This window comes from Lissotriton vulgaris, chromosome 9 (assembly GCF_964263255.1).
Source record: "Lissotriton vulgaris chromosome 9, aLisVul1.2, whole genome shotgun sequence".
NCBI classification, from domain to species: domain Eukaryota; kingdom Metazoa; phylum Chordata; class Amphibia; order Caudata; family Salamandridae; genus Lissotriton; species Lissotriton vulgaris.
In genome coordinates, this window is record NC_141697.1 from 651,921,591 (window position 1) to 651,993,679 (window position 72,089).

Genomic DNA, 72,089 nt, shown 5'->3' on the forward strand with positions numbered 1-72,089 from the left:
CACCTCAGCCTCCCCCCTGGCTACCTGGCTACCTTGGATGACCCAAAAAGCTGTGTTTTGTGCTCCCCTGCCAGGACATTTTCCCGAGGCCTGGAGGGCTGATTAATTTACTAATTGCAGGGGCCTTACCTCTGTTCATGTGCTCCTGAGCTGAAGGTCTGGGGAGGGCTAAGTAGGTTAGTAATAGCAGGGGCTTTGCTGCTTTTCAGGTGCTCCTGTGCTGAAGGGCTGGAATAATTTTGTGACAGAAAGGGGCCTTGCTATTTTTTTTAGTTGCTCAGCATGTAGGCCATTGGCACCTTTGCCCTGTGTCCTGTGCAACAACAGTATCCTCCCACTTTCATTCCTTGTCTGTGCAAATAGTGTTTCATGAAAGGGCACGCCCCTTGAATGTGGGCCACGCCCCTTGAATGTGGGCCACACCTCTTGAATGTGGGCCACTATTTTCGTCAGGGCCCGGAAAGAATTGTGATCCCAATCCGACCCTTTATTTATTTATTTTTATTTATTTATGCATTTTTATATAGCGCGGACTTTACCCGAAGGTGTCAGAGCGCTTCACAAAAGGAACAGAAATGAAATATAATGAGAAACATTACAAAAGAACAGATTGCAAAAGCATATGTTACGTTACATAAGGTAATAGTGACATTTGTGAGCAAACAAAATACATGAGGTAGTAAAAATTGTGAGCAACCAAAAATACATGAGGTAGTAAAGGTAATAGTGACAATTGTGAGCAAACAAAATACATGAGGTAGTAAAAATTATGCGCAGCCAAAAATACATGAGGTAGTAAAAAGTGCACAGGAGGAAAAAGGGACAAGTGTGCAGTTACAAGAGAAAACAAAGTATCATTTGGGGTATAATACTGCAAAAGGTGCTAGACACTCCGGCACAAGAACAAGTGTTATGTAGGCAGAGGTGGCACTTGTGCCAGTATCAAAGGTAAAAACATGTGAGAGGTCGCAAATTGTGTGTTACAAGGGCAAAGTGGTGTGTGCATGTTACAAAAGGGCACAAAACACAAGTACATGGAAAATACTCCAAAGAGGCAGACACTCCAACCCCAGGAATACACTGGGAAGGCACTTCCATGGTCGTGGAAATTATCAGTAGTGGGAAGCCTTCCTCCAAATAACAAGAGGACGTGAATTACTTTTGGAGGTGTCTCTGGAGGAGGAGAACTTTGAGGTCCCTTTTGAAGGCCTGGGAGGAGGCGGTGGTCCGGAGCTGAGGCGGAAGGGAGTTCCAGATTCTCACTGCGTTGCCTGAAAAGGATTGGGCCATTGTTCTCTCCTTCTTGAAAGTGGGAGGTTCAAGTAGTAGATTCTCTGCATTGCGTGAAGGTCTAGAGCCTCCAGAGAGTTTCAGTTTATTCACCAGGTAGCGAGGAGAGGAGGAGTGCAAGGCTTTGTGGGTGATACAAGCGGTCTTGTAGATAGCTCTAGCTTCGAAGGGAAGCCAGCGGAGGGTGGATAACATCGGTGTGATGTGATCGCTTCTTTTGGCCCCATAAATGAAGCGAGCTGCAGAATGGAAAACAGACTTAAGTGGGGACAGGTGAGATTTGGGGAGGCCAGTAAGAAGAGAATTGCAGTAGTCTAGTCTGGAGAGGACCAGCGATTGCACCAGGGTTATAAGGTCCTGCTCCGGGAAGAAGCGTCGGATTCCCCAAAGAAGGCGCAGTTGGTAACGAGCAGATTTAGCAATAGAATTGATGTGGGGAGTTAGATTGAGTTTTTTGTCTAGAATGACTCCAAGGGATTTTGCGCTGTCGACAATGATGGGTTTATTGTTTAGTAGATTCATCTGATCCATCCATGATTGGACCTGGGGGGGAGAAGGTGAAGAGGAGAAGAGAAGGAATTCAGTTTTGGAGGGATTCAGAATCAGTTGATGAGTTGACATCCAGTTTTGGATGGAGTCCAGAGTAGAGCTTAGGAAGGAGAGATCATGAGTGGAGGCAACCTTGAGGTAGATTTGAGTGTTGTCTGCATAGAGATGATAGTGAATCCCGGATTTGCTTAGGAGGTTTCCCAGTGGTTCTAAGTAGAGATTGAACAATGTGGGTGCAAGTATAGAGCCTTGAGGAACACCCTGACCTACCGCCACAGGAGAAGAAAGACTGTTCGCTATTTTGATCATTTGGGATCTGTCAGAGAGGAAGGATGCAAACCATTTAAGAACAGTGCCCTCCATGCCCATTCTCTGTTGAAGGATATTGAGGAGGGTGTTGTGATTGACAGTGTCAAAGGCTGCAGAAAGGTCAAGGAGAATTAGAAGACAGGCCCCCCCCCCGAATCGAGTATCCTCAGCGCGTCATCAACCACTTGCAGTAGGGCTGTTTCAGTGCTGCAGTTTTGGATGAAGCCGGACTGGCAATTGTCAAGAAGATCATTGTCCTTGATATGACGAGAGAGTTGTTTTGCTACACATCTTTCTGTGATCTTCGCAAGGAAGGGAAGGTTAGTGATTGGGCGGAAGTTGTTGAGGTCCTTCGCATCAGCAGTGGGCTTTTTAAGCAGAGGGGTGACCTGCCCAGTTTTGAAGGAGACAGGAAGGGAGCCTTGCCAGAGGGAGAGGTTGATCAGAGTGGTCCAATAGGAAAGGGAATGGGTATAGAAGTCCAAGGCAATGGCACTGGGGATAGGGTCAAGAGAATGGTTGGAGGGCTTTGTTTCGCGTATGCACTTGAGAAGGGCATCTTCAGAGATGGGGTCAAAGCTCTGCCAAATGGCTAAGTATTTGCGCTCCTCTGGAGGTGTAGGATGAGCAACCTGATCCACAAGTGATTTCCCTTTTTCATCGAAGAAAATAGCGAAATCCGCTGCTCTCTTAGTAGAATCCTCCACCTCGGAGGATGGGGGAGAGCAGCTCGGAGTCTTGATAAGATCGAATCGTTTTTTGGGTCTATTTTTGGCGGAGTCAAGGAGGGTTTTGAAGTGCGCCGCTTTCTCAAGGAAGATATGCTTGTGGTACTTGGATCTTGCTGTGCGAAGCATGGCTAAATTGTCGATGGAGGGCACTTGTCTCCATTGCTTCTCCAGGAATCTTAGCTGCTTCCTTTCCTCATAAAGGGATTTGTTGAACCAAGGTGCTGAGGGAGTGGGCCTTATCCTTTTGCTTTTGAGTGGAGCGACGTTATTAATTTCAGCTGAAAGAACTGTGAGGCATTGGGAGGTGAGATCATCAACAGCTATGTTTGGGTCTAGCCTTGGAAGTGATAGCAAAGCTGATTCACAGAGGGGACCGACATCAATATTTTTGGCATCACGGAATCAGGAGATGGCCCTCTTGGGTTGGCCAAGCGTTATAGAGTGTGAAAGTTGAAGAGAGAATGGGATGAGGTGGTGGTCAGACCAATCTACATGGATTGGGGTAGAGGTAGAAAGCATGCCTGCTTTAGAAATAACAAGGTCCAGGATTGCGCCCTTAGAGTGGGTTGGTTTAATGCAGTGTTGGATAAGATCGTTTGTAGAGAGGAAGGTGGCCAGAGAGTTCGCAGAGGAGTCTTGCGGTACGCCCCAGTGGAGATTGAAGTCACCCACGAAGGTCTGATTGTCACTTTGTGTGTATTGGTCGCTGATGAAGTCAGTGAGATCTGCTATAAACGAAGGGCCACTACGAGGCGGGCGGTAAATGATATGGAATCTGAGCGGTGGACGGTGTTTCAAATGAAGCTCAAGAGAAAAGCATTCAACGGTGAGGGAGGAACTGATTGGAGAAGCCTTAAGTTGGAGGGCGTTTCTAAAGATGACTGCAACACCTCCCCCCGTGTTGTCAGTTCTGTCATTCCTAAATATGGAGTAACTTGTGGGTAATAGGAGATCAAACATAGAGTGAGAGGTATCTTTGAACCAGGTCTCTGTGAGGAAGAGCATGTCAAGTTTGTGAAGAGTGATGGTATCGCAGATTTCAAGTTTGTGTTTTACTGCAGATCTGCAGTTGTGAAGCATACAGCGCAGCTCTGTCAAGACTGTTTTGGTGACGGGGGCACTTGGGCTCTGAAGGGTGATCGGGATATTGTACTTATGTGGGGGTGCTCGGGAAGGTTTAGGTGGATGCTTTGTTCTGACAGAGGTGATGGTCGGAATAGTGTAGATAGTGGGGTTCCTTAGGGTATGTCTGTTGAAGGAGGGTGGCGTTCAAGGGCTTGTGTGAGTTAAAGACGTTTGCAGACGAGAGGTTGGGCTTGGCTGTATTGGGGTGAAGGGGCGAGGTGCATCTCATGGGAAGTTGGGAGGGAGTAGAGGTGCATGGATGGGTGGAGATCTTAGAGCATAGAAGTGAAATGGCAGCTGTAAGCTGGGAGATGGAGGTGATCAGAGAGCCTAGCGTATTTTCCAGTGAGAATGAGGCAGAGCTCGGAAGGTTGGGTGGCTCGATTGAGACAAGGGGTGGTGGTATTGGTGGTGGAAGGCAGGGAGAGGTGGGGGGGGACAGGAGGTAAGTTGGGGAGAGGTGGGGGGACAGGAGGTAAGTTGGGGTGTGGGGTTCACAGGAGGAGCAAGTGAATTGGGCGTTAATGGAGAGTTGTCATTGTTGGTGTTGCAAGAGGGAGAGGAGTTAAGGACAAATTTAGAGGGAGAAAGGTGCGGAACACGGCGGTAGGGAAGTAGGAGGGGGGATGCCTGAGTGGCGTCATGGGAATGTAGGAGGTTTGGGAGGAAGCGAGGTGCAGTGGTTGTGGAGGTCCTGTCAGTTAGGAGAGGTGGCAGTGAGGGAACGGTCATCTGGCAGAGTGAGGGGGGTTGAGAGAGAGGGAAATTGTGGAAGGGAAGTGGTCCTGCTGGGCCCGAGGGAGGGAGATGGGAGGGGTTACTAGGAGGTAGTGCAGCAGTACTGGAGGAGTAGGAGGGAGGAGAGAGATGCAGTGGGAATGTGGCGAAAACGGGATGAATGGCGAGGGGATGAAGGGGTGGAGAGGAGGGATGGAAGGAGGGATAAGGGGAGCATAGGGAAAGTTAATCGGGGAGAGGGTTGGAGGAGAGGTGGACTAAGAAGGGGGTGATATGGAGAAGTATGGGGGAGAAGAAGAGATTTGAGTATCGCGATAGTACAGATGGGACGAGGAGCGTATTAGCTAGGGGTAAGGCTGAAGTAATGTGGGAGGGGACATACTGTGAGGGGGGAGGAATAGGAGATGAGGTAAGTTGGGGCGGGGAGGGAAGAGGGCCGACCTGTGCTTCTCGAGAGTGCAGCCAATTGGAGTGGGGTAGGGTTGGCGGGGGAGAAAGAGAGTAATGGGTGGAGCTGGAAGGAGAGACAGGGGGAAATCCGGTTGCAGAGAAGGGGAGTAAGGAGGGGAAGAGGTGGTCAAAGAGCGAGAGGCAGGTGTCTTTGCCTTGGATCATGACAGTACCGTTGTTATAGAGTGAGATAGTGAGGTAGCCATTGAAGCACTCAGAGGGGGAGATTTTTAGTTGTTTCCCATAAGGGATAGAGGAGGAGGAGGTGACGTTGAGGGAATTGTAAAAACTGTTGGACCAAGAGGGGGTGTCGCGAGTGAAGAAAATGAAATAGTTTTTGAGCCTCCCAAGACAACCATTGTAAAATTGATCAACAAAAAGGGAGTCCGGGAAACGTTCAATAGTGTTATGCTTCAGTCGTTTTATTGTAGCTTTAGACTGATCAGGAGGATAAATGATTTTGTAGCAATTGGCTCCAGACTTAACTCGAGAGGTGGCCATGTTGGGAGGATGAGGCGAGGAAGGGTGGGGGAGGGATGAGAGGGGTGTTATTGGGAAAGCGGTGGTCAGGAGAAGTAAAAGGGGGCGCATAATCCAGGCGTTTATGGTGAGATAACCAAATTAATGTGCCGTCAGGGAAGTGAGGTGGGAATTTGTTGGGCCCTTCATCTAGGAGTATGAGGTGCCACCTGGCACTAGATAAAAGTTACAGGGGAAATATTTGCAAATAGCAGGGACCCATCACAGAGCAGATACAGACAAAGTAGAACAGAATAAAAATGACCACCCAGTGACCATTAGAGACCACTGAACTTAGTACCAGCCTGCTAATAGAACCAAATTCGGTACCAGCCGCCATGTATGCCCAAGTTCTCACCAGACTACTATATGACCTTAAGCTCCTATGAGACACTAACGTTAGGGCATAGAGCATAGGGTGGATCACAAGTTGATTAACAATGTCTAGAAAATGCACAGCAACCTCGTCATCTTCAGACCACCTCTGATGCCGCAGGAGTCATGACTCAATTTGAACTGACCCCACAAAGAAAGTTGCTTAATAGGTGCAGCAGGCACTACTAGATGTGCACCTGTGAAAAGGTCTAAACAATGCAGCTGGTATTACTTGCTGTACATCTAATTGATGGCCTAAATGGTGCAGCTGGCACTACTTGCTGCGCAGCTGTAAAAGGCCTAAACGGTGCAGCTGGCACTAATTGCTGTGCAGCTGTACAAGTGTTAAAAAGAAATACCACACAGTTAAGGAGTTAAGCGGATGGCGATTATGATGGAAGAATGCAATTCTCGCAGAAGCCCGCAGGGCTGTCCGGTTGTTGCAGGAAGCACTGGCCGTGAAGAGGACACATCTGGAAGACAGGCTGTGAGCTCACTTAATACAGCTCAGTAATAGGGAATAAGTAATCTGGAAGACACTACAGGGTGAACTCCCTTAATACAGCCCAGTATTAGGCGCGCAGGTGCGCACTGTGCGCGGCGACGAGGCGCTCACCTGCTCCCGGGTCTGCTCCCAGCTCTCCACCGTGTTGAAGGGCAAGCTTGTGTCCATGAAAGATCACACAGAGACAAAATGGTGTATCAGCAGAGGACTTGCTGCGCTGAAGAAAGTGAGAGTCTTCCCGCCCTGTAGTGCTCAGCAGTTATCGGGCTCGATCACCGCACCCCTCTGTTCTCGCCTCTACTCTTGCTACTTAAACTGAGACCGGTGCCTCGATGCATCCAAAGCCAGCAATGGGGGGAGGGGACGGGTTTTGTATGCTTGGCGTGGTTGTTTTTACCTAGTTGACTTTACTGTTGTTTATTTCGCTTACAAAGTTTACACTGGGAATTTGTGTTTTTTACTCAAAATACAATAAAACTGGTTGAAATAAAAAAAGTTACGTTTTTTTATTTAATTTTTGTGAGTAATTAACTTTTGTGACATGGAAAAGGTAGAAAGCATGCTGCCTAAGTGTTCACCAATCTGAACATATGAAAATGTTTTAGATGGTGATTTCGCAGATCAAGTTACATGTGGGTATCTGCTATGGCATGTAATATGTTAGATGAGTGAGGTATAAGTGGGTGCGTTACAAGAAAATATCAAAGTTTACAGAGTTGAATACAATTTATAACGTGCTACCAAGACACCAACGTCAAAAGAAAAGAAAATGTTCCACAGTGTCTCATCCCTAACTTACTGAGTCTGTCATTTCTTACAAACTAGATATCCGGAGCAAAAAACATTTAAAAATCAATAGACACTTTCTAACAGCACCATATGTCTTCGTCTGGAGCGGCGAATAAACTGCACCCAAATCCATGGGCTTCGATGGATAAGAGGATAACGCAGCGTTTAGTGATTCGGGAGGCTCGACCAGTAGGCGAAGGGGTCGCGGAGCACGCGCGGCCAATGGGAGAACGAGATTTAGCTCTAGCGCTTCCTGTTCCTGGTGTGCAGTGGAGCCCGTGGTTCATGCATCCTGGAAAAGAAGCCGGTTGTTTGCCTGGGATTCGGACCTTTTCTTCCTATCGGCGGGCGTCTGTATCGAGTAAACCCCACATCGAGAGAGGTACGTTCCCTGTTTTAACGTGTCCATGCTGCTTTTTTGCCTCAGCCATTCATGCTCCCCCCTCTCAGCACTATACAGCTGTACCCCTATCTCTAAGCCTTACCTGTGCTCTGTTTCGTTGATCTTCCGGGTCATCTCATCCTACTATTTTCATTGGCAGTTCATGTTTCATTTATTTCTAGTTCTGTTGGATTCCGCCTGCGGGGACACCTGGTATGTACCCGGTTACTGCGCCCTACTTCCCCTGTAGTTTGTAAGCTCCACCCTTTCTACAGTTCATCAGTTTCTCTACAGTTCCTAATACTTCCATACGGCTCATTCTTTCCCTTATAGACTGTTTCCACTCGTGCAGTTGTTACTCATTGCCCCTGCAATTATTGCATTCAGCTCTAAATGTTCTCGTTGAACATTCCTGCTATTTTAGTAATTTTTTTGTCTTGGGCCGCTCCTGGCCCTCTCAGCGCAACAGTCTTCCGTCACACTGCTGCCTTTCTTGTGTGTTCACAGTTCGTGGTGTCCTAGGAACGCACTCACCTTTGCCAAGTGCGCACCCTATTGCACCTGTGTCTTTGTAATGTCTCGCCCGAGGCCTGGAAACAGCCAAGCCAAGCCAAGCCTCTGTTCTACGAAAGCGGATTATGCCACGTCATGATCACGCCCAATATTTCCAGACCGTCTCTGGCGGTGGGGTTGCCTAGAGCTGACCCAAGCCTGGTGTTTGGGTTTTGTTTACAAGTCCACGGGCACGAGCCCTTTAAAATAGAGCATGTGTCTGTCTTGTCTGCACAGTCCCTTGTCTGTGGTGTGAGACGAGTCCCAACTCTATTGTGAGACTGGCTTTCAGCCGGGCCAGTAAGAGAGAGTCTGGACGTTAAGCGTGAGTCTACGGTGAGTTTCAGAACTATGGTGGGGCAAATACACGTGTTTAGTGTGGGGTTATGTAAAGACAATCTATTATATGAAATGATTGCTGGCGTAATGGAGCGAGGTATTGTGGTGGGCTACTCGATTGTTTTGGGCTACAGGAAGGGACATGTCTTGGACCTATTTCACACCATTCGTTGCACACTTTCGTTCATTTGGATTGTGCTCTTCTTGATGTATTTTGCTACTATAGTCAGAATATCTATTTTTCTATAGCTTTTTGTTTCGCGCTTCTGTTTCTGTGGGCTGCAAATATGTGTTTTATATCACCCTATTTTGTACTCTATTTTACCGACCTCTTACGGCTATAAGGCTAAACCAGCCTTCATTTTCAAGGCGGGGATGCGATGTCTCATTGTCTATTGAAGGCTGGGAAGTCTGAATTTCTCGGACTTGATTTTTGCTGCCCCTTCTCGATTCCAGCATCCCGATCTGCGATGTATTGGGACCTAGATTACCAACTGATGTGTAACTCTCAGTAGATTTTTTTTCTTTTATTTGTTTAAATCCATCGGAAGAGTTTGAGTTTGGGTGTATTTCTTAGTTCTTTTGGAAGGTAATGGGAAATCAGTAGTGATGATTATTTTATTGTAAGCATGGAAGCCTTTGAATTGTGTAACTAACTGCATTATTTTAGGTCTCGCTGTATTCAGTTGTCGTTTAAATTGATCATGTTTTCGGTTCTTCAAATAGTACAATAGACAATACAGAGAAAGTGGGTATGAGGTCAGCCCCTGTCTTTCCTGTGTTTTTCGTGCTTTGTCATTGCCTGGAGGATTTTTGCATCAAACCCAGGGCTTTTTGAAGATGGTTACGTTGTTCAATCTGAGTTCCCTTTAGGTTTTCGAGATGTGATATCGATACATTTTTTTTTTGACTTAAGGTAGTAAATGAGTGCAAGTTAGTGCTTGCTGTTTAGGCATATTTAACCTCACTGTGATATCCAGTAATCGACCTTGAACATTCATTCGTTTTGATTTTGCTGTTATAAATTCTTGGGTGTGTTGCTTTGTTCAGATGTATGTATGTACATGCACGTGGACATGCTTAAAGATGCAGAAAAAATTCTCTTGCCAAAAGTAGCTTCTACGCAATATTTTGCTGCGTTTGCCTATTATGTTAACCAGTTAAAACACATGCTTAATCTTCTGACTGATTTTTATGACACTCGTTTTTTTAGGGTACACCGTACTCTACTAATGAGTTTGATCAGCAAAGAAGCACTACTCCTGACATCAATACTACCGTTGCCTGGATGATGCATAATTGTGGGGCTTAATTCCTAGGACAGCATGGGATAGCACGCACCGTTACCAAAATATTTCTCATAACAAAATGCCAGACCTAGACTTATTGTCTTTGGCAATGCTTTGTGTTTTTTCTTAAGGCTCATTGCGACGTTTGTAAGCTTCTTAGAGTACCACTAGGGCAAAGAAACAGAGGACAAGGAGAGGACAACACAAAGGGGATAGATAAGTGATATACTGGGTGCTTTCCCAGATTTGGTTGTGTGAAGTGTGTAAGATAAAACTAGACATAGAGGCTCCCTTGAGGCTTGAAAGCTGCCGTACTTGTTTTTAGCTGTAACCTACGGAGGTCCCAATAAAACTTTTTGGCCTTGCCTAGAATTAGTTTGATCTCGCACACTTTTTTTTTTCTTTTCCTCACAGCCCCCTGCTCAATTAATTGGTTTTAGGAGACCTATCTTGAAAACCTCCCTTAGCCCCTCCCTCTCACAGAGGGGGTTGTAACCCACATAATAACTAGATTTGCTATGCGAGGAGATTTCCCAATGATGAAGCATGCCACCTACGGGTTGGTGAGGGGAACCGTCCTGTAAAAGGGATATCTCAGCACACCTTTTTGTCTTACTTCTCATCTCTCCTTGTTGACCCAGGGGGCCTTGTTTGGTTTTGTTAGAACAATTTATCACCCACTTAGTCTGATAGAACGTGCATGATGTTCCTAATGATTGCACACTTTTTTTAGTTAATTTTAAAGGAGCCACTAGCGCACAAGAAAGCTTTGAAGAATATTGGTAATAGAAAAAGAGTATGTTACTTCTATTCAATTTGATTGAATATGGACCAATATCCCTTTTGTCTTACCCTGTTAAAATTTTGAACGGTGTGTGAGCAAGTCTTTACCTCAATATCTGGAAACTATTCATTGTTTGGAGGATAAGTGTAGTACATAGTGTTTCGCTGTAGTGTTTCTAGAATACTTAATTAGAATGTTTTACATGAAGAATGCACTTCAATGTTATGTTCTATGGTTTTTCTATGATAAGTGGGTTCTGTTTTGTGGCAGTTGCTGGTTGCTGCTGTAGAGGAGAGTCCGCTCTTGTTGTATCTCTTGAACTAAATAAAAAGTCTTACAACTCTTATTGCATTCCATGCTATCTATTTACTACAACTTTTGGCGACGAGGATGGGATCAATAAGCAATTTGGATTTCGGCCCAGCCATGGGATCAAACCAGCGCTGATCACTGCGATGGATAAGCTGCGACTGCAGCTCGATGAGGGGCCATTAGCAGGTCTGATCTTATTGAATCTTTCAGCTGCATTTGACACGGTCTGTTATACCACTGCTTTTTGCCTGGTGGTGGCGATTGGGGTGGGCAGAACAGTCTTGGACTGGTTCCTCTCATACTTATGGGACAGATGTCAGGCAATTGAGCTCCCCCCCCCCCCCCTCCTCCCATTTCCCTCGGAGTTTAGGGCGATCAAATAGGGTGTGCCACAGGGCTCATCTTTCGGTCCGATTCTGTTTAATATCTATATGGCCCCTTTGAACACACATTAAATTGCATATGGTGAATTTGGTCAGTTATGCTGATGACGCCAAACATATTCTTTCTCTGGCAAGTAACCAGCAGCTCTTCATCTTTCATGATTGTATGAAGGACATTCTCCAGTGGCTTAACTTTATTTAGCTGAAGTTCAACAGGGATAAGACAGAACTTCAATGCTTTTCAGCTAATAACACTCCAGTCGTAATCTCTGCCAATTTTGGACCGGTGCCATCCGATCGGACTATTGTCCCTGCCGATTCGGTCCAGAATCTGGAAATTATCTTTGACTAGCAGCCCGTCCCGAGGTTGCCCGGGAGCAATCAGGCTTCAGGGCCCCCGCCCGCTCATTTTTTTACTGAATACCTTTTTGTGCCAAGCGTGTGTTCCCTGCACCACCCGTTTGATTCCCGGCACATTGTTTGTGATCTTTGAGAACTTCACATGGTGAATTTTCCGCTGCTTTTTACTGAATACCTTTTTGTGCCAAGCGTGTGTTCGCTGCACCACCCCCTAGTGCACGTTTGATTCCCGGCACATTGTTTGTGATCTTTGACAACTTTACATGGTGAATTTCCCGCTGTTTTGACTGCCTTTCAATCGCTTGTTCCTCGCGGCGTGTTCGGTGAACACAGGCACTTGCCAAAGCAAAGAAAAGTCCGGAGGATCTGGGTCTTGGGCGCTTGTTTTATTTTTGGCATTGTATAGGCATTAACAGGGTGACTTTTGCTGAGTTCGGAGCAAGTGTTCAAGGCCTCCGCCCGCCCCAACGTTGTCCGTGGGTCCCCCGGAGCGCACCCGCGGCTGCTTGATCTACCTGCTCCTCCCGTCCTGTCCGCCGCTCCTCGCCGCTTCTCACCTTTCCTCCCCGTCTGTCCGCCGCTCCTTACCGCTCCTCCCCGCGCTCATTTCCGCCGCTCCTCCACTCCTCCCCGCCTGTCCCCCGCTCCTCCCCGCGCTGATGTCCTCCGCTCTTCCTCGCGCCCCTGTACGCCGCTCCTCCCTGCGCTCTTGATGTCACCACGCACGTCGCGGCTGGCGCTACTTGCAGGGGACTACTTTTTTTTTAAGGTTATATTTTTTAAACAACGTATATATTTTTTATTTATATAACCTATGTCCATCTGCAGACCCTGACAATTACAACAATGTATCGGGTGTTTAAATTGGTGCTGTGGTTCCCGAGTTTACCCGCCTCAAAGGTTCCCAGTTCTTACTTTATAATAGTAGTATAGATAATAAACTTAAAATGGAGAGATGTATGAATCAAACTGCGGGCACCTGTTCTTTGCTTCTGAGAGCCCTGCGGAGGATGCTTCCAGTGTTGCCCCTTCTTCTAGAGCCTTTGTAGTTCGTAGTGTCACCCTCTATGCTTGGATTACTGTAATGCTCTTCTGTTGGGCGCTCCTGAATATTTATTACGCTGTCTGCCAAGGGTTTAGATAGCGGCAGCCAAACTTGCCTTGACTAGACTTAGAAGAGCTTTTCCCTCCTTAGCACTGAAGGATCTTCACTGGACACAGAAGGGACAGAAGATGTTCATGCGCAGACTGGAGGCTTCACTGGCGGGGTGACACTAGGCACTTTTTGGGGGGAAAGAAAGCACGGCGTTTCTTGTTTTCAATGCATCGAACATTTTAGAATTGCTGTCAAGCAGTCATTCTGGCTTTCGACCTCTGGGTGGCGCCAAAACATTCTTTGCAGACATTCGCATGCCGTAAGTAACTAGTACCTTTCAACCATAGTGGAGGTATGTAAGATATTCTCAGCAACTCCTGGCTAATGATAATGCAGCATACATACGAATGTTCTCCCTTACAATATAGTGACAGGTCTCTGATTTCTTCACATCTCAAGCCAACACACCTTTCGTGCTGTGCGCATCAAGCCGCATGGATTTTAATTTGAGAAATAATTCATGGCTTCCAGTTTCATCACAGCATTACATTATTAAGAACCTGACATTTCCCATAATGCATCATATGTCAGAAAACCATGAATATAGATTAATTGTATCTATTTTATGTAATCTATACTACTATTATAAAGGGAGAACACAAACCTTTTGGCAAGGTAAACTAGGGAACCACAGCGCCAATCCACACACTCAATACATTGTTGTAATCCTCAGGGTGTGCAGATGGACATAGGCTATAGAAAATAGAAAAAAAACGTAAATTTAAAAATATAACTTAAAAAAAAAAAGTAGTGCCTTAAAAGTAGCGCCGGCCACGAGGTAGGGCTGGCCGCAACGTACGTGATGACGAGGAGGAGGAGCGGCGGTGAAGTGAGGAGCTCGGGGAGGAGCGGCGGCTCAGGTAAGGCTCTGGGACATGGGATGGGAGGGAGCCGGTGCAGGAGGTTGGCCCGGAACAACTGCGGTAAGGCTCAGGGTCTGGGGCAGCATTTCAGGGACACGGGACGGGAGGGAGCCGGTGCGGGAGGTTGGCCCGGAACAACTGCGGTAAGGCTCAGGGTCGGTAAGGCTCAGGGTCTGGGGGCTGCATTTCAGGGACACGGGACGGGAGGGAGCCGGTGCGGGAGGTTGCCCCGGAACAACTGCGGTAAGGCTCAGGGTCTGGGGGCAGCATTTCAGGCTTGCGTGCAATCCCGCCCCGGACCCCGCCCGCCACGACATTGTCCTGGACACAGACAATGTCGTGGCGGGCGGGGGCCGGGGCAGGAGTGCACGCAAGCCTGAAAAGCTGCCCCCAGCCCCCTTCTGCCCCAGGCAACGCTGGGGCGGGCTGCTAGTGTTTTATAAAACAGTGAATACCAACTTGAGGTAGCCTCGGACCCCTTTCTGCTGGCACACAGAAAAGAAGAATTAATGAATACGCTTGAAGTTAATTTGTTGAGGGTTGGTCTGTTCACAAAAGAAACTTTTTTTGTACAAGTTGTATTAGATAAACGGATATTGGTACAAAAGTTACATCTAATGAAAAATATCAGGCAAACTGGTCGTCGGATAGCAGCTTATCTACTTGTCTAAACACCCAGGCAAAACCAGTGCCTCGGTGTTCTTTAACTCTGTGGCGCAGCGAGAAAGCCATGGGCCACCGTGCTGGCGAGCAAACAAGGCTGTTCGTTGGGTAGTAAAATACAGTCATGACAGGAGTTCAGTTGCCCCCTAACTCTTCTGGGTCCCGGAGCTGCTTCGCTATTGATGACTACATCCCTGCTGGCAATGCTACGTATATTACCACATTTTAAGCACCCCCTTTCGCTATTGTTTACGTGGTGATATACACAAACTTTGAATTGAGTGTGCTAAACTGTTACTTTAGTGCGATCTATTTGAGCAACCGGAAGTGTTACGAAAGTCTGAATGTTTGTGTTGCAGATTTTAGTGAGCCAAGTCTTTGACTTCAACGTATTTAGAAACGAGCATTAAAAATGAAATAGGTCTCTTCTTTTATTACGTTAAACCCATTTGCTTAGCTATACAATACCATCAGCAAAGCAAATGGCTTTAACTTAATCAAAGCCGAGACCTATTGCATTTTCAATGATTGTTCTGGGATGTAATGAACATGCACATTGCATGAGCGCTCTATGGAGATTGAAACTAAAATGCTTGCACAAAGATACCTGCTTACCCATGCCTCCTCATGACATCCAGCCAGTGGCCTCTGTATTATTTCGCAGTCTAAAGCAAGCATTTTTTTTCTTTATAGGCCGGTGATCTTTAAAGCTGGGACAAGATGGATCCTGACATCTCTATCATGTTCCAGTGCCCGCTACCTGAAGGGCTGGCCGAGGACCGGGTGCAGGCAGAAATCTCACTCAAGTATAACAGACGGATTCTGCCAGAGTATGAGCCTCAGATTGCTGCTGTGTGGAAGGCCTGCCAACTGGAGAAGCCTTGGCTCTTCAATGGTGCCAAGTTTCGTGTCCACTCAGTTGTGATGGAGCGGGGAGTGCTCACCTTCCGCATGGGCCTCACCTGCTACCGTGACTTCATCGCCACCAACTGGAGCAGCCGGGCTCCTGAGCTGCAGAGACGGGGCCTGGCAGACTGTGGTGAAAGTCAGGCCTACCTGGCAGAGCCTCTGGGTGTGGGTGCTATGTTGCACACAAGTGATGACTACTTTGTCTTCCTGCGACGAAGTTTGTTAGTTGGAGAAGCTCCAGGGCTTATTGACATCCCAGGTGGACATCCAGAACCCAAGGTGAGTGTTGAGAAACCTTTGATGTTATTCTGGATGTATTGTTTTAGGTCACTTTTCTTCTTCCCATAAAAAATGGCTCCTTAGTTGCACCTGCCTATGTATTACTACAAGATATTCTAAAGATTGGTCGGAAAAATCTTTTCAAAATTTGCGACCAGCATTTTTGTAAACCAACCTACATGCTAATAGGTTGTTTGGTAAAATTCTAATTCGGAGTCTGTCTCACTCCGACCTACTTCATGAATATTAATGGGTTAGGATGCAATTGGTGACTCGCTCCGATTAGTGGCAATAACGGGGATGCAGACCACCATGTCTGTGATAGCCTTTTAATAAGTGTTGATTTTTAAAAAAACATTTTTTTTTAAATGGAGCCAATTTTCCTTAGATGAAGCTGTGTTGCGTTTAAACATTTGAGTTTACTTGTTTCTTTTTTGTAATGTTTAGGATTTGGAGGTTGTCTCTAGACCACTTTTGCCGACTTTCCAACAAACATTTTATTATTGCCCTTTACAAAGGGGGAGCGGTTACCAGTGGACCCCTTCTCTTTGAGAATGTAATTGTTCACTGTTTTGTGACTGGATTGTGGTATCAACACATTGATACAGATTCACAAAGCCATTTAAGCAGTTTATAAAAGTTTACTGTCTCCTACAATGGCTGAGGCACTTTAAAAAAAAAAAAAGCATTTTAACAGTCATAAACCCAGAATCTGAGTATGTGCAATCATTTCAATACTTAGTACATCTGGCCTTAAACAACTTTAATGCTATTTTAAAAAATATTTCACTCTATATCTATAATACTTTTTTCTTCATATTATTGGTGTTTATCCATATTTCTTTTGTTTTACGAAATAAAAAGTATGTTGCAACTAGTATTTTTCTAGACTTATTATACGGAGAAATGTGAATTCACACTTGAATGTCTTTATTTTTGTAGTACTATTAGAAACATGTATACTAATGTAATGTATTGATATGAAATAATTAACGTTCTTGTACAAACATGTGCACATCTAAAGTTATTTAAGGAATTTGGAATACTTTTTAAAACTCCCATTGCTGTCAGTCTTCACAGATTGTAGACTGGCACTCATGACCATTATTGAATTGTCAATGATGCATTGCATGTTCCTAAGATATGTAGGGAGTACAATAAGTTCTGACACGTTCCTTTCTCCTTTAAAACTCCCATTGCTGTCAGTCTTCACAGATTGTAGACTGGCACTCATGACCATTATTGAATTGTCAATGATGCATTGCATGTTCCTAAGATATGTAGGGAGTACAATAAGTTCTGACACGTTCCTTTCTACTTCAGGCTGTAGCACCCGGTGTTCCAGAAGAAGCTATCTGTCTGGAGGACCTATCGGAGGAACTAGTGGTACAAGAACTTTTCTCCTCTGTTCTGGGAGAGATCAGAGACGAGGTGGGTTTGAGACTGGAAAGATTCAAGCACTTCTTAATTTTTCCATGTAATGTTACTTTGATGTGGACGTTCATTCGTTTATCTTCTTTCTTGCGGACGCGCGATCGGGGGAGATAGCATTGTTGACACACAGGGAGAGAGGGCTCCGTGGTGCGAACTGAAAGAGCTTTTTTTAATCTGCAAATTGAAAGCGCATTTTTAAAACTGTTACCTGGCCATGTCACGTTTTATGGTGATTGTGCTGCACTAATATTTTACCTAGGAGATTTTTGAATGCCCAATTGTACTCTGCACATGTAACTTTTGCTTACCTGTTGCCTATTTCCCCCAGTTCCACCGCAACAGAGTCGATTGTTGTGGAGGGAGAATACGCCCACATCCGGTTTACGGAGGTTAGCGTTTGAGCCGCCTGACCCCATAAAACCGGATGTGTATTCAACCGCGCAGCAGACGCGCCGAGGCGGACAGGACAGGAAACGCTACCGGTCCCAGTCTAGATCATGACAATCCTATACGGTATGATAGCGCTGCGCTAAAAAAGTATACCACCCCCCCCCCCCCCCCCCCCCACCCCCCACATAAATGCTAAAACCATGTGGAGTTAGGTTGGGATAATCGAATCATGCATTGCAACATGTGTAATTGGACCAGCTCCTGTTACCCAGCAAAGACACTCGGGCCCTTGGCTAGCGTGTTGGAACCTGATAAGAGGAGCCAGGAGAAACTTAATGTCTACTTGCTCAATGTGAGATCTTTAAACAAAAATGCTCAGCATATCTCCGACTTGTTCTCTGAGTTAAGACCCAATATATTTTTCTTAACGGAAACCTGGCTCTCCGACACCGCCAACCCCACCTTGGCAATAGCGATACCCATGGGCTATTCCATTCTTAGAAAGGACTGCATCACTGGGAAGGGTGGGGGCGTTGCCATGATCTTTAAAAATGACATCTCGGCCAAAATTCTCCCCATGGATGAAATCGTGGGTGCAGAGAGCCTTTGTTTTTACTGTGCATTATCCGTCCACCAATCCCTGGCGGGTGTTCTCTTATACAGATCTCCAGGCCACTCAGGACCTTTCTTAAAAGCAATTACCAACACCATAGCACCGCTTACCCTAAAATATAACCAATTTCTGGTCCTAGGAGACTTTAATGTCCATATGGACAAATTAGAGAGTGCTGAGAACATTACACTAGGTAAAATCCTTAACTCACTGAACCTGCTTCCCCTCATAAATAGACCCACTCATGAGAAGGGACATACATTAGAACACATTATCTCAAACACCCTGTGCTAAACTGAAGAGCCCACTCCTCTTGTTTGGACCGATCACTTCCTGCTAAGAATTATGATGGCTAAAATCAGGAAACCAGCATACACCATCACTAAACCCCCCCCCCCTTCTCAAATCTAGAGCTCTCCATAAGCGAACTCCGGAGGCCCTCAGCTACGCACTGCAGGGCAATCCCTTTGTCAGCAGTAACAAATTAGCGCTGGATGCCCCCAGCTTGGAAAACTGGATAAAAAAGGGTGTAGAAACTGTAGCACCCAAGACCCTTCGGTCCCAACGGACTATACATCGCTCTGCACCATGGTTTAATGAAACCTTGCACAAGTGTAAAAGTGTCTGTAAGCAGTTGGAAAGGACATGGAGGAAAAACTTTAGTGACAATAGTAAATCTCTTTACAAAAAAGAACTAAAAATTTACCTCCAGAAAATTCTGGATGAAAACAAACGGTTCTTTGAAACTAAGATTGAGATATCGGCCAATAAAAGTTAGGAAATATTTAAAATCGTAAAACACTTCACCTCACCTCCAGCAGCAGCCTCCAATTGCGAAGCTTCGGAAGCCTGGACCCACGAAATAGTAGACTTCTTCCATAGGAAGATAGTCGATATACAGACTTCTCTCAACCCTTTCTCTAAGACACTGACTAACACATTACCTCCACACGCCAAACCACTACCTACTGCCACCTTCCTCCAATTCCCTTCTATTACGTTAGCTCAATCTCTGAAAATCATGAAGAGTTTAAAATCTGGCTCACCATCAGACCCCTGCCCAGCTAAAACACTAGCATCGGTGGCTGAGGTGATTAAAACCGAGGTCAATACTGTACTGAACCTAACTCTGAGCAGTGGTCAAGTCCCAGTCATTTGGAAACACGCCAAAATCCTGCCACTGTTAAAAAAGCCTACAGCAGATCCTCTAATAGTGTCTAACTATAGACCCATCTCACTCCTGTCTTCCATTGCTAAGGTCATTGAAAACTATGTGAACTCTGTTACCACTGAATTTATGGAGTAGAACAACTGTCTCCACGTGAGCCAATCTGGATTCTGAGCTGGCTTTAGCACCGAATCAGCTCTCCTTGAAATATCAGAATCTATCAAAATTACTCTTGACTCAGGCGGGAGAGCGGCTTTGATACTGCTTGATTTATCTGCTGCTTTCGACACCGTGCCCCATGTGAGACTCCTACAGGGACTGAGAGACTGTGGGGTTGGGGGCACGGTGTTGAAGTGGTTCTCTTAGTTTTTAGAAGACCGAAGGCAGGAAGTTTGGAACCCACCTTTCTCCTCCCTCATGCCTCCTTCGGAGGTGGGTGTCCCTCAGGGCGCCATCCTGAGCCCATTATTATTTAATCTCTACATGGCTCCTCTCGCCTTACTGGCTGAAGCGGCTGGAGCCATGATTATATCTTACGCTGAAGACACCCAGCATCTGTTTACCTGTAAAAAGGGAGAGGCTCTGGATGGCGACAAAATAAGGAACTGTTTAGGACAAGTCTTCTGGTTTAGCCATAACCAGCTTCAGTGCAACTCCGCTAAATCAGAAGTAATTCTTTTTGGAGTTTCGGACCAGGATGTCTGTAGACAGTGGTGGCTGTTTAATATGTCCCCCCCCCCCCGCAGACCGCCGTGGTAGTAACCAAAAACGTAGGGGTCAAACTGGACAACTCATTGAACATGAAGACCCTAGTTCAATCTGTGGCCAGCACCTGTTACGGAATCCTGAAAATGCTCCGGAGATTTCTTCCACTCCTGTCCCTTTCCCATAGAATGACCGTGGTCCAGGCCCTTATCCCCTCCAGGCTGGACTACGCTAATGCCCTTTATCTGGGTCTCCCGGAATGCCTTCTTAGGAAACTCCAGGTCGTGCAGAATACGGCCGCAAGAGCCATACTTATGCTGGGACCCAGAGTCCATATATCGCCCCACCTTAAGAAGCTGCACTGGCTTCCCATCCGCCACAGAATCAGGTTCAAGGCCCTGTCCATCGTCTTTAAGGCCCTACATGGTTTTGGGGCCACCTATATTGGGAAAAGAGTGAGTTACTACATACCCGGTAGAGCCCTCAGATCATCTCACCAACATCGGATGAGTGTGCCTAAATTCAATCGTGCCCGCTTGGGTGGACGTTCCTTCCAAGTCCAGGTCGCTCACCTTTGGAATGAACTTCCTATAACAGTCAGACAAGCGCCAAATATTCTGCACTTCAGGAAACTACTGAAGTCATGGTTGTTTCAGCAGTAACTCTGGCTCCACTCCATTCTCTCGCCCCCTCCTATCGTTTTTGCCTTCGCTAGCGCCGGGACACTCATCTGAGTAGCTGTGCGCTCTATAAATATGTTAAAATAAAATAGAGAGGAAAAAATTCTAATTTATTTATTTAAGCCAATTCCTTCCACAAATTACACATCAAGGCCCTCACCCTTCGATCATTGCTCCTCAGCGACATCCTCTCTTTCTGCAATCCAGAAGTGCTGTCACTTTGGGGAATGGGCCACAGCGATGGGCACAGTTTTCTGAGGGCTGTGCCAGTAAGATAGATAACTTCTGTAACCCATGAGTTTTTTATCTTAAGATCACCGCCTCAAATTTTGTCTTGGCTCCTCCATTTTTTTTTATAGGGGCTGGCGATTAAGTCCTTTGACTGGGCAACAATTGCACCTCTTTTTAAAAGTGCCATGGGACTATTCACTTATGTGGACTATGTGAACTGCCAATGTTATCAATATATGAACTACTCCAACAAATTATCAATTACCAAAGTGCCCAGACATGCAAAAGGAGCTCTAAAACACATTAAAATCCTTAGAAAGCATTTAAAGAAAGTATGTGGAGTGAAGTTGTTGACATGCTGCTTTGCCTTTGTAACATGGTAGCATAGCACAGAGATGCATTACCAGGTACCCCTGTGCATTTCAAGGGACACCTGGGGTATGCATGAAAAACCAGCATTGCCAAAGGCATGAAATCTCACTCTTCAATGGCAGTAGTTGACTTTTTGGCTTTGCAGTGTTTGTTGCCTGTCCTATTCAGCATCGTCAAAGACACTAAAAGAACCACTCCGGTGTGATGATGTATATACAGACTTATGTCATGCCACAGCAACATACAATAAAAAAATTCTGCCCAGCCCCTGCGTGATGCTGTACACATGCAGAGCATCACCACGCATGTGGATGTATGAGTCATGATTCTGCAACAGAATTTTTTTTTATTGCCATTCAAGGATAGAGGCCCCATCTTGGAGAGGTAAAATAAAATGGATGTGCGTAAAAGTGCATTCTGAAGTAAGACCCAACAGGGAAAAAGGAAAACTAGGAAGCCCGAGGGACCAACAGAGGAGATTGGGATTTAGAAAAGTAATACCAAAAACAGCAGACCGGGACATGGAGAGGTGGTGGAAGCAACATACAGGTGAGGAACGGTGGGAGCAAAACACAGGCTGCCGATGGGCAGATAAGTGAGGAGGAAAGGGGAGCCCGTGTTCGGGAGAGCAATAACATTTAAAAAAAACTAGCTCCAAGAATGTAAGCAGCTGAAGGATGAAAGTCTAAAAGATGGTATGGAAGGACAAACCCAAGAAGAGGAAAGCATGCTCACAAAGTCAGCAAAAGAAAAGCAACAAGCTGACCCAAAGCCCACTGTAAGTATTTGTATTGTACACAATGGGCCCGATTCACAAAGGTAAAGTGAGTTGAAAGTCTAACTTTGCGGCTTTCGGTATTCACATTGGGCATTTACAGGGGGAATAGATTCTCTCTGAATATCGAAAGTCGTAAAGTTAGACTTTGGTCTCACTTCACCTTTTGTGAATCGGGCCCATTAGGTCTCTCAGGAACAGAGGTTAGACCTAAAAATTTGCCTGTTATCAACCATGGATATGTGTCCAAGAAGATGGACAGGGTAGTGTGCTGGTCAAAGGAATGAGGAAGCGTGGTGGTTAATGTATGTAAACCTACCACTGGGTATCCATTGTGTTGGAAATAATTGCCTCACACACCTTTGCAGGTGTCATACTTCATCATAGGCAGTGCTCCTGGTTGGGTAGGCGGTTCAATTCCCAACGGGCACACCTCAAAGAGGGGCTCTTTACCGGAGATCTTTTAATCCAACTGCCTATGGGTGAAGTGCGGGTGTGGGGCCAGGAGGTTGTAGTCAAAAATGTGAGTTAAAATGGAGCCAAGGGTACCTGAGACTACTTTATACAGAGGCCTTATTCCTGATGTACGACCTGCTGGGCATTGATGCTGTATGTAGTTCTTGACCATTAGGTGAGTTTGGTTCCTAAGCCTTTGGGAACAACCAGAACGCTGCTGTTTTATTTTTAATATACTTCTAGATGCACTTATTTCTTCACTGAGCGCTCAGAATAGTAGAGGTGGACCACACAATAGCATGCCACCTGGTCCACCGATTAGCCTCACGCATGCTAGCTTCAATCTATAATCTATTAAGTCACTGATTGTGCACCTGGTCACTATTGTTGAGGACAATATGCTATAACCACTATTTACCAGCCTCTTTTGTACCCCACTGCAGGCAAGGAACAGTGCAACAGAGGTACAACATCCCCTTAACTGGTAATGAACATATCATTCCTAGATAGAATTTTTGTTTGTAGACTTTACCACATAGGTCCTGAAGAATCGCGTGTTATTGTACCAAGGCGAGAAACATGTTGACCGATTTTTAAAACACCCCACAGTTTAGTCCAGAGCTAGGAAACATTATTTTCCAGCAAAAGACTAGTTTCGTTTTTAATTGTAGCAAGGGACCACTCGAATAAAGTAGTCTCAGGTACCCTTGGCTCCATTTTAACTCACATTTTTGTCTACAACCTCCTGGCCCCACACCCGCACTTCACTCATAGGCAGTTGAATCAAAAGATCTCCGGTAAAGAGCCCCTCTTTGAGGTGTGCCCGTTGGGAATTGCACCGCCTACCCAATGAGGAGCACTGCCTATGATGAAGCATGACACCTGCAAAGGTGTGTGAGGCAATTATTTCCAAGACCATGTATACCCAGTGGTAGGTTTACATATGTTAACCACCTCGCTTCCTCATTCCTTTGACCAGCACACTACCCTCTTTAGGAACAGCCCTGTCCATCTTCTTGGACACACATTTGCGCAGGCACGGACTGCGGCTGGACCCTCCACTCCCTTTGAGTGGTAATTTCGCCCTCTCTGATCCTATTGGATCACCCTCCCCCCCCTATTTTGTTGACACAGCAACCATGGATACCCATAGACTGTACACTATCCGAGCATACTGATTCAGCTGGTGACATAGACAGAAAAAGTGCGAGGCCAGTATAAACGGTGGGTAACCAGCATAAATATTCTCTTGCCACTGCAAAAATTGCATCTATCTGAAACCTTCTGTTCTAGATCAAAATATATATATATTGTGTATTATGTGACAGTATAAAAACTGTGCTGCAAATGTTGTGCTTGAAGATTTAGTGGTCAGCTAGGCTTCTGTCCGATTACATGATGTGTTGGGCAAGACAAACATATCCATATTCTTGTGCTGCAGAGTATGTGTCTGGATGTGTCTGCAGCGCAAAACATGCAATGCCACTAACAACCTAATTCTGCCAGCGGGGATGAAGGCGTGTTGAGGTGCCCCCTACTCCCCTGAGCGCAACCCTCCACAGAGTAATAAAACCCCACTATGTAAGGAAGCACTCTGGGGAAAAGGGAAGTGGATAAAATAATAAACACTGCTGCTGGGATGGGATCTTCTTATACAAAAGTCTGGTCTAGGGCTCGGTACGTCTTCAGAAGTCACCCAACATGTAAATGCTGCATAGAAAAGAGATGTATGAGAGACCGTATGGGGAGCATCATTCACACCCAAGTAACAAAATATACAACTTTTAATACACTCACAATACACTAATGCAGTAGCACTCAGATAGTGGACCATGAAACACCAATCCTTTGGAGAGATCACACCCATCAGAGGGTCTTTAGGATGAGCAGGATCTTGTTAATGCTCTTAAACGAAAAAGAAGGCAAATGTCGCGCAAATAAAGAAACTAGTAAAGTACACAGGTTGAAAAGGAAACCATTAAAGTGCACCCGACCGCTGTTTTCAAACTCCGCATGAGTGCGAGGAATTAGTAGCCTCCTGTATCACAGTTTTCAGGCACAGTGTAGGCACCAGGGAGCCAGCGCACCCGACCGCATTTACTAAGTCACAAAGTGAGTGTCATGCAGTGGCGTTGGTTGCGCAGCGCTGAACAAACAAAAATGTCGGTGCAGGAGGACCGCTCCGGCGCTTCTGTCTCATCTAGGGCTACGATACCTGGATAATCTGGGCACAGGGAACAAACACGGACCTCTAACATCCTGCGGGCCTATGAGTAATGCCGGGAATTGGAGCGAGCGCCAGCAGCTTGAAACCTGGGTAGTCAGTGGGAAGATTTCTCTGTGATGCTATTTTACACGAGGCCCACAGTCAACTGGTTCTCCGGCACCAAAACTCTAGAACAATGATTTACCCAAATTACACCAGGTAGGTACAGCGGTAACTGAACTCACCCCTGTGTGGTGTGGCACATGGCTCCACCAGCTCTCTGCCCTATAGGAGTTCCACCAGTGGGACTGTATAGGTATAGGTTTACAAAGGGACTACACTGATGTCTTTCTGGGAGTTGCAGGAACAGTGCGCCCTGGCAAACATGGAGGTTTTTTTCGCTTTCTTCATCTGCAATCTCTCCCCTCTGGCACACAAATTCCGGAATATAGCCCTCTGGAAGCATAGATACTGATGGGGCGTTTGGATGAGTGGAAGACTTGGATGACGAAGATTGGCTGCAGGCTTGTATGGGCCCTAAGGAACTGGCAATCTCTGCACATGATACAGACAAATTACCTCCACGTGGACTACTTATCCTCTTCACATATACAACAGATGTTCCCTGATGCCTGTCCTCTATGTGCACGCTGTAAACGACCAGCCGCCAACATTTTGCACATAGCATGGGACTGACTGCCCTAGAGTAAAGACCGTTGGGACTGGGTTGGATAGGGATATTGGTGAGGTCCTGAATGGCCCAATCGAGTTAACCCCAGAGTGGCCTTATTTGGGCTGGTGGACGAGCAGGGGGCCCCCTGCTCTGAACCACTGCTCAAAGGCCTGGCAAGCGTATTGACTAAGCGAGATGAAGCACGTCTGTGGAAGCATCCTGTGACCTCATTGTTGTCACTCTGGCATACAGGGATGAACTGGTCTGCCAACAAGAACAAGCATTGGAAATGCAATAGGTCTCGCATTAGGAAAGTTTGAGCTATTGGTAGTGTAAATGACACTTTTTTTATTTATGTGTTGGTTTTGAAAGTAGCAAAATTAATAGCTTTGTCAGTTACAATGTCAATAGTTTTAACTTTCGCAAATGTGACACCTATAGCATTTGTAATGCAATGTGGGTTGTATTTACGTGACTTAGATGTATTGATATTACAAATAACAATGGCTTTTAATTTAGTAAATAATTAATACTTAAATAAAAGTTATTGTAATTTATAATGGCAATAGCTTAAACGTTTGTAAATAACTTTTGTGAAGATTATGTTCAGTGTATTTTATTGTGACGAAAATCCAAGAACATTGCACTTGCACCTAAACACACACAGAGCCACACACATATAGATGTGGTGGTGGTGGATCTGGGGGATATGGTGGTGGTGGATGTGGTGGTGGATGTGGTGGTGGTGATGGTGGATGTGGGGGTGGATGTGGGGGTGGATGTGGGGGTGGATGTGGTGGTGGATGTGGTGAAAGTGGTGGTGGATTTGGTGAAAGTGGTGGTGGATGTGGTGGTGGAAGTGATGGTGGTGGGTATGGTGGATGTGGTGGTGGTGGATGCGGTGGTGGATGAGGTGGTGGATGTGGTGGTGGAAGTGGTGGTGGATGCGGTGGAAGTGGTGGATGTGGTGGATGCGGTGGATGTGGTGGTGGATGTGGTGGATGCGGTGGATGTGGTGGTGGATGCGGTGGATGTGGTGGTGGTGGATGCGATGGTGGTGGATGTGGTGGTGGTGGATGTGGTGGTGGTGGAAGTGGTGGTGGTGGTGGATGTGGCGGTGGTGGATGTGGCGGTGGTGGATGTGGCGGTGGTGGATGTGGCGGTGGTGGATGTGGCGGTGGTGGATGTGGTGGTGGTGGATGTGGTGGTGGTGGATGTGGTGGTGGTGGATGTGGTGGTGGATGTCATGGTGGATGTGGAGGTGATGGTGGATGTGGTGGTGGATGTGATGGTGGACGTGGTGGTGATGGTGGATGTGATGGTGGACGTGGTGGTGATGGTGGATGTGGTGGTGGATGCGGTGGATGCGGAGGTGGTGGTGGATGCGGTAGTGGTGGATGGGGTAGTGGATGTGGATGTGATGGTGGATGTGGTGGTGATGGTGGATGTGGTGGTGTATGCGGTGGACGTGGTGGTGGATGTGGTGGATGCGGTGGTGGTGGTAGTGGTGGATGGGGTGGTGGTGGTAGTGGATATGGTGGTGGGTGTGGTGGTGGTGGTGGTGGTGGTGGTGGTGGATGCGGTGGTGGTGGATGCGGTGGTGGTGGATGCAGTGGTGGTGGATGTGGTGGTGGTGGATGTCATGGTGGATGTGAAGGTGATGGTGGATGTGGTGGTGGTGGATGTGGTGGTGGATGGGGTGGTGGATGGGGTGGTTGTGTATATTGTCTAGAAGCCTTGTATCAGCAGAGCTGGGCATTATTGACATGACAGCAGTGGCACACAGGTGGGTAACATGCACGTGACCTGGTGACCCTGGAGGCGTGAGTGGTAGGACATTGTTACACCCCTACAGTGTGCGTCTGTGTGGTCTGTCCGTTTTCCCGTGCATTTGGAACAGGTTCAGGGAATCCCTTAGTATCTGCTGCTATCAGTGGAGCCCACAATATTTGTAATCCAGCCCTGTAACTTCCTAACTTGAACGTCTGGTAAGGAAATCCAATACTTAAATATGTTTACTCACAAGTTAAGTAATTTCACTCCATACCTTCTGGTGCTAGCACATACAATTACATTAAGAATATTACAGTGAGTGGATTGATTTTGTTACGGTAATTTTAGCAACATATCATCTTCGAGCAGCGTTGTCACTAGACTTCAATGGAATTAACAATATTTGAGGATTCTGTCAATTATTCAATCGTTTTAAGGTCTGTTTCTTTGAGATGTAAACAACGAGAACACTAGCAAAGGAGTAAAACGTGATGTGTGCGAGTGATTAATCAATGCTTGTACTGCGTCTGTGTGGTGTGTCCTGGTGCGTGTCTGTCCGTTTTCCCGTGCATTTGCAGGCAAAGGGAGCTTAACCCCAAGCATGAGATGGGACCCGAAAACACTGGAATGAGAAGGGGCTGAAAGGAGCCAGTGACAGAGTTCAACTGGAGGAGAGGTGGGCAAAAACAATGAAAAGGTGGACAAGGGAGGAGAGAAGGAAAGGTGACAGAGAACTGCTGGAGGAGCAAAGAGGAGAAAAGAAATGCGACACGGCGGGCAGGGGAGGGGGCGGAGCGGGTAAAAAAAAAAACAAGACGGAGGGAAGGCAGATAAGGGGAGGGGGGAGGAGAAATGCGACACAAACAAGACGGAGGGAAGGCAGATAAGGGGAGGGGGGAGGAGAAATGCGACACGGCGGGATGGGGCGGAGCGGGGAGAGGGTGTGAAAGCAGCAGGGGCCTGGAGTGCGGCTGAGGGAACTGATGTGCACGCGCTTTTAAGCTCAATGCGCATGCGCATTGAGCTTAAAAGTCACGGGCACTGCAAGGAATCGCCACGATTCCTTGCAAGTTAGTTAAAGAGTGGTTAAGCCTCCATAGTCTCGCAAGCTCGATGCGCATGCGCATCGACAGGCGAGACCTAAAAACCAATATGGGGCTTTTGGGTGTCCTCCAGAAACATGATAAAGTGTGGGGAAAATGGAGGCTTGTTTCTGGTCCAGGGAGGACCTGGCCTGGCAGTTTGGGCTGGACTGTTCCCATGAGGCACAGGGTCAAGACTGATTTACATATGTCTGGGTCCGAACTGGGATGGCGCAGTGAGCTGAAGAGCAATGATGGATTTAACCCGGATCTGTGACTGGGGGTGTGTGTATGAAAAGTTTCAGCACTCCATCCGTCATCTCATTGTGTTTGAAAATGGTGGGCTTACCATGGTCTATTTGTGTATGGGACTGGCCCCTCTGTGGGCAGTTGTTAATGTTACTGCTGACCTGAACAATCACATCCTTTTCTTCCTTTACTTTTGTGAATTTTGGCTTATGGACCATGCTAAATATAACAAAAATTGGCTTTAAAAAAGATCTTGTACCTGCCTGCTTAGGAGGAGCATTGTGGGTATTTTGTTCATTTGGACCATAACCATTTTTACTTTTACCTGTGCGTAAAGTGCCTTCAGTGCCATAAACCGCGCCTTGGGCTCCAGCACATTTAGGTGCTTGACTGCCTCCTTCGGCTCCACAGACTCTGATGTTGGAGCTTCCTATGTGTGCCCCCATTCCTTGTGGGATATGGCGATTATCACTATTGGAGGTTGCACTTTGAAGTGTAACATGATCTCCTTTCTGAATCCTCTCTGTAACAACTACTAGGTCTTCCCAACCCCATGGCCTGTGATCATTTGTTCTGCAACCATTCTTGGATTGGGCGCATATGAAATCTGTCTTGTAGTATGAGGATGCCATTGTTGCCAATAGTTTCATATCGTTCTAACTATTTGAGACTGCCCCTTTGGGTAGAGATGAGTTTACACCTTCAATACTAAAATGCTTCTGGGTATTGAGTGTGCTTTTGCTATCTTTGAATCTGGGGTCGCTCCCATAGACATCTTCTGTTCTGGAACCGGGGAGGGCTTGTCTGTGTTTACTTTGTACCCCAGTTTGTGGAGTTTTGCATTATAATGTGAATGTTCTCCTGACATTGGCGTTGTGAGCTCGCCTTTACTGACCAATCGTCTATGTAGGGGTAAACATGTATCCCTGTCTCCATTTTTGGGGAAATTCTCAGTGCAGACTTTATGCTGGGAGGCAACACTTTGAATTGTTAATGTACCTAGTCTACGACGAACCAGAAGTACTTCATTTTGTGACTATAATGTGCAGTTAAGTGTCCTTAAGATCTACCATGTAGTTCACTCATTTTTGGAGTTAGTAGCCTCTTGTAACATCGTAATTTTGAAGCGTTGAGTTTGTATGCACTTGTTCAGCTGCCTGAGATCTAATATTGGCCTAGAGGATTGGTCTGGTTTTGGTACGAGGAAGTGCCATTTATGGAGGAATTCCACCTACTGGTGTTATATGCTGGTGGTGTGTGTGACTGAAGTTAATTGGGTGGAGGCCCAATGTCTTTGGGGCTTGCTCCCAGCTTCTCCTACGGAAAGGCTGACCTTGAAGTTATTGGCAATGCGATTGTGTGGCTTGTGGGGTTAATGGCTGCTTAAATGTTGGTTGTAGGGTTCAGTGTTGTAAACTTGCTCTTCCTGGTGACTTTGTGGCTGATACGGCCCCCTTTTTGAAAGATCTTTGAAACTGAAAGACTGCCTCACCCCTCCCCGTTGCCCTCAATGTTTCAATGGCTTTCTTTATTCGTGGTAAAGCCTAATCCACCTCCGGCCCAAAGAGGGGCCGGAGGTGGATGCGCAAGGCTTCTACCTCAGGCCTGGCTGTGAGTCTTCAGGTTCAAGCTTGTCGATTCAGAGGTGTTCAGTGCACATTTGTCTGATGGCCTTATCCACTGAGTGAAGAGCTGACTTTAGGCAGGCGTTGGCAATTGTTTTTCCCCCCATGCACTACTGTTTTCACTCATTCCTTGTACTCCTTAGAAAGGTGCAGAATGACCTGCCCCATTTCCTTCAATCCTGGTCACCACAGGTGTTGAGCATTGCATTGGGGTTGGCAACTTTCCATTAGAAAGCCTCTGCTGTCTCCATTTTCCTGTCCACCACATCCATCCACTTTCTTTCTTAATCTGGTGGAGGTCCATTGATGTAGCTGCATTTCCGCTCTTCTTGGCTGTTGTGACGAAGATTCCGCAGCTTCATTTCTCTTGATGGAGATGAGGTCCTGGAAGGTAGATCTATTTTTTTCTTGACTCTAGGGGGTCACAGCCTTCGAAGTGGCTGGTTCTCTAAAGGTCTCTCTTATGGTTAATACTGCTTGGGAGCATTAGCAGGTAAAGGTTCAACTTTTACAAAGGCATGAATGTTTCCAGAAAGAAACACAATTTGTCCTGTTTCTCTTTAGGGTGTACATGATAGGTGTCAACAGCTCTTGTCATGACTGCATTGAACACTGCCAGATTGTTCAGCAGCGAAGGCCTTGAAGGTTAAGTGTTTGCGCCTTCCTCTGGGGAGTCTGCGTCAAGGTCTCGTCAATATTTCTTCTGTGGCTCTCGTTCCTCAAGGATGGCAGTATCCAACTCGTCCTTATTGGCAAAGAACTCCTCATTTTCTTTTTCGATGCTTTTTGGCTTTAATAGCCTTGCTGGGATCTTACATCCCTTAAGTGTGTTGTCAAAATTCTTCTTCCTTTGAAGGAGTGCTGCCATTTCGGCTTAAGGTTGTTGGTTGGCAGAGCTTTCCTTTTTGGAGGCTGAGGCTCCTTGTCCTTTGGTTCCTTTACCTTTTTCTTGAACACCTCCCAGTATAAGTGATGGTCCTGAAGACCCCCCCACCAGTGTCCCTGGGTTTTAACCAGTTTGGCTCTTTTTGTCTCTATTTTCCTTCCATCGTCGAGTGGGCCTCACTGGACTTTGAGTCAAAGCTTTTCGGCTGGGTTGTTACTATATGCAGCTTTCTAGAGTTGGCTTCCTTCTACTCCTTCCTGCTGCCTGTAGTCTCTAGATGTTGATCATCCTCTCTTCAATGTCCGGCTCCCCCATTAGAGCCAGCTTAGTTTCCTTGGCATTGTTTTCTTTGTCTCTGAACATGCTGAGGTTTTTGAGTGAGTGCTGCTCCTTTTCTGCCTCCATCATGGCATAATGTGCCCAACATTGCTTTTCTGTCACCTTCCGACTATTTGATGTGAACTCCACACACCCATCATTGCCATATTCCTTTGGGGGGGCAGATGTTGCAGATTTTATTGGTCTGTTTCTGTGCAAATTTATAGTGGCACTTGTGGCAGTATTTAAAGGGTTATTCCCCAGTTCGCCTTGAAGCCCCTTTTCTGTGCATTCTCCTACCAGGTGTTTTTGTACCAGTCGAGTTTTTTTAAGTGGAAACCGCATACCTTGTGCTCCTGGTGTCCCGCAAAGCTCAGTGTTCAATATCTTTATCCTCATCTCTGGAATTTCTGTTGACAATTTGCCAAATTTGTTGTATTTTTCTTCAGAGCTCTTCCCTTTTCAATCCAGAATGGCAGAAAACAGAATCTGAAGATGGTGACCAAGCACTTAAACTTCCGGGTCCCCAGTCTGATGTTACAGGGGAAGGGACATACCACCAATTGGTGGTGGATGGCAGCATTCATGTAGCAAGAAGAAAAACAAGCATTGCCAAAGCCAATAGGTCTCGCTGATGTGAGAGCTATTGGCCTTGTCAATGTCTTTTAGCCATGGTGTACGGCTGCAGGGCAGCATAGCTAAAAGTGGTTTAACATGGCTAGTCCTGGGCACGTCATAGCTCTTTTCTCATAGCACTAAGATGCAGCACAGTGCTATTTTTAAATGACTCTCAGTCATGCAACGGGCTGAAAGTCATGGGAAACGCGCTATGACAGCAGGGTTGAAGGGAGTAAAGCAGCACGAAAAGGTGGATAGTAGGGGGTAAAGACCTTCATGTCATTATAGATGTGAGTAGCGTGCATCATCGGCACTGTGCCAAATGCCAGTTATGTTGTGTGAACTGCACATTGCCGCAGCAAACGCAAAAAACTTTTGTTCCGTTTATCAGTCACAGCCCAATCTGATAATTAGCCTTGTAGTGGGGCGAACCCCCACCCAAAACTAGCTCTTCTCTTTTATTGTTGCACCGCCCAAGTTTTGGGACACCAGTCTTGACATTTCATTTGAGAGTGCTTTCAGTGCCATTCCAGCAGATGCCGATGTTTGTTTGATGCCTTTCTTAGAGTACCCTAGTTTCCTACCTGCCGTAAATCAACATTCTAAAGCACAGTTGATGGTTCAGTAAATTAGAATGCCTGTGGACATGTTGCGGTCGTGCGCTTAATATCTATGCGTTACTTATGAAAATATACTGAAAAATGAAGTTGAAGATCTAGGTTGACTGTGAACACTCTTGTAGAATAAAATGAAGATGGGCTATGTTTGTCATGAGCACTCTGATGGGAGGTGTATTTGTAATTGCTCTTTTTTTACAGCGTTATAATGCGGCACAGCGCTATTGTTCCATATCTTTCAGCAAGGCTAAAAGTTATAGGAAAAGCTCTAAGGTGGTGGGGTTGGATAGTGTAGAAAAACACAGAAAATGATAATACTTGAATTACTGCCCGATCAGTGGAGGGACATTAACTAAACGCTCTAAAGAACAACAGGAAGTGACTTCAGAGCACACCCCGGTCCCCACTAATAAGGTATAACACCACAAGTAAAAGATCCAGTCCTGATGGGCGGTCCCAAAAGGAGACAGGATGGTAACAAGGAAGGACTAAGAAGCCTCATTATCAATCGGAAGCCAGCATTTACCATTGACGATGACGCCAGCCAATGAAAAATATGAGCGGAACTTCCACGGCACTTCCACATTTGTCCCTCCCTACTACAATATGCCTCGCAAAGCGAGCAGCACATGCGCTGCAACGCTAGGCTCGACCTGAAAAGGGAGAAAGAAGATGCTCAATTTCGGACGTAACCACTAAATGGTGTAATATTGCACAGCATGTGAGTAAAGAAACGATTCACTCTGCAAAACATTTTATATCTTTGTTTTGACTTAATATGTTTTCCTTGGTGCACATCATGTAGACTGTCGGGTCACTGGAAACCGACCTTTGTAAATCTCTTCAATAGAGCTTTTTTTTATCATCTGTGGTTCTCTAGACTGACCTCTCTTGAATGTCAAACCTCATCTCTTGGGGAACCAAATAAAGCTGCCCCTCCCAAGTGCATTGGTTGCAATCAGTTGACACTCTTGCTGAGGCATGTACTACAGAACTTACAGCAATACAGCCCAACACAAGGCTTCAGATTGCCTCCTGATATCAAGAAGGGATTGGAGGTATTTTTCGTTTTCTTGTTCTACTTCATTCTTTGCTGTTGTCTATACAGTCTGTGCTTCAAGGACTCTGATATAGTGTTTATTTTTCATATATATATATATATATATATATATATATATATATATATATATATATATATATATATATATATATATATATATATATATATATGTGTATATATATATATATGTGTGTGTATATATATATATATATATATATATATATATATATATATATATATATATATCCAAACGTAGAACACAGCGAAGTCCGAGCCACTTTCACGGCGGGCAGCGCGGCCGGGACGCCACTCCCAAATATACCAACAAATCCAGCAATACGATTTTCAATAACTCACTGGAGCCGCGGCCAAAATTCAAAGGGTGTTTATTTTCGCAACGGGTGCCCATGGGATTTTTCCCATTGAGTGGAAAAGAGCGTTGATTCTTCCCTTTTTAAAAAAGACTCTAGATCCCACAGAGATGAAGAATTACTGACCCATCTCAAGACTCCCAGTACAAGCAAAATATTGGTCCTTGTAGACCTATTAGCAGCTTTAGACACCGGAAGTCATGGAATCTTGGAGCACCGATTTTATGGAGACTGGAATTGAGAAAAATGCCCTTAATCTTCTGGTTTCTTTCTTTCCTGAGCAACATGGCTTAGTTGGTTTCATTTAGAGACTTTATTTCTAGCTCCTTTTCTTTGCCGTGTGGGGTCCCCGTCCACATCTTTGTGGCTCCACTGGCTGCCTTGATTAGAACCTTAATACTTAACACAACATCTTATGCGGAGGACACACAAATCGTTGTCTCCATTCACTCAAATATAAATGACGTAGTATTGAGATTTAAGAACTGTATGACAGCTATGGTCAATTGGATGGAAAGCCAGTGTCTTGAATCGAACTCCAATAAGAAAATGGTGCTTCTGTTTGGATCAAACCTGTCCTTCTGGAACTCTTCCTGGCGGACTTCCATGCTTGGCTCTTTATCCACCCCAGTTACAAAAGTAAACCAGCATTTACAATGCAACGGTCTTGCCTTTGCAAAAGTTAGAGCTATTGGCATTGTAAATGTCAAACTTTTGATTTTGCGTCGGTTTTGAAAACAGATAAATAAATGGCATTGTCATTTACAATGCCAATAGCTTAATCTCTCAGAAATGCGAGACCTATTGCATTGCATTTTGCTACCTGTGCAAGAAAAGAGTGGGGTGCAGGACGAGATACAACAGGATGAATGCATATTCCGCTAAGAAGAAAAGCAATAGTGCTGGGGTTTAACTTCATTAAGTGTGAGGGGGTAGAGGAAGAGGTGCGGGTATCCTCAACGGGAGTGGGGTGGGGGTGGGGGGGGGGTAATTGTGCAGTTATCAGTTTCTGGACTCTCTGGGATATATGGCATTCTAAAGGAGGTCCAGATGTTAAATGTCAAAGCCTGCGTTGGCCGTGACTGCCTTATTCAGCTGTTGGGGGTCTGAGACCCCCCTCCGCCATGGCATGGTGTTCTCTCGACCAACAGGTGGGAGCGGGGAGGGGTGGTTCATGAGCTGGGGTGGGGTGGTGTCAGACCTTCTCTGCCAGGGCCTCCCTTAGCTGTGACCTCCTTGTCCAGGGAGCACGTGCCCTCTCAGGCCCACTCCTCCGGCGGTGAAGGGGGATCCGAGGCCGTTCCGCTGCCTCAGACCTGGAGGAAGGCAGCTGCTCCCACCAGCTGCATGGGAGATGTTTTCAGATTTCTGAAGTCTGTGGCCTTGTGCCCGGGAAAGGCTTTCTTTGAGTAGAGAGACCGGGAGACTGTTGGAGGGAAGTGCGCTGCCGAAGCAGGTCTGAGGGAACCACCGGGAGTGAAGATGGGGCGAGGAAGAGAACTCACGATGAAGGGAGGTAGCCGCAGGGTGACATGTTCGCTGGATGAGGGGAACCCACAGGGTTGTCGCTCTCACACTGCTGTCTCTCTCTCACACTGCTGTCTCTCTCTCACACTGCTGTCTCTCTCTCACACTGCTGTCTCTCTCTCACACTGCTGTCTCTCTCACACTGCTGTCTCTCACACACCATGCTCTCCCTAGAACACACACACTGCTGTCTATCTCACACACACACTGCTGTTTCTCACACACTGCTGTCTTTCTTACTCGCAAAGCTGTCTCTCACAGTGCTGCCTCTCATACACACTGCCGTCTCTCACACTGCAGGTGTGGGTTGTAGGTATCCAGTGAGTACACATTTTTTTACTGTACGCCCCCTTTTCCCACCCAGAAAAGAAGGTGCAGTCCTGTCAAAATATTCAACCTTTTCCAGTGTGGAAAGAGAACACGCGGAGCTATCAAATACCATCAAACATGCATTTGTAGATATTTACAGATTCACAGTGTGTTCCAACCCTGGAAATATTGCTTTCCAACCTCTGTACAAAGATTTCTGAAAAGATGGCGAAACACTAACATCTAACCCTTGATACAATGAGCCCGAGTGTAATCCGAGAGGTATTATCAGAGCTCCGATACAATATGAACGCAGCCGTAATTTGTCACCTCGGTAGATTGTATGAAAGGTAGAAGTGGATTTATTTTATAATGAGACAGAGTTTTGAAGCATTGTCACCGTTTAACTAGCAGATATTTAATAAAATTCCACACCATTGGATGGGGTAGAGTTTGCTCGCCATGCACTGTTGATGGAGGTTTTGCCGGGCTCGATCGGCTAGCGGGGGCTGTTTGTGGAGAGTTGGGAGGGAAGCGGAGGTTTCAGCGAGCGGGTTTGGGGCTCCAATTTGGATGAGTGAAGTAAGTGGGGAGGGTCGCATGGCTCGGGAGCAGAGGGAGGCGCCTGTAAGGGGGAATTGTGTCCCGGACGGCGGGAGTTTCAATGGCAGTATAGGAATGCTGGTGGGCGGGGGTGGGGCGGTCAGGAGAACGTAGGGGATGAGTGGGTGGTGGAAGTATTGAGGCAGTAAATAATGAGGTACACTCAAACAGATCTATCAAGTCTGAGGCCCGTGCTCTTTAAGTAATTTCCACTGACTCGAGTTAAAAATGTAAGTTTTACTTCACTCTGTCATCATTCATAGCACTAGATAGACCCGAAGGAGTGTTTGAAACTCTCCAGTCTGACCTCGAACAGCTGTGAGCTTTTACTGTGCCTCCTCAAATGAAATCAACACGTCTCCTTCATATAAATCACTTAGTTCCCAGTACCTTCTTGCAATCCACTCCGCTGTCTTTGCCGTCTCTTTCAGGTTTTGAAAGCCTGGGCAGTTTCATATTTCCAAGTGAGGCATAAAGGGGGAGTCCCTGCACTACATGCATAGAGAAGCGCTGAAAGATCCGAGACATCAGTGCTATTAAATAAGGCGTTCCCGGCCACCCTCTCGTCTCAGCATTAAGTGCACCGTGCTCAGATCATTTAAGGGATAATATCCTGCCAGGAGGTTCCTCGGAGGGCTCATGTGGAAAGGGGCGAGGGGGGACACTGTGTTTAGGTAGCCTGGGGAGGAGGCAGCAAGGAGTTTAATAGTTAAGTTACGGGGAGCGCTTGGAGGGCCACAATTCTGCTGTTTTGGCCGCGGGAGGATTGTGGTCAGGATGGAGGAAACTGATTAGGACGGAGGTGCGCCATGGGGTGCGGTGGGGGAGGGGCGGTAAGTTGGACAGCTGGGGAGGAGGTAGCGAGGGGTCAGGTGGCAGGACGGATGGAGAGGCGAGGCCCTAGCCACAACGAACCTTTGCGGCTGGGGGGAATGGGGGGGGGAGGAGTAGTCATGCTAATGCCTTTCATCCTTCAGAGGCCGGTTGGGTAGTGCAGCGGGCGCTCAGGAGACATGGCAGGCGCTGTCTGTGAGGGTTGAAGGGGGTATTGCAAGGGAGGTTGCGGGGAGGGCCGAGGGTGATGGGTGCCGAGCAGATTGTCACCTTCAGAGGTGGCATGGATGGAGTGACCTGGGTTAGCCGGGCTGAGGGTGTGCGGTTCCACGGGGCGTAGGGGGGCGGCAGCACCCGAGGCTGGGCCCATGGCCACGTGACGGACCTTGCAGCGAGCGCATGGAGGTTGGGGTACGGTTTGCTCGCCATGTAGTGTTGATGGAGGTTTTTCCGGGCTCGATTGGCTATTGGGGGTTGTTTGTGGAGAGTTTGGAAGGAAGCTGAGGTTTCAGCGAGTGGGTTTGGGGCTCCAATTTGGCTGAGTGAGGGAAGTGGGGAGGGTCGCATGGCTCCGGAGCAGGGGGAGGTACCCAGATAGGACACACAGACAGACACACATACACTCCTGCAATAAACTTGAGCATCACGTGTAATAATTTCAGGACAAGCCACACCGACTAAAATTACAAAACAACGATAAGTGTGTTCTCTTAGACGAATATAGGGGTATGAAATGTGCATTGCTGAGGCCGCATCTTCCCTCCCGCATACATGCGAATCCGCTGAAGGGAACACCAGAGCGGCTGGGGTCTGTGAGCTGTGCATGCCCTGTGCATTATTCAACACACCAGGTGAGCCTGCTCTGGTTCCCTCTGGACGAGCCTCCACCCACAGCCAGCAATCACCTGGACTGGGGCCGTGTGTGTTTCAGAGACAACCATACTAAAATCAGATGAGCCACAATGATTACATCCAGCCGCCAGAGAGAACTGTCGCAAGGGCAGCGGTGGCTTCCCTTCACGCGACCGTCGATCAACCAGTAGCATGATAAGTACAGCTTTGAAGGCAAATCACTGCGCCCGAGCTGACATCACCAGCGTTACCGTAAACCTCCTGGCACGGAGCTGGGGTTTTGAAATTCTGGCCCAGCCTCTGCAGATTTGCAAATGCAGATGTGGTTGAGAAGAGGAGCCTGGTTACATTCAACACGGAAGGAAATATACCATCGAACGACGTACACATTTCGCTTTTAGCCCTGTCCTTTTCCGACTGGGCTCCCGAACTTCCTGCTGACTTAAAAGGTTTCTTATCTTCTTTATGGGGCCATCTGGGCCCATAAAGAAGATAAGAAAGCGTTTACCACAAACGTAAGGCAAGGAACCAAGTCTGAAAAGTACGGGGCTTAAATAGAGAGAAATACGTCATGCCAACCTATTCTCCAATGGCTGGCCACCGTTTAGGAGGCCAGCCAATGGAGAAGAGGGGCAGGGCTTAACCCTCACTAGTGAAGCGTACACTCAAACATAAAATCTCGCGAGCTCAACTGCGCAGTACGCCACGGGAGGCCTAAAATCTTGGAGTGAATTTTTTTTTTTGTTATTCCAAATTAACATTCTAAGACCAGATAGATGAGCTGTTCTCTTCCTGTTTTTACCTTTTAAAAATACAAAAAAAATGTTTTACTGTTCATTCCCACAGACCTTCAGACAACTGTTTGTCTCTCTTGTGCTGTCCCTGTTAGATTATTGCAATGCTATCTATCTGGGCTTGCAACCAGGCTTGCTAAAAAAAGATTTAGAGGCTGCAGTGCGCAGCCTTTGGTCTCCTGAACAACATCAAAAATCATGAATCGGCTGCAAATGGGCTCAAGGTTCTGCATTGGTTGCCGATTCAGAGTTACATTTAAAGCGCTCTATGTTGCACACAAAGCCCTGCATGGGATAGAATTTGATGGTATATTTCTAGAAGGTGTTTGCGATCTGCTTCTGCAAAGATCATGCAAGTCCCCAAGATCTGCAAAGCCACTTGGGGTGACAGAAGTTTTGTTTGGCACAGCTATTTTGTGGAACCAACTGCCATTGCACTTCAGGTTCCAATCAAACCTTATGAATTTTGGGAAACATTTAAAAACCTGCCTTTTCTCCTCTTTTGACTAAATTTAGACTGGACTGTGCTTTTCAGCTGATTTTGTATATGCACATTCTAGTGCAAAGACTCCTTTTTCGTGCTACATAAATCAAATCTAATGTTGTGTGGAAAATGGTGGTGATGGTCCTGGGCATCCCTATACCTGACTAGGAACAACAAGCCGGCTTATATATTTTGTAAAATATTATTTGATTCAAACCCTTTTCATTGACATATGAGCCGCTCTCTGGACAAGAATATCTTCGGGGGAAAAAAAACAGTTTTAAAAATATTGGCAAATCAGCATTTTTCCTGGGTTAGCAGTATCTTTAGTTTGTAGCTAGGTCATAGAATCATTGTTCGTGGAAAGGGGTGAAATTTTGGTGGACATTGTTTGTATGGTCAGTTGTGGCAGTTAGAGTTCAAAGTGATTCTGTTCCAGAGGTTATGTAGCTTTCTATAAAAAAAAACTGATTTTACCAACACATAACGGCATATCTCCCTCTCTACACCACCACACTGACCTTCTTCCCTCCAGAACCTTCCTTCACTTTGAAGTGTTTAGTCTGCAAATAGACATTTTATTCTGCTACACTGTCCAGGTGCAAAACGCCATGTGGTAGCAGCTCACTGGAAAGTCGCTTTCCGCATGTTGTCTCCGAACGATGGGCAAGAAGGAACATGGATGTTAAGAGTGCTTGGTGTGCAGGGCTCCTTGTTTCTTTTCTGCTAGAAGTGGGTTAACTAATAGTGTTCTCTGCCATGCATGCCGATAACCATGACATATTTTCGCACTTCACTTACGACTAGATGGATGGGCAGATGGAGGCAGTTCTTTGCTGAGCCCGTTCACCTGCATTCGCACTATTCACACATTTCCCTGCTTATCCAAAGAAACGATAACCTTTAGTCAATCTTGCAAACAATGAGGAGGGTCTACACAACCTCTGGTCATGCCACAGTGCTTCAACACAGTGGCATTCTTACATCTTCTTGTCGTTATTCATAAAGTCGGACTCTTTTACTTCATTCCCTTTTACGCCACGCAGTTGCTGCCTATGGCAGCAAGGGTAGGGTATACTTGCTTGCACCCCCATAGTGAGCCACAGTTATTTATGAATCAGTTCAGAGTCAGGGGTCTTCAAACTGGGGCCTCAGGTGATCCCATGGCGGCGGGGGGGAGGGGAGGGGGTCCATGCTGTGGTTAAAAGAGGCATTATGCTCTATAATGGGCCATCACTAACCCCTTTTGCCATTTATAACCTAGCTCCGAGTATGTGCCAAAAGGGACGGCACTCCAAATATTCTTCAAAACCCCCAGCCATACACTGTGGATACTTTTTTAATAAATACAATTTAGTAGTATAATTTTGAAAAACTCTTGAGGGCGGGCCCGATGATTTTTTTCTACCGGAGGGGGAGAGGGTGCATTAAAAAGTTTGAAGACCACTGGTTCAGACTGAGCATTCTCTAAGAATAGGGCTTCCTGTTCTTTGGAATTTTATTTGTTTACATTTTCGTCTGTATTTATCCATATTTCTTTGAAGGTTTGTGAAAAATGAAACTGAAACTAGTATATTTCAACATATATTTAACCAATATAAGCGCAGTCATCTTTGAATGCCGGGCAGTTATTATTGATACAAAAACCCACAGGTGATAAATCAATGCACTAATATGAAAACAGGCAAATTTTAGCATCAACCTTGTCGATTTATTCTGCTGTTTAAGCCTCTTTACAAAAATTCTATTATTTTTGTTAAACCTCCCTTACTTATCAATCCACATAGCCATTGGGCTGGCAGTCATGACTGACAGCATTTAGAATTACTGAAAAAGCAACCCAATTTCCACTTTTATCGACATTTAAAAATAAATACAATCAAGAAAATACATTTTCTTTTGTGTGCATTTATCAATAAAAATCAGAAAAAACAGAAAATCTAGGAGGCTTAATTAAGAATGACCCAGTCTGGGAGCAGATGATCTGATCTCAGACCTCCAATGCCCCGGCCAAGTGGAAAGCATTGCATCATTGCATCTACCTAAACCTGTCTCACACCTGCCGACTTGAAGAACAATCTCACTGTGTGAGGAGGGGGGTGCTTTGAAGTGAGCAGGGATGTGTGCTGGGAAGTACTTACGAGGCACTTCTGAAACTAAGCACCCCCGCTCCCCCCCACACCCCCGAAGACTGGTGCCGATACCCTGGGATGCTTCCACCCCCCACCCTAATGGACGTCGGAAATTCAAAGCCTCAGAAAACGAGCTGAAAAGCCACAATTTACAGTGGTTTCCAGCTCGTTTTCCCTGCCACCGTCTGATATCTGCTCCCCACCAGGTGACCGTGTGATGGGAGCAGATATAGTGTGTGTCACGGTGGCACCGTGTGAGTTGGCAGGTACGCAGTCTCTTGTCTCTGAGAAGAATCTCCATCTCCGCTTACTGTTTCCGAGCTTCATGGTTGGTTCCGGAAGATCAATCCTATGAATACATGAGCTTGTCTTGCAGTACAAAGATTTCCTTCACATCTTACAATTTTGTTCATGGAAATCCAAGATTTCCTTCACATCACTGTACTGTCTGTATCTGGATTGAACTCCGAACTCTTGCATTTCGAGCCCACCTTCTTGAAACTGCCCACTGTCATGTCATTAAGCCAGCTGTTTGTCATCCATCGTGAATGTATCCTAGCGTGGCCGGGTGCTGGCAAACATGGGCTTATGTTAAAACTCTGGAAGCACTCAATGGAAATTGTATGCCACTTCTCTAGACCCAACATATCCCTTTCAGTGACTATCACTATTATCTGTCTTCCTTCCAGGTGAACATTCCACTGCCAGTACTGAGCCGACCAGTCCTCCTTGGGATTGCCCGCAACAACACCAGTGCAGGCAGGGCCAGTGCTGAGTTCTATGTCAGGTAGTACTTGTGTTTCTCTTACCTTTCAATGATTCTGCCCTTTTATGTCTACACTTGATGGTTTATTTTCGTCCCTGGTTAGTGGCGAGTCCTGGTATAGAGAAGTTTTAGGAAGCAGGGCTTATCAAGTATTTGTTTTTGAAGTTTAGTAGCGATTAGTTTGAGAGACACAGATTCGGAGACTTGGGATGGTCACACATTCAGACATTGTGCACAGTACTTGATTTCGGAGGTGGTTGGTGGGCGATTCTTGGATAGAAGACCATGAATGGTCGTGGAGATGGTTTGGGATGCTTGGTGCCTATTGGGATTGTTTTTGTGGGCATATGCAGTCAGCAGATCAGGTGAAAGAGAAGATTTAGAACATGCCACTCATGCAGTGGTTGCTTTTTGAGATATGTTGTGGCGAATATTATTGGCTTAGAAAGGGTTTAGGAGCACAACCGTCGCTTGTTTTTAAAGTTAGCTGCTATGTCTAAGTTGGAGGTTGGGAGTAAAACATTTTAGGAAGTTTGCTTTCTTTCAAGCACAGCTGCTGGCAGCTGTTAGTTAGGAGGCCACCAAAGGGAAATTAGTTTGGAAGCTAGGTACAGCCAGTGTTTATTTTCTGGAGTTCTAGATATTTTGGGACTTGAACAGGTGAAATCTGGACATACTTCGCTAACACCTTTGGCAAGACGTTTGGGCTCTTTTCATCAGATGCTAGATTGGGCTTTCCAGGTGTCCCAGCTAATCAGGAGAAGTGCATTGGCACTTGTGATTGATTCATGCCCTCTCTTGTCAATCCTAATATCTGGTTCTGGCTCATAAGTGCAACTCTTCCCATCCCCAGATGCAGCTTGACCACAGAGCAGGTGCGCAAGTGCTACCTCATCGGAGGCCCAGAAGCTCATGAATCCACCTCCATTGTTTTCGTCAAGCGGCAGGTAAGAGGTTCCATCTTTGAACTGTAATGCTGCCTTTAATTCCTTTCCTTGTGGCTCGTGCTCACACGGTCTTGCCCCCTCGGGGCGTTAATCATCAAGCTTGAGAAGCTTGTCAACACGTAGTCCAGCTTCCCTCTTGGCATTGCTCTACTTATAATTTTGGCTTTGACTCATAAATCCAGGGCTACCAATAAAACAATTAAAAACAGGGCAAAGTGGCTTTACAGTACTCTGATGCTTCCTCCTTAGGCACATTCTACATTTCAATGCATGAAGAGAGTAGTGTTTTGAGAATGTACCCCCCTGTGCTTCTAAGGAGAGGGTAACTGGTACCAATGTTGAAAGTCTGTGTTCTCCCTGTTCAAATAATGCTGGGAAGGAAGAGGGGTGTTTAATCTGTCCTGCCTCTCCACACTCCCACAAGCACCTCTACAAAAAGCTGGAAGTGGGTGTTTGGTTTACTCAGAGAGACATTTAACTCTGCTTCTTTCTTCTCTATTCATAACCCATGACCCAGAGCCAAAGTGCAGCCGTATAGGAGATGGAACTAGACTAGGAATTCTAAGTGTTTCTATGTCATCCGTATATTAAGGGGTGAGCAACCCAATATACCCTTGCGGGCTTGGGCAGAGAAGTGAAAGGTAGATTGGGCCAGCAAGGGATTTTGTTTCTGAAATGAGAACAGCTCGTGCGGAACTTAAATTAATTATGAACTCGCACTATTTGTGACTAAAGGCTGAGAAGTTGAATTGTCGTTGTGAATCAATAACGTTACCACACTAACATTATATAGAAAGAGACATTGATATTGTATATAATGATACACAAACCAGGTATATTGGAGTCATAAAAATTATTTGTTATTTTATTGAGAGGTAAGGAGTTGATAGTTTGATAAAAATAGGGTACATAAAATGCAAAAAAAGATATATTGGGAGAATATTACATGTTCCACAAGTATATCAAATAAGGTCTAAACTGCTAGTGGATAATGACATTGACTTCATTAGAATGAAGACCCTATGTCACAAGTTAAATACACTACCTTCGGGTCGGACGCGGCAGCTGTTTTTTCCAAAATACGCTGCCGCATCCGACCCGAAGGAAGTCCTCCACTGTGTCTGACCTGAGATGAGCTCCTTTCTCGATTAAATCACGACTTCCAAAACCCGAGAATTTAATTCCGAGTACAGAACAAGCCATAAGCAGTTTTTTCTGCTTAAGACGGATTACGAAAAAAATAAACGTTTCCACTGAGCCTAATCAAAAAGCATTTCCTTGACTTGGAAGTCGCAGAATTAACATCTTTGCAGACAACATCTCCAAACTGACGTTGACAGTTCGACACTTACCTGGCTCGGTAGTGTATTTAACTTGTGACATAGGGTCTTCATTCTAATGCCTTTAAACCTTTGTCCTGAAGATGGTCTTATGGAATAATCAAAAAGACTGAAACGTCGACAACATTGTCTAATTCTGCATTTGATTTGTTCAGCACTATTGATTTTCTTCTTATTGTTTAGTTGAAGTCAATGTCATTATCCACTAGCAGTTTAGACCTTGTTTGATATACTTGTGGAACATGTAATATTCTCCCAATATATCTTTTTTTGCATTTTATGTACCCTATTTTTATCAAACGATCAACTCCTTACCTCTCAATAAAATAACAAATTTTTATGACTCCAATATACCTGGTTTGTGTATCATTATATACAATATCAATGTCTTTCTATATAATGTTAGTGTGGTAACATTATTGATTCACAACGACAATTCAACTTCTCAGCCTTTAGTCACAAATAGTGCGAGTTCATAATTAGTTTAAGTTCCGCACGAGCTGTTCTCATTTCAGAAACAAAATCCCTTGCTGGCCCAATCTATGTCATCCCGGCAAAGAGAAATTAAAGACCTAATGAAATAGACATTGAAGAACACGGAGGAAATGTATTCTCTGATTCTTGGCTGAGGAGCACAACAAAGGATCGCAATAGTGGTGAGACTCGCTCCCTTTATTTCCCCTCGTCACACACGGCTGGGAACTTCCAGATTTGTGATAGTGACCTTCTTGTCCCTATAGGACAATATAGGCATTCGGAGTGGGCTTACCCTTTTTAAAAAATGTAAAGCCCTATTTTCGGCGAGGAGGCAGTGCGGTGTGGTACTTGATTGTTGGATCTGGAAGCAAAAGACAAGAATTCTAGTCCCCTCCCCTCAGTTACCAAATATGTGATTTGTGCAAATTGTCTTCCAACAAGATTACTCCTTAGACTATTCTGCCAACATCAGGTGTGCTTAGATAAAAGCAGGTGCCAGTTCTAGTTGGAATATCCAATTGTATAATAGAGGGTATGTGTTTTGGTTTGTTTATAGGTCTCGGGCAGAACTGCTGGTTGAGCAATCCTGACTACCTGCCTGCTATTTTTGCTCTGGTTTCCTCTTTACTTTCTCAGTCCTGTGCTGTTCCTGACATTTTTTAAGCCATTTATTTATCTACATCACTTCTTAAGTTCCTTTTCTGTGCTTCACTGCCATTTGTATGACCATCCCATCTTTACTGTTTATAGATTGTATAATACAGGCCCTTGGTTCCACTGACACCTCCCGTTTCTGTTGTTTATATTTGAAACCCTGTGTAGGACGTTCTGCGGCAAGAAGAAAATGAAGACTTTTGGAAGGAGATGTGCCCATCAGCGAAAGGTGGAGTTAAACTTTACGCCCTTGTGATGGGACGATGAAGCTGACAATCAAAGGATCCTTCTTTCTGCTTACAGACTGAACTGTACCTGAGGGTCTCTTGCCCCAGTGTATGTCAGTGTTTTAAAAGAATGGAGTGTCATTTGATTCTAGGGACAAAGTGAGTGCCACTCCTGAGGAATGGAAGGGTTGAAGTGCACTCCCCTTGGGTTTGGGGCAACACTAGAAGGCACTGTAACTCTTAGGTCTCTGAATAGCAAAAAAGTGCCCTCCTGCCACCCTTCATGGGACATAGGAACTAGGAACCCATGCGTTTCCGGTCTGCAGATTGTCCAAAGGTATGGTGGTACTTCCTAGGGATGGACCTGCTTTCATTGACCCAAATTCACTAATAAGGCGATGTTCAGCATTAGAATGGATGACTAGAAATCACCCTTGTGGGATTCATGATCAGCCACACAAATGAGAGAACTCTGTATATGGCTTGCATGATGGGCGAATTGGGCAAGAGGTTGATCGATAGAGGTACTGCCTTTGAACACCTCGTACATCCAGCTGCCGATGATTTCACTGGGGAGTCACTTTATTAGATCTAGCCACCCTTTCCTCAAATCAGGGTGTTGGCTTGAATGCTCATCAGCAATGCTTTCATTAAAGGTGTTGTGGGGAGCGAAAGTGGTGGTGGATAGGGGAATCAAGTTATGTAGTAGCTTTGTTGGAGATAAAAAGGAAGCATTGAACAGTCCGCTTAGGAGGCCCTTGGTATGGAAATCTACTGTGACATGAATAGTTTCTTTGCAGAGATGGAGGTGGGATGGGTGCCTTGGATGTTATCATGAAGACGAAAGCACATTGAGGCTCCATTAGCAAACTCTCTGAGGGATCAAGGCTTTCTGAAGCACTTTGCACAAACCTCTGTACAGCTTATGCCCAGGGTAGGATCTGTGTCTCGAGCTGTGGTGTTTGGCATGGCTGGACTGACTGTGGCGGACATTTGTCATTTCCCCGGGAGGCTGGAAGGTTGGGGGCCAATTTTACAGCAGTGGGGGCTGTTTTTGTTACTGGGGGCCAGTTTTGCTGCAGTTCTCCTACATCAGCCCCGGTAACAAAAGCAGCGGGCCCATCATCCTTGCCAGGGCTGCTTTGGCTCTGGTGTTTGGTACAAGCATATCTGACTAAGAAAGCTTGTACTTTAGCATGAGATACGAAAGATGCAGTTTGACGTCTGATCCTGTATGCACTATGGTGACCGTGTGTGAGCTTGCATAGAGCTAAAAATGTCGGAGTTACTTTTTTGCACAGCTCTATTGAATGTATGGTACTCGCCTGTGTAGGTGGATTCAAGGGTATGGAAGTATGTCACACACACAAGTATCTCACTATCGGAAGCGCACGCCCTTGGAGCCGCTGTCTTGATTTACATGTTTGCCATCTGGCGTTGTTGTGCTTTCAGCACCTGCAAATGTATTTTTTCAATAAAGTATCGTTTTTTAATGCTGCAGTGGTTTTTACAGCATGACCTCTCTGATTGTTCATTTTCCCGGTCTGTGCATGGTGATTGTATCAGTAAATTACAGGAGGTGTGACTGTCCATTGGTAATTACAACGATGCCAAGGTACAGAATGGAGGAAAGCCTTTCTAATGTGTGCTTACATTCTCAGTAGAGAATGAGTTTCAAAGGAGCAGTAAAAGGGGCACAGTAGACTTTAAAAAGAAGATCCTAGAAATAACTATTTCTACATTGAATATGCTATGGCACCAAATTTCCAAAGCTTTGTGAAAACTTTTAAAATGCATAGAAAGTGGATTGTAACAGTTTTATGTCTTGAACTCCAGGCTCCTCCACATTAGATGAGTAAGCTGCCTGTGGATTGGCCTTCCCACAATTCGATTGAATCCAATGTCTCATTTTAGAACAATGCTTCTAGCTTGGCATACTTGGGTCCAGATGTATGAAGTCAGTTTCCACTGCCTTTTTGGAATGGATTCTGATTTTTCAGACTAACCTATGTACTAATAGATCGGTCAAAATCACCATTGAGAGTGGTTCACACCTCGATCCATCCCATTACTATTCATGAGGTAGGTCGCAAATTAAAATTCACTCCCAGTGGATGTCATCAGAGTGATGGTGGCTTTCTGTGGACAGCGAACCATCATGTTTGTGATTGCATTTAAATCAAATCCCTTTTTTTTTGTTTTAATGCAGCCTGTTTTCCCGTTAGGAAACTGGTTTGCATTTAAGGAAATAAATACCTTTTTATAACATTTAAGTTTACAGTGATCTCTTGGACCACTGGCACTTCCAAGCTAACTTTTTAAAAAACATAGGGGAAGGGGTCATTGGGACTCCTTTGTGATCGCAAGCCAATGATAGATAATATTCTGAATATTGCGGTTTAGTGTGCGTTTATAAACCCATTTTGCTCTTATTGAATAACTTCGTGTATTTAATAAATACTAAATACATTTAATTTGTTGTTGCAAACCCAGTGCTTTAGTAAATGGCTGGGTTTGCAATTACTAAGTAGTTTCATAAATCTGGGCACATGATATAGGCTACCAAACTCTGTGTTTTGACGTAAAGGATATCCCTCTTGGAACCTGGCATGCTATGCAACAGATGGGAGTGGGGAAGGTGGGAGACAAACAAAGACCATTGATAAACAGGGGGGTTCTGGAAAAATACAGAGCACCCACAATACTAAATCTGGCTATACTGACTAGTTCAGTGATGTCCCTTGTTTGAAAGATAAGTGAGGGAGACCCTCTTTTTATTATAGCCCTCACTCACTGTAATAGTGACATGCTTCATCATTAGGCTCACCCTGGCTCCTAGAGGTCAGGGTGGGCTCGATCGTGTTTCAGGGAGCACTTATGAAGATATCTTTCTAAGGGGGCGTAGCGTTAAGATACAAATTCTTCTCCCACTCCTAAAGTATCCTTTATTAGTGGAATGGGAGGGAAAGGTTCAAAAAGACTATGGGAGGATGTTATGGTCCTATGACCCTAACTGCTCACCAACATGTTTCAGCCCTAATGCTGGCCCGTTTATTGTGCTGGGCCTTCGTCTGGGTGGGATGTGAAGAGGTCACTTCCCCCAGAGACGTTAGTGCAAAGGTGTCATGCAATTAACATGCACACTAGTATGTATGTTATTTTTATTTAAGGGACAAGTAAGATACCTGTCGCTGTTTTGTTTGAGGTATTTCCCCGGAATAGCAGGGCTTAAGCTCCAAACAGGGGCCTTACAGGGGGAGGCCTTATAGTCACACTTTCGTCAAAGGTCTATCCCCATGGGAGACCTACTGTGCTCCGCTCCCCTGCTAGTCTCCCAAACACTGTGAACATAGATTCATAGTAGTGAGGCACCTTGTTTGCTTTTTTCTGATAGTGCACTGTATTCCTCCACTGAATTTTAAAATGTGTCCTGCTCAACAACTTTACTTTCTCTAAAATGTCGTTATCACCATGACGAGAAGTGTATTTAAGAAATGTTCTTACTTATATCAGATTATTCTTTGCACACAAAGGTGACTGCATTTTTCTGCTAAAAGCTGAATTCAGAATTTGGAGATGAGCTGCTTAATTTTTGTTGCTGCTTGTGCAATAGATTCCTGCTGAAACATTTGCCTCCAAACCATAGATGTTTGTGTTCCATCACCCGCTTCATTCTTTACTAAGAAAAAGGAGCTGCCACACCTGGAGGCATGCTCTCTTTGTCTATTTAAAGAGATTCATTGGGGAAAGAAACTGCCATCCCCACACAAGGTACCTTGGCTTGGCAGAGGGCTGTATTGTCAGGGGGGCTACGGCTGGTCCATGCTTCCAATATTTCATACCTCATTTAGTTATTTTTTGAATAATACACCAAACTCTTTGATCAGTGCAGAAATCTAGGTGACTGGTCAGGTGCGGAAAAGGTAAGAAATGGAGTTAAATGGTACAGTGATGCCTGCTTGTTGGGTCCTGCTAAGAAGGGGCACTAGGTGTTTTTTAGTATATTCATGTAGGAGGTGTACCCCTCTACTGTTTACTCATCCACAAAAGCTGCAAGATGCAGATTGTACTTGGAGTATTAGGAATAGTAGATAACTTTCTACTTTGAAGAATCACGTCCCATGTTCTGCATCAGGTCTGCTGGTAAATGAAAAGCAAGATGAGCTGATGTGGTGTTCTGGCCATGATTATCTCTGCCGATGAACTCCTAGGGACTGTGAAGAGGAAAAGAACCCTTTGTTTATATGTATCTGTATTACTGTGGAGGCTGGGAACCTTCTCAGGCTGGAGTTAAGCTCTCCTTAAGCTTAACTCCAGCCAGCATATTAGTTGCACAGGGGACCAATGTTCACCTCCCTGCATTTAGATGCAGTTGCCCATAAGTCCTAAGAGAGGACAATATTGTAAACCCAATGGCATAAACGTGTCAAATCTGTTTGCTTATGTTGTTTTTGTTAGACTTTGTTGGGCCCATATTCTTAAGAGCTGTTGTGGTTATTGTGCCTTGCCTGTGGCCACTTGGGCACTGGGGGGGTAAACTTCATGACACATGCTTAAGTACAATAACAAACAAAACCGGTGATGGACCGAATGTGGATCAATGTCACACATTCACCCCAGTCCAAAGATCTGGGCCCAAATCCATCGTTTTTTTGCACTCCACACCACCCTGGGTTAGACAATGGCGATATGCAAATCAGCTCTGACCCTGTGCCCCATGGGAACAGTCCAGTCCGAACTACAAAAGCCATGTCCTTCCCAGAACGGAATCAAGCATCCGAGGACCGGACCGGTTTCGAGGTAACACCTCTCATCAGCCCGGCTAGCTTGACTCCAGTGGTGTGGAGTGCCTGGGACCCACGTCTGGGCATCCCCAGCGCACTTATGGCGGCAATTGCAAACAAAACAGGTGATGGACCGAATGTGGATCAATGTCACACATTCACCCCAGTCCAAAGATCTGGGCCCAAATCCATCGTTTTTTTGCACTCCACACCACCCTGGGTTAGACAATGGCGATATGCAAATCAGCTCTGACCCTGTGCCCCATGGGAACAGTCCAGTCCGAACTACAAAAGCCATGTCCTTCCCAGAACGGAATCAAGCATCCGAGGACCGGACCGGATTCGAGGTAACACCTCTCATCAGCCCGGCTAGCTTGACTCCAGTGGTGTGGAGTGCCTGGGACCCACGTCTGGGCATCCCCAGCGCACTTATGGCAGCAATTGCAAACAAAAGGGAAGGACATGGCTTTTGTAGTTCGGACTGGACTGTTCCCATGGGGCACAGGGTCAGAGCTGATTTGCATATCGCCATTGCCTAACCCAGGGTGGTGTGGAGTGCAAAAAAACGATGGATTTGGGCCCAGATCTTTGGACTGGGGTGAGTGTGTGACATTGATCCACATTCGGTCCATCACCTGTTTTGTTTGCAAATTCCGCCCTAAGTGCGCTGGGGATGCCCAGACGTGGGTCCCAGGCACTCCACACCACTGGAGTCAAGCTAGCCGGGCTGATGAGAGGTGTTACCTCGAAACCGGTCCGGTCCTCGGATGCTTGATTCCGTTCTGGGAAGGACATGGCTTTTGTAGTTCGGACTGGACTGTTCCCATGGGGCACAGGGTCGGAGCTGATTTGCATATCGCCATTGTCTAACCCAGGGTGGTGTGGAGTGCAAAAAAACGATGGATTTGGGCCCAGATCTTTGGACTGGGGTGAGTGTGTGACATTGATCCACATTCGGTCCATCACCTGTTTTGTTGGCAAATTCCGCCCTAAGTGCGCTGGGGATGCCCAGACGTGGGTCCCAGGCACTCCACACCACTGGAGTCAAGCTAGCCGGGCTGATGAGAGGTGTTACCTTGAAACCGGTCCGGTCCTCGGATGCTTGATTCCGTTCTGGGAAGGACATGGCTTTTGTAGTTCAGACTGGACTGTTCCCATGGGGCACAGGGTCAGAGCTGATTTGCATATCGCCATTGTCTAACCCAGGGTGGTGTGGAGTGCAAAAAAACGATGGATTTGGGCCCAGATCTTTGGACTGGGGTGAATGTGTGACATTGATCCACATTCGGTCCATCACCTGTTTTGTTTGTAAGTACAATAACAGCCAGCTTGTGCCATGTGTCTGTCGAGAGACATCAGAGGGATGAAAAGCAGCACCGAAGTACAAATCAAGGAGGAGTGCACAGCAACATGAGAATCTTTAACATATCCTCAGTTTCTTTTCCTCTTACATATTATTGGTACCCCTCATTCCATCAAATATAAATTCACTAAAATTACTCTATCAATCTAATATGGAACTGTGAGAACCTTCAAATAACTAGTTGCCCAACACTTAGTAATGCAGACCTTCTGCTGGGTATGACAGCTATCGTATCAATAACAAGGGGGGAGAGAGAGATTAGGTCGAAAATGGATTCGTTCTCCCTTGGCTAATGTTTTTAAACAAAGAGAATCCACTCTTTAGGTGGCGGGTGTATGCTCCAGTGGTGGGGAACACCCTAGTTGTTTTGATACCCCTCACACATCAACAGGCCCCTTGGTGTCATGCTTCATCATAGTGGTCCTCGCACCCCTCTCCGGGGTGCGGCGTGCTGCAACCTACGACTACGTGGGAGCACTTACAAAGACTACGTGTGGTGTGAGTTGCTGCTGCTAACAGGCTCCGGGCATCTTATGAGGACTTTCAGCACCAGGATGACTTCAACTTCAGCGCAGCTGGAGAAAGGTCTAGCAGAGAGCGACTACCATCATGGCCCGTACTTATAATGGTAAGTACTAAAATATTTGTTCTGCGTATTCTCATGGATTTGGGTGGATCCACAAATCCACGCCCCAATCAAAAAATACCATAGGGAGACTCGCAGAGCCAAACTCTTATTCACACACTCACAGAACCTCAAAACCACTCACCCATACTCACAACCCCACACTGCTTTCCCACACCCACCAAACCACTCACACACCCATACAGCCACTTGCACACCTTTAACAAACGTACTCGCACACCCATACAGCCACTTACAGACCCACACAGCTACTCTCACCCACACAGCTACTCTCACCCACACAGCTACTCTCACCCACACAGCTACTCTCCCCCACACAGCTACTCTCACCCACACAGCTACTCTCACCCACACAGCTACTCTCACCCACACAGCTACTCTCACCTACACAGCTTCTCTCACCCACACAGCTTCTCTCACCCACACAGCTTCTCTCACCCACACAGCTTCTCTCACCCACACAGCTACTCTCACCCACACAGCTACTCTCACCCACACAGCTACTCACACACCCATAAAACCTCACACACATTCATACAGCTACTCACACACACACCCACTCATAAACCCACTCATAAACCCTCAAAACCACTTGCACACCCACTCACAGACCCACTCGGCTTTCACACACCCACACAACCACTCCCACCCATATAACAACTCAAACCACTTGCACACCCACACAGCTTTCACACACACATCCATTCACACTCACATACCCACACAGACCCACACAGCCAGTCACACACACTCGCACCCACCATACACTCACATACCAACATGTACACTCACATACCAACATGTACACCCACACACCCAGGTTACAGGGATGTTATAGTTAGGAAATATCTTTAAAAAACATAGACATTCACTGAAAAAAAACAAAGGTTACAGGCACATTATAGTTAGGAAATACAAATAAAAAAACCTAGAACCACTAATGGCAATATTTCCCATTCCTTTTTCAGTGGTACTGGCGTACTTAGCAACTCATAAGCATCCTTCCATTGGTTTTTGTTATTCCATTTCTCGAGAGTCAGTTTTTATGAACCCTTCGGCATTGACAGGGACTTGGGTCTGCCTAATGTGGGCATTACTTTAGTTGGTGAAAGAGGGTTACAGTGGCATCAATTTCTGCCTATGGTTGAAAGCATTGCGGATTGCCAACATCCAGACCTCATAATTGTGCACTGTGGTGGCAATGACCTAGGCTCTTTGGGGTAGGAGTGGAAATCCTAAAGAAGGATAGCTTTGGTCAATGAATGGAATTTTCCCCCTCACACTGCCTTGGTATTCTCCAACATTTGCCAGAGGCAGAAATGGAAGTGGTCAATTGAATTCTGTCCACAGATAGACTAATCTAGGAAATATGTGAACAACATTATTTTTGCATTTCTCAGAGACCACAACATGGGCTCCATATAACACAATTTATGCTTTGATATGGACAGTATATAGAGAAGTGATGGAGGTCATTTCACAGAGAAAGGCAAAATTATTTGAAAGACTGCATCATGTTTTATGTGTAGTTATCATCTGCACACCATAAACACAAAGGCTATTTTTAGAGCCACCCTTTTCACCAAACACTGGGTATTCTTCTTTTTAAAACCTTTTTTCATAAAATATTTTTTGTCTCTGCTGGCCCGTCGTGTTTCCACAAACGTAAAGCACACGTTCAATACAAACCAGCACATTCACGAGTCGCTTGTATGGGCTTGTGAGTGATTGTATGACTGTATATCTGCGTCTGTGAGTGGGTGTGTGAGTATCTCTGTGGGTCTGTGACTGTCTCTGTGAGTGGCTGTGTGGGCATGTGACTAAGTATGAGGGTCTGTGTGAGTCTGTGACTGGGTGTGTGTTTCTGTGTTCATGTGTGGGTCTGTGCGTGTGCATGAGGTTCTGTGTGGGTCTATGAGTGGCTGGGTGACTTGATGTGTGAGTTTGAGTGGGTTTGAGAGGGTCTCTCTGGGTCTGTATTTTGGTGTGTGTGTCCGTTTGAGTCTGTCTGAGAGCATCTGTGTGACTCTGTGAGTGTATATGAATCTGAGTTGGTATGAGAGGGTCTGAATGGGTCTATCAGAAGCTGTATGCCTGTCTCTGTGGGTATGTGTCTCTGAGTCTGAGTGGGTGTGAGAGTTTCTGTGTGGGTCTGTGAGTGTCTCCCCAGGCCTGTGAGTAGATGTGAGGGGAGTGTTTGTGTATATGTGTGAGTGGGAGTGTGTTACTGTTTGGGTGTGTGACTCTGAGTGGTTGTGTGGTTGTGTGACTGGCACGGCCCCCCTTCCCTTCTGTAAAGGACAAATGAGCCTACTTTATTGGACTTGGTTAAGGCAAAGCAAGAGTGTGTTCTTGGCAAATCCTCATTGAACAACTATCTGAAATCCTTGATGTAGTTGAATGAATAGTTGATCTATCGAAGCTCACTCTGTAGAGAATATGACGAGTGGGTTCTTTTTTGTCATCTCCTGGTGAGAGCAGAATGCATGGTTCTCCCTTTAAATTACTACGATTACGCAAATGCACAAAATCACCTAGAAGCTTGGCCCATTTGGCCCTGCCCCGTCTACCTTAGTAGTAGGCAAAGGTCTTCCTGCATTTTCCCATGTTGATGGACAGCTTAAAAAAAAGACCCTAGTGCGTTTCCTGCCTATTTTGGTGACACTTTCTCTATGCAGAGGAATATGAGGATATCTCCCCCAAACAAAGAAGCATTTACTTCATATAGTGAAGAGGAAGTACCCTTACTTGGTGGCGATTCACCTTTTTGTCTTCTCCATAGCAGGATTCATGTTATTACAGATTACTGGAAGATGCTTGAGGTACAATACCATTGCAGAAATTAAACCCAAATAAGGCCACTGGTGACATTTCCTCCTGGTCCATTACACAGCTGTAGAGTAGAATATGCACTAGACATTTACCAAATTAATCAGCACATACTAATAAACTAGTAGAAAGTACTCCACTTGGGAAGACATTTTGTGCAAGACTGTGAACTGTTGTGTAAAGGGGTAGTTGAGGTTCCATTCCAGCCCAGTCATTCACGCAGATACTGATAGCCAATCGGACACCCACTCACAGACCGACACAGCCACTCACCTACCCACACTGCCACTCACCTACCCACTAAGCCACCCACATAACCACTCTCCTACCCATTCAACAGACCCATACAGCCAAGCACAGAACAATATAGCCATACACACACACACACACCCATACTGCTACTCTCACACTCAGTCACTGACCCATCCAGCTACTCACACACCCGCTAACAGATCCATACAGCCACACCCAGCCACTCACACACCTACTCATCACTGTGGAGAACCGGGCCTTATGGGCCGGGCGGCGCAGGGCACGCCTTAATCCCCGGGCTCACCTGCCTTGTTACTAACAGAGACACGAGACACTCCGTTGAGCGTGGAAGCCGGTTTATTAGCTGCAGCTAAGCAGTTATCCTGGAAGTACATGCAAAGTGTAAGTTCTGAGGAGATTGCCACTTCAATCCGTGGCGTACAATCTCTTATACTTAACACATTTACGATATCCCACTCCCCGCACACACAAAACGAACCAATAGGAAAAGTTGGAAAACAAGTTATCAGGTATCCTAGTATACGCCTCTTTCTCGGACCCCGTGTGTCACCCCTCCCAACAAATTAATCAGTGATGGTGTTCACAATCCCCTCTCGCAGGTGGCAGGACATGATGGTGTGTCTCAAAGGATGGTTGTGTAATAGGAGCATGCAAGGAGAGAATAGCGAAGGCCAGTTGGATAAGATAGTATAAGAGAAGAATAGGGGAGGGTAAATAGTCTGCTGAGACAGGGATCAATCGAGCCAGACATGGATTAATGAACTCGATCAGACCCTGACATCGGGTTTCATGAACAAGGACAATGGAGTTACTTTTTAACTGAAAGGACGCGTAGCAGCTTGAAAAGCAAAAGCATCGCGTTCGCCGTGCCGCCTGAGTGAGGGCCACACAAAATGGCAACAGGACACAAAATGGCGGCTAGATACGAGACGAAATCCGAAATCGCAGAACCTCAGACTCTCCTTTTGCCATTACTCAGGCAATTAACCAAGGATTCAAGTCAATCTGAATCTATATCAATGGCCATGAGGTCCTCGAGCTGTTGCTGTAGCATCATTCTTATGTTCTCCGTTTTTCGTGATGCATGCTGCGGGACACACATAGCGGCACACAGGCCACATATTACAGGTCCACACTGCACACAAAGGCAACAAGAGAAGATGATAGCCAAAATCATTCCCAGGAAAGTTAAAATCTTCCATCCCCTTGTGGACAGTAGTCCCCAAAACCATCCCATCACAGACCAATATCCTGTGTCCCGATGTATAGACTCGGAGAAGGTATGTAGCTTAGAGATAGCTTGGTATACCGTAGGGGCATTATCAGGAATGTAAACACAGCAACTAGACCCGATCAATTTACAGACTCCACCCCTATCTGCAAAGATAATATCTAAAACTATCCGATTTTGTAAAGTCATAAGACGATCCGCCTGAAGCTCAGCTGTTACATTACTCAAGGCTCCATAAGTTTCATTTATGGTAGCCTCAACAACACGAGCTAAGTGTCTGATGTCTCTGCTATTGGCCATTGGGCCCCAGAAAGGAAGCAACCCTTTGATGAAGTCAGCTGCCTCCTGTCCTGCTGTGTCCTTCTGGTCAAAGACTCCTCTACCAAGCCTCTTTTTGTGATGATTTGAAGGAGCGGTATAGGTTGGAGGAAGAAGAAAAGCCACATAACATGTTCCAGAGAAATAAGTGAGAAGCCATTTATAGGCCCTATCATGATAGATGAAATATGTGCCTTGGGATGGCACGAACGGTGAGGGAATCTGAGGTGTATAGACATAGGTATAAGAACAGATACTTCTCTCTGGCTGATTCTTGACATTCTGACCATTGATTTGTAAGCAGAAATCACCTCGATGAGGCACAGTCCAGATTGGCGGAGAGCTCCTTAATTTAGCCTTTTCAGTAAGGCTGGTAACATATCGTGTTATGTTCCATCCATCGTATGCTCTCTTTTCATCTACAGGAATCTTACTAATCTGAGCAATCTTAGCCATAGTCCCAATTCCCTTAATCAAAGTACTATGACTACAGTCTGCTCCACCACCATATGGACTCCCAGGAGGATATCGCAACTGGTTCTGGTAAAGATTAGAAAACATAGCCAGATATGCCCAAGCGGAACCTTCATAGGAGAATGGAAAAACCAAGTATGGCATGCCTCTCTCTGTATTAGGAGGCATGAGCCCACATACCCAACAATCAGTAGTATTCATTACTAACTGGTGTTGGTGTAATAACTGAATGAACAAATTGTTAAAATATTCGGTCCTCCTGATCTGTTCGTGTGGTGAAAGTGTATAGAACCGGTGTGGGGAGGCAGTAGCAGAAAAAGATACGGGGACAGAAGTAGGAACAGGTAACGGCTGTAAGACATAAACAATCCAGCTTCCACACGCTAATAGAGTACATAAACATATCAAAATACATAGGGTTATCTCACATGAACTAACCATAAGTTTCTTAAATCGGTATTTCATATTTACAGTCTGATCATTAACTCATTAACTTCCACTTTAACATCCATTACTCTAAAGGCGTTGCTCACGGTAATCTTCCTGGATCACTTAGCTGTGGTTGTTAGCCGTCTTATGACACTGCAAGTCCTGGGGAACCTAGGTCACTACTCAGGTCACAGCGTAAAACTCATACCGTGACCCTGCAACTTGATGGATGGTGGAAGAAAAATACATACACAAAATATCTTTGTTTTAATAACAAAATGGTATGACCAGAAAAAATTCAGTTATTCTCGACCCTTCTTGGTCGTAAATTATATTGAGTCTTGTTGGGAATAGTGTGGTCCTTAAACAAGGTTTCTGGATTCAGTGTTCAAACGCAGATATGTTGGGACGGCCTCTTGTAACACATTGTCGTCTTCTTTCTCGCAGGTCGTGTGGTCCAGGCGTGCACTACTAAATGGTACAAATCTGGGCACGGTCTCACTTTCGTTGTCCGCTATACCCTCTCGAACCCATTGGTCAAAAGGCAAGGGCAGGGGTATCTTTTTGCAGTGCACACCATGGACCCAGTTCTTCTTCCCAGAAACCTTCACAGCCGTCCTCGTGGTCAACAGCACTGGACGTGGTGGGCCCCAACGAGGTTCCAGATTACGCTTCCGCTGAAAATTCTTCACGCAGACCCAGTCGCCAGGTTGGATGGAATGACCAGGTTCTGCGGAGGCCTCAGGTAAAGCGCTTTGAACCTGTTGGTGAAGAACACGCAATTTAGTGGTGAGGTCATGCAAGTAATCAATCAACAGTGGGTATGGAATATCAGAGTATTTTATAGGGCGAGGCACTCCCCAGACATTTGCTGGTCGCCCAAAGACGACCTCATACGGACTTAAACCTAAACGGGAATGAGCAGTAGTTCTTGTAGACAGAAGTGCTACTGGTAAGGCATCAGGCCAGGCGAGACCTGTGCTCGCCTGAATCTTTGCCAATTTGAGCTTGCGAGTACCATTATAACACTCTACCATTCCTGCTGACTGAGGGTGGTTTGCCGCATTAAATTTTTGTTTGATACCGAGACCTGCACATACTCTCTGCATGATCTCACCCACAAATTCACTTCCATTGTCAGACCAGACAATGCGCGGCAAAACAAACCTCGGGAAAAACTCCTTCAAAAGAACTTTAGCAGAGCAGTAGATAAAGCAGTATTGTCCTTTAGGGGGTAGGCCTCTATCCATCTGGAAAAGGCACAAACCACCACCAGAACATATTTGAGGTTATTGCAACGATCCATGTGAATGAAATCAATTTGAAATACTTCAAAAGGATACGTAGGGGGAGCAAAATGACCTGCTGGAGTCGGGGTTCCCTTTCCTGGATTATGCATTAGACAGACAATGCAATGCTTCACTACGTTTTCTGCACATTTTGGAATTCCCTCATTCTGCCATACTGGGGCCAAAGCTTTACAAATGCCCTTTGCACTAATATGTGCTGGACCATGCGCCATAGTAACTACAGGTAGTACATAGGCGTCTGGTAACAGCCATTGTTGATGCTCTGACAACTCCGTCCAACACCCAGTCGCGTCCAACATTCCTGTGCTTTCTTTCCACTTACTCAACTCTTTCTCAGTGGCCTCTTCTTGAATCATTCTCACACTTTCTATTGTGTCCTCTCACATTCCTCCTTCTCTGATCCATCTCGCAGGGCCCGCAACATACATTCGACTCGTACCCGTCTCTCGCTGTCTCTTTTGCTACCTTGTCTGCAAAAGCATTCCCATGACCCACATCATCGATAATCTTTTTGTGAGCGCTACATTTGATTATTGCTATTTGTTTAGGCAAAGCAAGTGAATCAAGAAGATCAGTCACCAACTGACCATGCTGTATTTTAGTCCCATGTGAAGTAAAAAATCCTCTTTCCTTCCACAAGCGACCAAAACTATGAGCTACACCAAAAGCATATTGGCTATCGGTGTAGATGTTTACCCTCCTTCCTTCCGCCAAAACACATGCCCTCGTTAAAGCAATTAACTCAGCTGCTTGAGCTGAATTCTGTGCAATACGTGCTGTCCCCACTACAGTATGCAAAGTAGTGACAGCATAAGCTGCAGTTGTCTCTCCATTCGGAAGCTTAAAACCAGATCCATCCACCCATAGGATCCCATCTGGATCGACGTGTGGTGTATCTTTCAGATCTATTCTGCCTTTCGTCTCCTCCTCTGTTCGGAGAAAACAATCATGCTGTTCCTGAATGCCTTTTTCATCTGGTATGGGCAATAATGTCGCTGGGTTCAGAGTATTGCACCGCTTGATATGTATATGACTAGCCAAAAGCGTTAGCTCATATCCAAACAAACGAGCACTCGTCAAGTGTTGTGTCTTAGTTCTATTCAAAAGAGTATCTACTGTATGTGGTACCATAACAACAAGGGTGTTGTCCAATACCAATCCAGCAGACTGACTAATAGAAATTGCTGCTGCTGCTGTAGCTCTGAGACCACTAGGCAATGCCTTGACTACTGGATCCAACGTAGCCGAAAAATAGGCACATGGCCGTTGTTTGTCTCCAAATTGTTGTGTTAAAACTGACGATGCACAACCTTCTCTTTTGTGAACGTAGAGTGTAAAAGGCTTATTGTAATCCGAGGTACCTAACACAGGTGCGGAACACAAAGCATCGCGTAAATCAGAAAAACTCTTTTGGCATTCATCAGTCCAAGGGAGAGGTTGTGGCGTATCTTTCAACGTAAGTGCCAGCAAGGGCTTAGCTAACCAAGAAGAATTTGGAATCCATTGCCTACAATATGAAGTAATGCCAAGAAAGGCACATACCTCCCTCTGTGTAGTTGGCTCAGACATTTGTGCAATCGCTTGAATTCGTTCTGGGGTCAATCGTCTTCCCTCCTTCGACAAGAGATGACCTAAGTAGGTAACCTCTTGGGGACAATATTGCAATTTAGAAGGGGATACTTTATGATGTAAATCAGACAAATGACGCAACAAAGAAACCGTCACATCCTTATAAATATCCTCTGAATCAGCAGCAATCAGTAAGTCATCAACATATTATATCAAAGTAGCACCTGAAGGCAAAGCAAACGCATCAAGCTGAGATTTCAAAGCTTGGCTGTAGATAGAGGGACTTTCACAATAACCTTGAGGAGCACGCTTGAACCGAAAGCTTGGGCCTCCAAGAGAGAAGCCAAAATTATCTCTGCTTTCCTCAGCAATGGGAATATTAAAGAAAGCATCCTTCAGATCAATAACAGAAAACCATGCCGCTGAGGCTGGTATCATGGTAAGCAAAGCAGTAATATCTGGAACAGGGAACTGGGGGACAACAATCTTGTTGATCTCCCGAAGATCAATCACAAAACGATACACAGGTGGTTGAGAAGGATCGCTACGTTTAAGAACGGGGAGAACAGGACTATTGCAAACATTACCTCTTGTTTCCTCAACCACGCCCTTCTGAACCAGATCATAAATAATAGCTATCAAGGCTCTCTCACAATCGTTAGAAATCTTGTATTGTGGAATATGTGGCAGTTTGACATTAGACATAAGGAGGAATCTGTAATAAACCAACATCATTCGGACCTGTAGCCCAAGGTCAAACGGCAGCGCTTATTTTATTAGATCTTAGCGCTGCCTTTGACACAGTGTCCCATCGCATCCTCCTACACCGCCTGGAGGACATTGGCATTTGTGGCCCCGCTCTGCAGTGGTTCCGTTCCTTCCTCAGCGATCGCTCCTTCTGCGTTGCCACCCCTCCTTTTCAGTCCAAATTCCATCAGTTGGACCTGGGGGTTCCCCAGGGCTCCTCGCTGAGTCCCACACTTTTCAATCTCTACGTGCGGCCGCTGGCTGGTGTCGCCAGGCAGTGGGGCCTTACTATGGTCTCATATGCCGACGACACACAGCTAGCGGTCACGATCAGCGGGGACGCCGAACTGGATGCCCCTAGGTTCCGAGACGGGCTGAGAGAGGTGGCCAGCTGGATGAATAACAACTGTCTCCAGCTGAACGTGGAAAAAACCGAGGTGATGATCGTGGGAAGAGGAACGGACTGCTGGGGGGACAATTGGTGGCCACAGGAGCTCGGGCCTGCCCCCATACCGGTGATGGAGCTCAGAAACCTGGGAGTATGGCTCGACCACACCTTATGTTTTACCACCCACACCAAGCGAGTGGCAGCATGCTGCTTTGGTGTTCTGCGCGGACTGAGGCCGGTGCTTAAATTTTTCGATGCCCCGACGAGACAGTTGGTCATCCAAGCTACGATCATCTCCCGGCTGGACTACGCCAGTTCGCTCCTGCTGGGAGCTAACCAAGCTGAGATCGTCCGCCTGCAGCGCGTCCAGAACGCGGCTGCGAGAGCAGTGGTGGGCCTGCCGAGGTCCTGTCCCACGTCCAACACTCTGCGGTCCCTACACTGGTTACCAGTGAAAAGCCGAATCCATTTTAAGGTACTCAGCCTCGCTTTTAAAATTTTAAAAGGATCGGCGCCTGAGATCCTCAATAATCTTCTGTCCCCTTATGTCCCGACTCGCTCCCTCAGATCTCTTGGGCAATCCCTTGCGGTTACCCCGCGTTTCAGGCTTAGCCGGATGGGCGGGCGCTCCTTCCGTGTGAGAGCTGCGGCTCTCTGGAATTCTCTTCCTTTGGAAATCCGCCTTTTAGAGGATCTACTAGCATTCCGCAGGGCCGTGAAAACTTACCTGTTTTAAACTTTTTAGGTTGATTTTCTCTTTCTTCCTCGCGTTGTGTTATGTTCACCTTTTCCATGCGCCAGGACGCTCCTTCGCTGGAGCAGCTGTGCGCAAAATAAATGTAGCTAACATAACATAACATAACAGTGTAGAAGGAAGAGACTGCAACTCGGTGGAAAACTATCCTTCGATAGATATATGGGAGAAACCAATTTCTTACCCAAAGTAAGACGCACACCAGAGGGGGAGCAGTACAACTTTGCATGAAGACGTTTCACCAAACCCAACAAATTCTCTCCGCAACCAGTCGTCAAAATAAGTGGAGCTTCCAAATCGTAAGGACCAATCGAAAGAGGCAAAGGAGAAGAAACTGGGTTAGCAACTGGGGCGCCAGAGAATCCTACAGAAACGTTTGTTAAGCCAGACAAAGGTGCCCCAGGGAGTTTTGAATGACTCATAGAACTTCTCATTGCACCAGTATCCAAAAGGAATGGCTCTGCAACACCCAAAGCAACTACCTCAACATAATGCCCATTTTGATCCACTGGAACTGATACGACTCCCTTTCTTTGTCCATGGCTGTCCTAACTAGAATGAAAATCCTGAACCTCACCTTCCACTCAATAATCATCATTGTAATATTGCGCAGACTGAGTATTCTGCTGATCAAAATAATTTGAAGAGTTCTGAGGGGGAAATGAACGCTGCTTCTGAGGCAACGCACCTCGCCCTCTACCTCTAGATGCTTATTGAAAACCACCACGGCTTGTGGCCCTTGAAATCCACCATTACGCTTCAATAAAACCGGACAACTATTCTTAAAATGGCATTCCTCTTTACAATAGGCGCACTGATTAGGACCCAGGAAAGGTCGCGGAACAAAAGGCTCAGGTTTCTGCAGCAACCTTTGAGACTGAATAGGTTGCTGGAACTGACGCTGACCGGAACGAGGAGGATAAGCCTGCTGAAGAAGAACTTTCGGTTTTAAATCCTTAATCTTCTTCTCCGCTTTATCTTTTTCCTCCTTGTCCCTATTCTCATAATATTGAGCAGTAGCCAGTATTTGAGCAGATGAAGAAACAGCCCAAGAGCTTTCCGAATCTTTTAGTTTATGAGATAATTCAGGAAGCAAATTGAAAACAAATGTATCCACAAATAATCGCTGTACCCCTTCAGTACTCAAATCCTGACCACTAGGGTCAATAAACGTCTCTTCGAACCGAGTAAAGAAATCGGAAACACTCTCATCCTTCTTCTGCTTGCACGCAGCCAACTTATCCCAGTTGACGCGTAAAGCAGGCATCATCGTCTTCATTAAAGTTATAATTCTACCAGGCTACTGTGTAATCAAATCATCTGGCTTAGCACCACCCACTTGTGCTGCATCCACGGCAACTATATCATTCCAAGTACCACCTAAAGCTTGGTCGTGGTCCATTCTACGAATCCGAGCCCACAATGCTTGTGGAACCACATTCCCCATCAGCCAAATTCATAAGACATGCATCAACAGTCTGGGATAACTCAGGATTTTTACGAGGGTCCGGCAAAGACTGCTTAAGGGCTAAAACTTCAGCTCTATTCCAAGGAACATGTACCCATGCACGCTGAAAATGAGCAGGGACAGCTGGAGCGGCACCCGCTTGCGGAACCGCTTCCCTCCATACCGGAGGAACTTCTCTCATAGGATGATTCTTCGTTTTCTGTCTAACTGCAGGATCAGGTTCGGGAATAGACTGGGAAGAATACAAGGTCCTAAAAGTGACAAGTGTCTGTATGGCATCCTGAACATCAGGACCCCCTATAAGTCCCTTATCGAACTTATCCTGTATCTCCAATAAACCCTGAGGAGTTAGGTCCAACTCCATATCCTCCCATCCTTTAATGAGCGCATCACACATAACATTAAAAACGTATCTTTGCGCAGGTGCATTCCATTGAAGAAAGGTACTCAATATATCGGGTACACTATATAATGGACCATTCATCATCCCCCATCTATGAGCAAGGGAGTCAAACACAACCCGTTCCTCAGAATCTGGGAGTTGGCTACGAGATTGTCTTCGTGAAAAAGCAGGAGTCTATTAAACGAACCAAAGAGAGGGGAGAAAAGACCAGAAACAGTATTAACTAGCCTATTACGCATTGGAGAAGAAGTGGGGAGTAAAACTGGAGATGAAGTATTAAGCAAAGGCAGAGAAGGGCTACCTGTTCCAAGAGATACAAAAGGCAAAGGAGACTGAGGTACAGAAGATTGTGGCAAAGGAGGGGCTGGTGGTATTACTGGAAGAGCCAAGGGTGCAGGAGCCGGAGCTCCTGGCTGAACAACAGGTTGCTGTGCAGGTGGCAATAATACAGGTGCATTAGCGCCTGGCGCGTAAGGCGCAGGCAATTTCAGTAAATGGGACATTAAAGGATCTTCTTTAAGATCTTTACGTTGTGGGGGTAACACAGGATAGCACCTATCTATTGCCATCCGACACTGCCTATCTGAGACTTCAATCGCTCGATCTGTCTCATCGTCTTTAAATTGCTGGGCAGCCTGTATAACCGTCATATCTTTCATTTTCCTATCTCGTTTTGCTTGCTTAATTTCTTTTTGTTTGGCTTCCTTACGCCAAAGGCGGAAAGAGTCAAACATTGCCGGCCGGGCTTTTCTTTTAAACAGAATAGATTCCAAATGATCTAATATGTCAGACTCAAAACTACCATTTTGTGGCCACCGTAAGACACCATCTTTCTTTGTGTATTGAATCCATGCATCGTTAAAAGCAATAGGACCAACACCCTGCTTAGAATTGAACTCATAAGTGGGAGTTCCAACCGGAGGAATCGGACATGATTCCTCAAACCGGGAATCCCTAGAACAGCAAAAACAGAGTTTCATAAGTCCGCTCAGACCAGGCATTTCAAGCACTCCGATCCGTTCAGCAAAGAACACAGTACAAAAGTACTCACCCCTCGGCTTCGACTATTGCAACAGGCGAATAACAAAAATCAAAAACAAAACAAAGAAGTGGGCGCTACCCACGAATACTTAACTAGATGGTCTTCTCACACCAACGGAGGTCCGTCTAACGTCTCGCACTACCAATCATCATCAGAGGGTCTAAGGCAGGGCAGTAGTCAGGGCAGCAGTCCTCAGCAGCCGTCGAGAAGGAGTAGCCGCACTGTAAAAGACCTTCGGTCCACTCCGACATACAGGGATCGCTTGGTGTGGCTCTCGAATCCTCCGGAATTTTCTTGCGGGGCTTCTCACGACCCTAGGGCTGAACCGCTACCACTGAAACCGCCCCACGTTGGGCGCCAGTTGGAGAACCGGGCCTTATGGGCCGGGCGGCAGAGGGCACTCCTTAATCCCCGGGCTCACCTGCCTTGTTACTAACAGAGACACGAGACACTCCGTTGAGCGTGGAAGCCAGATTTATTAGCTGCAGCTAAGCACAGTTATCCTAGAAGTACATGCAAAGTGTAAGTTCTGAGGAGACTGCCACTTCAATCCGTGGCGTACAATCTCTTATACTAAACACATTTACGATATCCCACTCCCTGCACACACAAAACGAACCAATAGGAAAAGTTGGAAAACAAGTTATCAGGTATCCTAGTATACGCCTCTTTCTCGGACCCCATGTGTCACCCCTCCCAACAAATTAATCAGAGATGGTGTTCACAATCCCCTCTCGCAGGTGGCAGGACATGATGGTGTGTCTCAAAGGATGGTTGTGTAATAGGAGCATACAAGGAGAGAATAGCGAAGGCCAGTTGGATAAGATAGTATAAGAGAAGAATAGGAGAGGGTAAATAGTCGGCTGAGACAAGGATCAAGCGAGCCAGACATGGATTAACGAACTCGATCAGACCCTGACATCGGGTTTCATGAACAAGGACAATGGAGTTACTTTTTAACTGAAAGGACGCGTTTGCCGTGCCGCCTGAGTGAGGGCAACTCAAAATGGCGACAGGACACAAAATGGCGGCTAGATACGAGCCGAAATCCGAAATCGCAGAACCTCAACTGATGACCTCATGGAGGGGGGAGTTTGAGTTAAGAGCTAGAAGTGGGAATTGTACTGACACCATGCTATGCCTGTGCGATCCTTTTTAGGGTAGTGCGGTATTGCCTTCCTTCCAGCCATGAGACGAGACAGAAGGATGGACCTAGATCTAGCAGATTTCATTTGATTGTGTTGGGTATGATTGTATTGTTACTTATTATGCTCTATATCACCTTACTCTATTGTATACACTCAAGTATGTGAGTAAATAGACTGGAAACTTTCATTAAAATAATGTTTGTTTAAAAAAAGAATTTTGATGACCTCATCCCCAGAACCACTCACACACTCATACAAATACTCACACTTCCATACAACCACCCACAGACCCATACAACCACCCCACACCCATACAACCAACCACCCATACAACCACCCATACAACCACCCACACACCCACCCATACAACCACACATACAACCACCCACCCACCCATACAACCACTCACAAGCCCATATAACCACTCATAAGCCCACTCTTCTACTTAGACTCACACACCCACAGAACCTTTCACACACTCCTACAAACGCTCACATAGCCAATCACTCACCCACAAAACCACTTACATACCCTCTCACTCACCTATACACCCACTCACACACCCACACTCACAAATTGCAGATTACAGTTAGGAAATAACATTTAGAACACCTTAGACATTCAATAAAAAAATAAAGGTTACAGGGAAGATAAAGTTAGGAAATAACATAAAAAACTAGAAATTCAGTGACATCATGGATGACATCATCCACAGAACCACTCACACATGTGACTCGTACAACCACTCACATGTGCGATGTGTACAACCGCTCACATCCGCGTACAACCGCTCACACAGGCGTACAACCGCTCACACAGGCGTTCAACCGCTCACACAGGCGTACAGCCGCTCACACAACCGTACAACCGCTCACACACCCGTACAACCGCTCACACACCCGTACAACCGCTCACACACCCGTACAACCGCTCACACACCCGTACAACCACTCACATAGCCACTCACTCAGAAAACCACTCACACACCCATTCACAGACCCATACAGCCACTCACTCAGAAAACCACTCACACACCCATTCACAGACCCATACAGCCACTCGCACACCCACCAACCGATCCTTAGACTCACTCACACACTGATACAATCACAGTCACTCAGATGACCTGTTATAAATAGTATTGCTCATTAGTAGTACAACTTATGCAGTAGCTTAGTATACATCTTGAAGTCACAGAAAATTTAACGAAACACTAACACTCACTGGATGATGATATCAATGATGTCACTGATCATGTCATGAGTGATGCATGCAAAATATGAGGTAATAAGAAGTGCATTGCAAGGGCATATGTCATAGTTATCTTCGGTAACTAGAACTGCTCAATGTCTATGGTTTTGTGTGTGTGAAAATCTGAGTTTAACTAAAACGTCCCTGTAACTTTTGTTTTTTCATTGATATATGTATGATTTTTTTTCCAATAAAATAATGTATCAATGAATACATAATTGTCATTCAGTGATTAACTTTCCACCCTATACCCCTACGAACGTAATAGCCCGCACCTAAATTATAACAAAAAATAAGTATTTCATAATTTACATATTTAAAATCAATTAAATAATTAATCATTAATTGTAAATTAATACTTAATCTCCCACCATAGACTCCTAAAAATGTAGAAACCTGCTACTAAAATATAAGTAAAATGAATGAATATTCCATAATTTACACATTTAAACTTCAATTAAATAATTGATTTACAAATAATACTTAATAGTTCATTATTACTTAAATTTACCAGCCTACACTTCCTATAAATTAGCATCCAACACCTATAATATAAGTGAAATAAATCCGTATTCCTTATTTTACATAATTAAAAATGAATCAAATAATTAACAATGAATACTTCCCACCCTATACTCCTTACAAACCTAACCACCCACAAATAACATATAATGAAACAGAAATCAGTATTACATAATAAACATAAGCACAAAATGAAAAACAATGTAGTAAATGATTAATCATTAACTATTACCAGATTGACTTCCTGCCCTATTCCCCTACAAACCCCAAAACCTGCCACAACACTATAAATCTATACTACTATTAAAGAGAGAGCTGAAACCTTTGAGGCAGGTAAACTCAAGAAGTACAGCACCAATCACAACACCCAATACATAATTGGAAAGGGGAGTTGCAGCAGATGGACATAGGCTATACAGGTGCCCACCATATACATTAGAAACGTCAAAGAACCTTAGGGGTAAAGTAGTCCGTGGGCGTTTGTGTAGGCGTGTCAGGGGCGTGTTCGTGGGCGTGTCAAACTACACACATTTTACTTTGAGGCTGTAACCGTTGTCAGGGGGCGTGGGCGTGTCAAACTACACACTCAGAAGGCCGTGGCCGTAGCCGTGTCAAAGTACACACATTATACTTTGTGAGAGGGGCATACCACAACAGCGTTCTCAGAGGGGCATGCCACAAATTTTATAACCCAAAAAATGGCCGCGTCATTCAGTAGCGCGCCTTTCCATTCACGAGTTATAATCACTTCTGACACGTCCGTATAGAAGACACAAGGTGCGCCGCATTCACGCACATTGCCATTCAGGCGGCGTTAATAACATATGTTGCGAAGCAACCTTTGTGGGCATAAGCGTTTACGATCTCAACAGGGTATAAACGCAGGCGTCTCAGAATGCACACGCCCACACCTCTCAGAATGCACACGCCCACACACAGCAACGCTGAACAGCACGCACACCTCACGTCCTGCACGAACGCTAATCTCACTGTGCCTTGACTGCATCTAATGGGCCGTGCGCTTCCTTTAGTCAGTTTCACTTTGTTTCATTTCACTTTGAAAGTGCAGGCGTCAATGTGTCTGGTAGTTGTTCATGTGGAGTGCCCTCTGACCTCGTGAGCGCGCCTTGACTGCATCTAATGTGTGTGGCTTTTTTTTTCAACGTGGCCCTGGCGCTTGCTTCAGTCAGTTTCACTTTTAAGGTGCAGGCGTCAATGGGTCTGGTACTTGTTTTATTTCCATTTAATGCTCTTTGGAACAAAAAATTTATATTACTTGTGTGTATTACCACTGGCCAGAATTTCAAAGACTTATATTCACGCAGGTGAAATAATACTATTGTGATTAGGGCCGATTTTTGGAGTCTGACCGTTCAGAGTGCAGAGTGGAGCTTCAGAGTGGAGCTTCAGAGTGGAGCTTCAGAGTGCAGAGTGGAGCTTCAGAGTGGAGCTTCAGAGTGGAGCTTCAGAGTGGAGCTTCAGAGTGGAGCTTCAGAGTGGAGCTTCAGAGTGCAGCTTCAGAGTGCAGCTTCAGAGTGCAGCTTCAGAGTGCAGCTTCAGAGTGCAGCTTCAGAGTGCAGCTTCAGAGTGCAGCTTCAGAGTGGAGCTTCAGAGTGGAGCTTCAGAGTGCAGAGTGGAGCTTCAGAGTGGAGCTTCAGAGTGGAGCTTCAGAGTGGAGCTTCAGAGTGGAGCTTCAGAGTGCAGATTCAGAGTGGAGCTTCAGAGTGGAGCTTCAGAGTGCAGAGTGGAGCTTCAGAGTGGAGCTTCAGAGTGGAGCTTCAGAGTGGAGCTTCAGAGTGGAGCTTCAGAGTGCAGATTCAGAGTGGAGCTTCAGAGTGCAGAGTGGAGCTTCAGAGTGGAGCTTCAGAGTGCAGAGTGGAGCTTCAGAGTGGAGCTTCAGAGTGCAGAGTGGAGCTTCAGAGTGGAGCTTCAGAGTGCAGAGTGGAGCTTCAGAGTGGAGCTTCAGAGTGGAGCTTCAGAGTGGAGCTTCAGAGTGCAGAGTGGAGCTTCAGAGTGTGCAGAGTGGAGCTTCAGAGTGCAGAGTGGAGCTTCAGAGTGCAGAGTGGAGCTTCAGAGTGCAGAGTGGAGCTTCAGAGTGCAGAGTGGAGCTTCAGAGTGCAGAGTGGAGCTTCAGAGTGGAGCTTCAGAGTGGAGCTTCAGAGTGGAGCTTCAGAGTGGAGCTTCAGAGTGGAGCTTCAGAGTGCAGAGTGGAGCTTCAGAGTGGAGCTTCAGAGTGGAGCTTCAGAGTGCAGAGTGGAGCTTCAGAGTGGAGCTTCAGAGTGCAGAGTGGAGCTTCAGAGTGGAGCTTCAGAGTGCAGAGTGGAGCTTCAGAGTGGAGCTTCAGAGTGGAGCTTCAGAGTGGAGCTTCCGAGTGGAGCTTCCGAGTGGAGCTTCAGAGTGGAGCTTCAGAGTGGAGCTTCAGAGTGCAGAGTGGAGCTTCAGAGTGGAGCTTCAGAGTGCAGAGTGGAGCTTCAGAGTAGAGCTTCAGGGTGGAGCTTCAGAGTGCAGAGTGGAGCTTCAGAGTGGAGCTTCAGAGTGCAGAGTGGAGCTAAAGAGTAGAGCTTCAGAGTGCAGAGTGGAGCTTCAGAGTGGAGCTTCAGAGTGGAGCTTCAGAGTGGATCTTCAGAGTGGAGCTTCTGAGAAGAGCTTCAGAGAAGAGCTTCAGAGTGGAGCTTCAGAGTGCAGAGTGGAGCTTCAGAGTGGAGCTTCAGAGTGCAGAGTGGAGCTTCCGAGTGGATCTTCCGAGTGGATCTTCCGAGTGGAGCTTCCGAGTGGAGCTTCCGAGTGGAGCTTCCGAGTGGAGCTTCAGAGTGGAGCTTCAGAGTGGAGCTTCAGAGTGGAGCTTCTGAGAAGAGCTTCAGAGAAGAGCTTCAGAGTGGAGCTTCAGAGTGCAGAGTGGAGCTTCAGAGTGGAGCTTCAGAGTGGAGCTTCAGAGTGCAGAGTGGAGCTTCCGAGTGGAGCTTCCGAGTGGAGCTTCCGAGTGGATCTTCCGAGTGGAGCTTCCGAGTGGAGCTTCCGAGTGGATCTTCAGAGTGGAGCTTCAGAGTGGAGCTTCAGAGTGCAGAGTGGAGCTTCAGAGTGGAGCTTCAGAGTGGAGCTTCAGAGTGGAGCTTCAGAGTGGAGCTTCAGAGTGGAGCTTCAGAGTGCAGAGTGGAGCTTCAGAGTAGAGCTTCAGAGTGCAGAGTGGAGCTTCAGAGTGGAGCTTCAGAGTGGAGCTTCAGAGTGGAGCTTCAGAGTGGAG

The 72,089-nt window shown here is 45.9% G+C and overlaps 1 protein-coding gene across 2 annotated transcripts; it reads left to right on the forward strand.

Moving 5' to 3' along the window:
- The first annotated feature begins 7,572 nt into the window (after positions 1-7,572).
- NUDT22 (nudix hydrolase 22) lies at positions 7,573-47,397 on the forward strand. Of its 2 annotated transcripts, none has more exons than XM_086938349.1 (6): positions 7,573-7,762; positions 15,157-15,651; positions 16,975-17,082; positions 42,178-42,275; positions 43,108-43,201; positions 45,841-47,397. In XM_086938349.1, the coding sequence occupies exons 2-6, from the start codon at positions 15,184-15,186 to the stop codon at positions 45,937-45,939; spliced, it is 867 nt and encodes a 288-aa protein (XP_086794475.1). In that variant the 5' UTR covers positions 7,573-7,762; positions 15,157-15,183; the 3' UTR covers positions 45,940-47,397. The 2 variants fall into 2 exon arrangements, with proteins under 2 accessions (XP_086794475.1, XP_086794476.1); XM_086938350.1 differs by lacking the exon at positions 7,573-7,762 and adding an exon at positions 8,512-8,650.
- The last annotated feature ends 24,692 nt before the right edge of the window (positions 47,398-72,089 follow it).

Bases quoted from the DNA above. Each gene is read 5' to 3' on its own strand.
- NUDT22 (XM_086938349.1), top strand. From the start codon at position 15,184: ATGGATCCTGACATCTCTATCATGTTCCAGTGCCCGCTACCTGAAGGG. The intron at 42,276-43,107 runs GTAGTACTTGTG...TCCCATCCCCAG, and splicing joins AGTGCTGAGTTCTATGTCAG to ATGCAGCTTGACCACAGAGC. The intron at 43,202-45,840 runs GTAAGAGGTTCC...AACCCTGTGTAG, and splicing joins TTGTTTTCGTCAAGCGGCAG to GACGTTCTGCGGCAAGAAGA.